A 72089-nucleotide genomic window follows, 5' to 3' on the forward strand; every position below is an offset into this window, starting at 1 on the left:
GGAACCAGAGACCTGATCCCACCCCAGAGTAGTGACCAACCATCTTAGTCGGCAACCAAGGCATGATCCCTGCAGAATAGGCGAGCCCTAGATCTCCTCACAGCAGAAAAAGGGTGGACTTGCCTATTCCTAGGCTGGAATCTTAACCCAGAAGGTTAAGGAGCTGAAAGATGGTGCGAAGCGCTACCGAGAGTCAGGGCAAGGGACATGGAGCTTAGATACCCAAATTTGGCTCCACTGGCTGGCTCCATTCCTAGGCCCCCTGATATTACTCCTCTTAGGAATAAGTCTAGGGCCCTGGCTGCTGCGCACCCTCATTAATAACCTAGAGACCGCGGTCACCAGACGAGCCGCTGCTCGAGTGCTGCTCCTCCAGCATCACCGATACCAAAGACTCCCGACCCAACCCCAACAGAGTGACCACCGTGGCTTGTGTGATGATGCTAAGACTCAGGCCAATCTCGTCTAGCATCAAAGGGGGGAATGATAAGGGCAAGATGACTTGGGAGGAGCAGCCTAGCCAGAGACCCCTCCCAGGTTAACTGTTAATCATTGCTTATCTGTTCCTGTAGCCCGTTTTCACATCCCTTCCCCCGCCTGGGTAGCACATCAATCTCATCAATCTCCCACCTGAATGCTAATCCCTTCCCCCACCTGGGAAGCCCATCCGTTTCCCGCCCGGAATGCTAGGGCTTATAAACCCCCATCTAACCCCGATTCGGGGCTCAGAATTTGGAGACTGCCTCCTCTGAGCCCGCGCGTGTGAATAAAGGCTTACTCCGTTCCCTGAATCGTGTCTTGAGTCTGGCTTTCCGTAACAGTATAATTAAAAGTCAACCACACAATTGACCCTTGAACAATGTAGGTTTGGACTTCATAGGTCAACTTATATGTGGATTTTTTCAATTGACTCTCGTAGTTCAGACCCACATTGTTCAAGTTTCAACTGGTGGTTGAGAATCCACCTATGCAGAGGGCTGACTTGTTATACTCAAATTTTCAACTGTGTGGGTGGTTGGCACCCCTAACCCCCTATGTTGTTCAAGGGTCAACTGCATATGATACATCATGGTGCATTTATTTATTACAAACGATTGCCGTCTTCAGTTGAAAGTTGACAGTACTGTTATTTTCTTTTCTCCCATTCATGAAAGCATTTTTTAAACAAAATAGAACAAGTTTGAACACATTTATCTAACAGTTTCCTCAAGAGGTTAAACGCAAAGACCAGATATTTCTGGCAAGCATAGAAACCTGCTCCATGTACTTTTTGGTTGGGTGACGGGGTGGGGTCAATTTTGCAAGAGGGTACAAGGGGACACAAAAATGTCACACTTTTACTTGGGGATACCAAAAGTGAATACTTCAGAATCATTGTTGAAATGTTGCTGTCTTTGAACTATAATAATAGAGGTACTGGTATGACATAATTAACTCACATTCAGTACATTGACATATCTGGTCTTGGCAACCTGCATTGAGAAGGAACCCTCTGGAAGCAGTCATTCACTTCCTTTGGCACATTCAACCCAGCAGTGGCTGATGGACTCATGAGAACCTATCTAGTGTTCAATGTTTAAGGCACCTTCACCATTTGTAAGTTTTTAAATACGAAAGAACCACATCCACACTCTCCTACTTAAAAGACTACACATTTGTTAGTGCTGATCAGACTGAAAATTTTTAACAGGGAGAAGTTATTCTATCCAGCCTTTCATTTTATTTTGAGGTTTCCAGAGATGCCTCATCTAAATAAATACTGTGCCTATATCAGTTAGCTGTTGCTACATCAATCCCAGTGATGGGAAACAAAAAAAATTATTTCTCATAGTTTGTGGGTCACTAGGGCAGGTAAGCTGGGGGTAGCTGTATTAAGTTTGTTTTGGCTGTTATAAAAAATATATAAACTGGACAGTTTACAAACAACATATATTTCTCACAGTTCTGGAGGCTGGGGATGACAAAATCATGGTGCCAGCAGATTCCATGACTGGTGGGAACTTCCTGGTTCATAAACAGTTTTCTGTTCTCTGTGCCCCCGTATGGTAGAGGGGACAAGGGAGCTCTGTGTGGGTTTCTTTTATAAAGGCATTAACCCCATTCATGACCTAGCTCCCTCCTAATACCATCACCTCAGGGATTGGTATGCCAACATAGGAGTTTTGGGGGGACACAAACATTCAGACTCTAGCAGTAGCTGTCCTCTACAAGTTTCTCATCCTCTTCCTGGGTGAGTGGGTGACCCAGGCTGATGTCTGCTAACATCTCATTGGCTAAAGCAAGTCAACAAAGGCAGGGGAAATATATTCCATCTTTAGTATGAAGGACTATAAAGTTACAGAGCCAAGTGGACATAGGGAGAGATTAAGAACTGGGGACAATAATTAAATTTACCAGTGCCTAGAAAGAATGTCTATCAAATAGTGCATCCCAACACTGTAAGTAGGACCACGTTTCTGTGTCCAGCCAGACGGAAGGTGACACTCATCAATAGGCTGTCTGCTACAAGGCAGTGGAGGTGATGTTGGCTTTTTTTTTTTTTTTTTTTTTTTTTTACTGTCCTGGCCTTTAGAACACCAAAACTGTCTCCAAAGACATAATGAGTGGGGTAGGGACAGGAGGGGAGGGTTGAATGGTTATGTACAAAAGATATTCTAGCATGTTAAAACTATTCTACATGACGCTGTGCTTTTGTCAAAATCCATAAGACTTTACAGTGCAAAGAGTGAACTTTAATGCATAAATATTTTATAAAACATCATTTAGGAGATGAGGGATTCCCTTTGGTACTCCCAACATGTGCAGCTTGTTCCTTTTGGAGGTAGGTAGGAAGATGGGGAAGCATCCATGACATGTCTGCAGTGGCCGAAAACCCTAGTCCTGGACTAAGCTTCACTAGCACAGTGTGAAGAAGGGGAAGAGCATGAAACCCAACCATGCTCAAGAGTGAAAGACAACTTGAATCAGCAGAAATGTATTCTGGAACACCGAGACTATAGAGTGAGAGTCCATGCTACAGAAATCAATGACAGAGAAAATGGAGAAGGTAAAGGATAAGTTTAATAGTAACTCAAGGAGATTCAGCTGTAGAGAAAAAGATGACTTCCTAAAATTAAAGCTAATCTAAAATTTGATGCCTGGATATTAAAATATGGTAAATAGAACAATCACTACTAAAGACCAAACTGATGTTGTGAGCAAAAGGAAAAATAATCACATAACAGTAGTCAAAAACATTAAAAACTAGAAACTATAAACAAAAAAGACTTGAGGGTTAGATTCAAGAGGCCTCATATGCAAATATTACTACACTCAGAAAGAAGAAATGTACCACAGAGAGTAACATAGATAAGAAAAGTAAAAAAGGCAAAAATAAAACAAATTTCTATGAGTTAAAGGGTCCAAATGAAACTTAACACAACCTCAAAAAATTACTGAAATAGTCCAAGGTTAAAAAGACAATCTTATGAACTTTCAGAAAAAAACAAAACAAAACCCAAAAACAGATCATTTATGGTGGTAATTGAATCCAACTGGTATCTGACTTATAAAATACCTGTAAATCAAAAGACAATGGAATGACAAAGCACTACTGAGAAAATAGGAGTAAGATCCAAGAATTCTATACCCAGCCATGATGTACTGGGGGGGCACCCCCCAAAAAAGAGAATTATCTTCTGGAGGATTGACCCCTTGTAGTTGAGGCTTCCCCCATGTTAGGTAAGTTTTGTAAGAACCCGTCTGTATCAGTGTATCAGCTGGTGGTGTTGTGAGAGGCTGCCTTTGGTTTCAGTAAATTTTTTTTGAAAACTCTTTCAGTGCACTTGCCCATTTTATGATGGGTCATTTACGAGCACACCTGCCCACACCATACTGTGTGTTCAGCAGTTTTGGACCAAAAATGTCATGACCCTCATACCTCACCCCCCCTATTTACCTGATCTTGCCCCAACTGACTTTATTTTGTTTCCCCTGATAAAGAAAGTCCTCAAATTGAAACGTTTTGCTGGTGTGGAAGAGGTGATACAAACAAATAAAAAACACCAGAAGCACTAAAAGGCATCAAATTGATGAGGTCAAAGACTGTTTTGAGCAGCAGAAAAAAGTCTTAATAGGTGTATTGCATCAAATGGAGAGTACTTTGAAGGTGACTGAAGTTTAAACATGTAAGAATACACAAATTTTATAAATAAATTCCATGGTTTTCTGAGTCCCCCTTGTAACTTAATGCAAAAGAACATTTTGGGCAAGTAAAAATTCAATGTGTTGCTGCCTTGGGAGCCCATCTGAGGAAATATATAGAAACTATTCTAACCAAATAAAAGTAAATCAGGACACGAATCTCAGGATTTGAGAAAATAATAGACTGCAGGAAATAGTGATAATTAAATATAAACAGATGATATCAATGATGTGACTGGGAATTTATAATATGCTTAAGGGTTTACTTAAACAGAAAAGGAAAATGTAAGTAAATCCCTAATAAAAGCCTGAAGCAGAAATTTGCAACTATCTTAGCAACACAGGATATATTCATGTGTGTCCATGTGCATATGCACAGGTAGGGGGTGCAATGGGATGTACAACACAGAACAGGAAAATTAAAATCTCTCAGTAAGTGGTCATGGGAAGAATTGTAGGGGGAAAGGTGCTCGGAGCATAGGGATTATGTAATTTTTATCTATTAGTTGAGAAATCCAAACTTAGTAATGACCAAGTGTGATTTAAAAAAAAAACTACTAGTATAATGAAAAACAGTATCATTTAAAAATTAACAGTGTAATTGAGAAATGGAAGAAATTAGGAAAAGTAAAACTAAAAAGAACAACAAGGAATAGCAAACAAAAACAACATAAGGATTATACAGCTAAGTACGTCAGACATCAAAATTACTGTGTGCTGACTAAATTCTCCTATCAAAAGACAGACTTTGATGTCAGTTACAATATGAAACCCAGATATAAGGTATTTCTAGAAATACACAGAAACAAAGTTACAAAGAGACATTGGAATTTAAGGGAAAGCAAACATATACTATGCAAAGGGAAAAAAATGAACTCAGCATTAGTATCAACTAAAATGCAGCTCAAGGACAAAAGCATTAATAAGGTCAAAAAGGAAAAATATAATGAGGAAAAGTTAATCAATGAATAACTTGTGTGTAAGTCATAAACATTAATAGCTAAATGTCAATATATATATAACAAATCCAAGAAATACAAGGAGATATTTATGAAAACATTTTTTTATTGTGGAATGTTTTAAATATTCTTTCAGAATTTGACAATTCCAGTATATAATTTAAGATGCAATAAAATATACATTTTTCTTATATTCCTGTAACATACAAATCAATCATATAGTTGGCATAAGGGAAAACTTAGCTAAATTTCCCAATGCAGAGATTGTTTTTTAAATTTTCAAACAGGAAATCAATAATAAAAAACAAATTTTTTAATTCTCTACTTATTGAAAAATTAAGTAACCTCTTTCACATAATTCCTGGTTCAAAAGGAAGTTAAAATTGAAATCATAAATTAAGTGTCCAAAAGAGAATAGGAAAAACTTTATATCAAAACCCACTGGATACAGTTAGAGAAATATTGGACGTGGGGTCAGGATTTATAGCCTTGAAAGAAAACAATTACACAAAGTCATAAATACCATTTTGGAATAATTTGAATATTGTTTTTCCTTGAGTTTTAATACAATAGTCCAGTAGTCCCTTTTATTGATTTTCAGGTTTTCTTCATTTGGACTATTTTCCTTTTTCATTCTGTTCCCTTGTCAATGTCACAGTAGGAGTGAATAAAGCGTTCAAGAATTTTTCTGTCTGGAAATTATGAAGAAAAACAGGATGAAATTTTCCATTTAATTATTTAAGTGCTAAATAGAGAAATTCTAGGAGGGAGGCAGATATCTGATAATAGAACTCTATGTACAAATTTGATGAGCCCGAAATAATCAAAGGATATTATGCTTAATAGCTAAAAAGGCACAGTTGTGTGATTATTGATTAAAAAGAGCAAACTTAACATTCACGGGATCAGCAAGGTTTCATGGAAAAAGCATGGATTTTGGGATAAAACTGGGATACACGTTTCAATTCTGCACTGGCAAGTTCTAGCAAGTCATTTGAGCTCCCCTTTTTAAAAATAGTTTTCTCTTTGAATACAGGCAATAGTTTTTACCTTGCACAGGGGTGGGAATGGATTAGAGATGTTCTGTATGAGGCATGTAGACAGTGCCCGGTCCATAAGGACACTCAATAAACACTATAGTTATAACCTTCTATTACTGGCTTCACAGTAGTAAATAGTGACGATAAATAACAGAGACCATTAATCCAAAAGGTCCACAAAAGCCAGGGTTGTTTGTGTTTCCACCAATGTTGGTAGGCTTGGCTGTTTTTGAGCGATAAATGACCATGGGAAGGCCCTTCAACTCTCTTGCCTCCATCCCCTCATCTGGAAAACAAAGAATCTTGCCTGGTCTCAACATCTGTGGTTCCCTAATCCTATATACATATTTTTAAATACTACAGAGTGGAGCTGTAAAACTGCTCATGCCTAGCAGCTGTTACCTGTGCAGTCCAAACCAGAAGCACCAAAAGAGAGGAAGAATACAAGTGATAACATGCTATCCTGGTTTATGTTACAAACGGCAGCTGAGGTCAATAGCTCATTGCAGGGGGGGTGGGGGATGTGTGTGTGTGTGTGTGTGTGTGTGTGTGTTTCTGTTTTCACCCCAGTTATGTTTGCATTTATTTGTTTTTGTGATTTCCATTTAATTTTCAACAATCTCTATGCTATCCAGACCTTTTTTAACCCCAGCATTTTTAAAATTAAAAATGTACACTTTATGAAAAATTACACTTTATGAAAAGTGTAATTCACTGATCTTCCAGTGCAACTCAATGGCTTGACACATGCATACATGTAATCTACACCCATATAACAGTGCAGATCATGTCCACCACCCAGAAAGACCCATCACACTCCTTGCCAGTCAATGCCTCCTAGCCCAAGACAGAAAATGTTCCAATTTCCTCCTCATAAATAAGTTTTGCCAGTTGTAGACCTTTGAATAAATGAAATTATACAAAATGTATTATTTGGTGTCTGGCTTCATTTGCTCAGCATATTGTCTTTGAGGTTTATATCTTGTGTTGAATATATCTACAATTCATTTTTTTACCTCTTTTGATTATGTAAAATAGGATATATATTGTTAATTATACTTACAGTATTATATAATCCATTTTTTTATTGTTCAAATGCATTTGTCTCCATTTTCCCACCACCACTTTCTCCTGCCCTACCCGCCCCACCACCCACCCTTAATCCTTCCCCACTTTCACTTTGTTCATGGGTTCTTTATACATGTCCTTTAATATGACCCTTCCCTTTCTTTTCCCCATTACTCCCCTCCCCTCTCCCCTCTCATTACTGTCACTGTTTTTTTCTTTCAGGGTTGCCAGTTATATTTTCTTGCTTGTTTATTTTGTTGATTAGGTTCTACTTATAGGTGAGATCGTATGGTATTTGTCTTTCATCCCCGGCTTATTTCACTTAGCATAATGCTCTTCAGTTCCATCCATGCTGTTGTAAAGGGTAATAGCTCTTTCTTTCTTTCTGCTACGTAGTATTCCATTGTGTAAATGTATCACAGTTTTTTTATACACTCATTTATTAATGGGCACTTAGGTTACTTCCAGCACTTGGCTATTGTAAATTGTGATGCTATAAACATTGGGGTGCACAGGTCCCTTTGATTTGGTGTTTTGGGATTCTTAAGGCATAGTACCAGCAGTGGAATTGCTGGGTCAAAAGGCAGTTCCATTTTTAGCTTTCTGAGGATATTCCAAACTATTTTCCACAGTGGCTGTACCAGTCTGTATTCCCACGAACAGTGTACTAGGGTTCCCTTTTCTCCACTACCTTGCCAAACTTGTTCGTTGATTTGTTTATGATGGCCATTCTGACCAGTGTGAAGTGGTATCTCATTGTGGTTTTAATTTGCATCTCTTTCATATGTCTCTGGGCCCTGTGTATGTCTCCTTGGAGAAGTGTCTCTTCAGGTCCTTTGCCTACTTTTTAATTGGATTGTTTATCTTCCTGGAGTGGAGTCATGTGAGTCCTTTACCTATTTTGGAGATCAAGCCCTTGTCTGAGGTATGGCAAATATATTTTCCCATATGGTTGGTTCCCTTTTTATTTTGATGATGCATTCTTTAGCCGTGCAGAAGCTTCTTATTTTGATGAAGCCCCATTTGCTAATTCTCTCCTTTATGTCCCTTGCACTAGGGGACATATCAGTGAAAATATTGCTGCATGGAATATCTGAGAGTTTCCTGCCTATGTTCTCCTCTACGACTTTTATGGTGTCATGACTTATATTTAAGTCTTCTATCCGTGTTGAGTTTATTTTTGTGTATGGTGTAAGTTAGTGGTCAAGTTTCAATTTTTTTGCATGTAGCTGTCCAGCTCTCCCAATACCACCTGTTGAAGAGGCTAATTTTACTCCATTTTATGCTTCTGCCCGATTTGTTGAATATTAACTGACAATAGAGACATGGGTTTATTTCTGGGCTCTCTATTCTGTTCCATTGATCTATGTGTCTGTTCTTATGCCAGTACCAGGCTGTTTTGATTACAGTGGCATTATAATATGGTTAGATGTCAGGTATTGTGGTCCCTCCTACTTTGTTTTTCTTACTCAAAACTGCTGCAGCTATTTGATTCCATATAAACTTTTGAAATGTTTGTTCCATATCTGTGAAATGCGTTACTGGTATTTTAATAGAGATTGCGTTGAATCTATAAATTGCTTTGGGTAGTAAGGACATTTTGATGATGTTAATTCTTCCAATCCATGAACATGGTATACGCTTCCATTTATTTGTGTCTCTTTAATTTCTTTCTTCAGTGTTGTATAGTTTTCTGAATACAAGTCTTTTACCTCCTTGGTTAAGTTTATTCCTAGGTACTTTATTTTTCTTGTTGCTATAGCAAATGGGATTCTTTTTCCTGATTTTTGATTCTGATATTTCATTGTTGGTGCACAAAAGTGCCTTCAATTTCTGAATGTTGACTTTGTATCCTGTTGTTTTGCCAAATTCACTTACTAGGTCGAGGAGTTTTTTGGTGGAATCTATAGGATTACTATGTGCACTATCATGTCATCTGCAAACAATGACAGTTTCAATTCCTCCTTTCCAATTTGGATGCCTTTTATTTACTTTTCTTGTCTGACCTCTGTGGCTAGGAGTTCCAATACTGTGTTGAATAGAAGTGGTGAAAGTGGACAACCTTGTCTTGTTCCTAATCTTAGTGGGAAAGCTTTTAGTTTTTGCCCATTGAGTATGATGTTGGCTGTAAGTTTTTCATATATGGCCTTTATTATGTTAAGGTATTCCCACTTTGCTGAGTGATTTTATCATAAATGGACTCTGTAATTTGTCAAAAGTTTTATCCTTATCTATTTATATGATCATGTGATTTTTGTCTTTCCTTTTGTTTATGTGATGTATTACGTTTATTGATTCACAAATATTGAACCATCCTTGCATCCCTGAGATTAATCCCACTTGATCATGGTGGATGATTTTTTAATGTATTGCTAGATGCGGTTTGCCAATATTTTTTAGGATTTTAGCATCTATGTTTATCAGCAATATTGGTCAGTAGTTTTCTTTCTTTTTTGTGTCTTTATCTGGTTTTGGGAATAGGATGATGCTGGCCTCATAAAAAGAGTTTGGGAGTCTTCCCTTTTCTTGGATTTCTGGAATAGTCTGAGAAGGACAAGGATTAGCGCTTCTTTAAATGTTTTGTAAAATTCTCCTGTGAAACCATCCAGTCCAGGGCTTTTGTGTGCTGGGAGTTTCTTGATTACTGCTTTAATTCCACCAGCTCTTACTGGTCTGTTCAGGCCTTCTCCTTCATTCAGTGTTAGAAGGTTATATTTTTGGAGAAATTTGTCCATTTCATCAAGGTTTTCAAATTTCTTGGCATATAACTGTTCATAGTACTTTCTTACAATCCTTTGTATTTCTGTGGTATCAGTTGTAATTTCTCCTCTTTCATTTCAGATATTATTTATTTGGGTCCTCTCCCTTTTTTCCTTGATGAGTCTTCTTAAAGGCTTGTTGATTTTATTTATCTTATCAAAGAACCAGCTCCTGGATTTGCTGATTTTTTGAATTGGTCTTTTAGTCTCTATATCATTCAGTTCTGTTCTGATCTTGATTATTTCCTTCCTTCTACTCACTATGGGCCTTGTTTGTTGTTGTTTCTCCAGTATTGAACCTGTATAGTTAGGTAGTTTATTTGAAATGTTTCTATCTTTTTTAGGTAGGCCTGTATTGCTATGAGCTTCCCTCCCAGGACTGCCTTTGCTGTGTTCCAGAAGTTTTGGACTGTTGTGTGTTCATTTTCATTTGTTACTAGAACCTTTTTTATTTCTTCTTTGATCTCATTATTGAAACATTCATTGTTAAATAGCATGCTATTCATTCTCCATGCGTTTGAATGTTTTTAGTTTTTTCCTTGAGGTTGGTTTCTAGTTTCAAACTGTTGTGGCCTGAGAAAATACTTGTTATGATTTCAATTTTCTTGAATTTGTTGAGGTTTATTTTGTGTCCTATCATGTGGTCTATCTTTGAAATTATTCCATGTGCATTTGAAAAGAATGTGTATTTTGCTTCTTTGGGATGAAAGTTATATATGTCAGTTAAGTCCATTTGGTCTACTGTGTCATTCAGTTTCACAATATCCTTGTTGATGTTTTGTTTGGAAGATCTATCCATTGTTGACAGTGGGGTGTTAAAATCCCCTACTATCATTGTGTTTCTCTCTGTATCTTTCTTGAGTCCTCCAAGATTTTCCTTATATATTTGGGTGCTCCTATGTTGGGTGTATATAGGTTTACAATGTTTATGTCTTTTTAATGGATTCTTTCTTTGAGTGTTATGAAGTGTCCTTTTGCATTTCTTTATATGGTTGGTCTTTGTTTTGAAATCTATTTTGTCTGATATAAGTATTGCCACCCTGGTTTTTTTTCTTGGCCATTTGCTTAATATATTTTTTCCATCCCTTTACTTTCAATCTGTGTAGGTCTCTTGTTCTGAGACAGGTCTCTTGTAGGCAGCATATATGCAGGTCATGTTTTCTTATCTATTCAGCTATCCTATATTTTTTGATTGGAGCATTTAATCCATTTACATTTAAAGTTGTTATTGATAGGTACTTATTCATTTTTTCCCTTTGTACCTGTGTTCCTCTCTTTCTCATTCTTTCTTTATCTTCTTAAAGCAGTCCCTTTAGCATATCTTGTAATGCTGGTTTGGTGGAGGTGTATTCTTTTAGCCTTCTTTTTTTCTGGGAAACTCCTTATTTTACCTCCCATTTGAACTGAGAGCCTTGCTAGGTAGAGCAGTCTTGGTTGCAGGCCTTTGCTTTTCATGGTTTGGAATATTTCTTGCCATCCCCTTCTGGCTTGTAGTGTTTTTGTTGAGAAGTCAGCTGCTAGCCTTATCAGGACCCCCTTGTATGGTACTACCTGTTTCTCCCTTGCTGCCTTTAGGATTCTCTGTTTGTCTTTGATATTTGCTGTTTTAATTATGATGTGTCTTGGAGTGGGCCTCATTGGGTTCCTCTTGAATGAGACCCTCTGTGCTTTCTGGACTTGTGTGACTTTTTCTGTCCTCAAGTTAGGAAAGTTTTCTATCATTACTTTTTCAAACATGTTCTCCATCCCTTCCTTCTCTTCTTCTCCTTCTGGTATCCCTATTATATGGACATTATTATATTTTAGGTTGTCCTGCATTTCCCTAAATGCCTCTTCATTCTTTTTGAGTCTCTTTTCATTTTCTTGCTCTTTCTGGAAGCTTTTTTCTACCTTGTCCTCCAGCTCACTGATTCAATCCTCAGCTTCATCTAGCCTGCTTTTGATTCTTTCTGCTGTGTTCTTCAACTCAGAAATTGTCATCTTTATTTTCTCTTGCCTCTTATTGATAGTTTCCATGTCCTTTTTCATGCTGATATAATGTGCAATAAGTTCCTTGTAGTTTCCCTGTATTTTTTGGTAATTCTTTCTGAGTTCACTGAGTTCATTGAGCTTCTTTATGACCTTTGTTTTGGACTCAGTATCTGATAGTTTACTTGCCTCTATTCCATTTAGTTCTCTTTCTGGTGATGCCTCCTTTCCCTTTGATTGGGCAGTGTTTCTTTGTCTTTCCATTATTTGTGAGACTCTTCCTTTTTGGCTTCTGCTTCTTTAAGTGATCTGCCTTGAACTCCTGACTTTGTGGTATTAACTTCTATGGTAGGAGTCCACTATTTTTTCTTTGTGGATCTGCCTCTGATGATCTCAGATATTGACCGAGTCTGACCTTAGGCAGACTGTTCGAGACTTCCAGGAATCTACTGTCTGTGGCTGTCTCCTTCAGTTGTTAATCTAGTCATTCTACACTCAGAAGTCAGGCGTTAGCACCACCAGGCCAGGACACAACCTCCTAGGGGCGGGGCTATCGTGTCCTCTCAAGGTACTGCCACTCAGAGGCATGGTCTGCCTGAGCCAGATGGCTGCTGCCATATGTGGGAGGAGTCAGCACCGGATCCCACAAGCTACTCTCTCTGTTCTCTCCCCAAAGACCCTGTCCCCAGTCTCTCCTCAAGTGTCTCTAGGTCACTCTGCACCGCCTTTAGCCAGAGTTCTACTATCTGTGGCTGCCACTCTGTACTCAGCAGCCAGACTTAAGCACCAGTGAGACAGGTCAGAGCCTTCCAGGGGCAGGGCTATGGTGTCCTCTCACAGTGCTGCCTCTCATGGGAGTGGTCTGTCTGAGCAAGATGGCTGCTGCCATATGGGGGATGAGTCAGCGCCAGGGTCTCACTGGCTACTCTTTCTCAGTTCTCTCCTGGAAGCCTCCTTCCCCAGTCTCCCCTCAGGTGTGTCTGGCCCACTTTGTCCCTGCCTTTGCTGGAGCCCCGGGTAAGTGGGTACAAATAAAAATTTATGCATTGGCTTTTTATAAGGCTTTTGTGTCTCCAGCCACCCATCTCTGGCAGAGAGCAACCCTGCCACTTTTCGCAGCTGGCTGTTTTCTGTGTACTTTTTGGGTTCTGGTGCTCTAAGCTGGAGATCCCTGCTTACATTCCATTTAGTTGTCTTTCTGGGGATTCGTCCTTTCCCTTCAATTGGGCGCTGTTTCTTTGACCCCACTTTTCTCAGCGGGATCCATCCGGCCATTTAAATATCCCTCTGGCGCTACTGCCTGTGGGCACCCAGCCCACCTTTTGGAGTCTCTACCACCCTCCTTACCAGTTAGGTTGTACCAGAGGTGATTCCTCTGTCTGTCTTCTCTTGCTTTTTTTAGTTGTTTGTTCCAGGTGATTTCTCCACAGTTTAGTTATAATTCCAGATTGGTCCTGGGAGGAGATCAGTGTGACTTCCATTCACTCCTGCATCATCTTGCCCCTCTTAGAATTCATTCTTTTTATTAGCTAGTAGTATTTTATCATATGAGTATATCACAGTTTGTTTATGATGGAGATTTGGGTTGTATCCAGTTTGTGACTATTAAGAATACAATGATTCTGAACATTTTTGTACAAGTCCTTTTGTGGACCCATGTATTTTATTTCCCCATAAGTAAATACCTAAAAGTGGAATTTCTGGGTTACAGAGTAGATATATGTTTAACTTCATGAAAAACCATCGGATATGTTTCCAGAGTGATTATACTATTGTACAACTACCAGCAATGTATTGCTTCATAGCGTCAATATTTGCTATTCTCAGTCCTTTTTGTTTTAAGTCTAAAATGTCTCTAGTTTTCAATCTTATACCAAAGAGGTGATTTTAAGAGAAGCAAAAAAATAAAAAATTGACACCAAAGATAAACATATAAGATGAATCATGTTTGGCACAAATTAATAAAAAAATAAGATGTGTCAAATTTAATGTCAATTTAAATAATGTTCCAAAAGGTTGCCAGTCATAATCCAAGTATCCATATTTATTATGTATAGATGCAGATTTAAGCTCCCGTGATTTTGTTTATGCTATTCCCTCTGCTTAGGGATGGCCTGACTTTTCCTTGTCACATGATTCATTCTTGACATTTAAAGAAGGCCTCCTCTGAGCAGCCTTCCCTAACCCAATGTCAACTCACAAGGTTGGGAGTACCCCTTGCAGGCTTCCAGTGGACCTAAAGAGTACTTTGATTACAGAGCTAGGATAACTATGCACTGTCTCCCACCCCGACACTAAGTTCCCTGAGAAGGAGGACTTGTTTTTTATGTATCTTTGTGTCAAGTGAACATATAGGAATTTGACCAATGAAGCTGATTGAATAAGTAAATAAATACATTTTTAACAATACTGAATACACCCTTGGAAGAACTAGCCTTTGAATAGCCATGTTCATGTGAATTTTAATTAGAGAAAGGGATAGGGAGGGAGTCATAGCTGAAAAATTCCAAAAAGCAGATTTCAGATAATTTTGTCTTTCAAGGAAGGAGATTCAAAGGGAGCCTCTTATTTGCTTTTCAGCCTCTGGTACAGCTGGCATTGATGAGTAGGCCATTCTAAAGCAAAGCTATGAAAGAAAACTAGAACCAATTGGAAGCAGATCCTACATGAACCAAGTCAGTGTAAAACGGCAAGGCTGTAGGGCCTGAGTATTGGGGTGCCTGCCCCCAGTGCTGTCCCAAGGAAACCAGGGAAGCAAGCCAGCTAAGAAGAAACCAAATCCTAGACCAGCCCTAAAGCTGCCTTGTCAGGTAACAGGTCGTGTCTCAGCTGTCTGGGGAGAAAAGCCCAATGGGGGAAAGGTGTTTCTGTGAAGGATCAGCTTAGCCTAGGGATCTTGGAGAAAACTGATCTGATTGGAGTAGAGGCTACGAGAGCACACTACGAAATTTTTATTCACCCTTAAGGAATATGGCTGAGACTCTGATTGCAAAAGACATACAGACAACAGAAAGAGGGGCCCAGTAGCCACCATGGTTTTCACGCAGGCAGAGAAGGGACAGCTCCATCTCTATCATGAGTTCTGGGCAGATAGGCACATCTGTTTCCAAATGACAAAAATACTCAATACACAGGGTCAAAAAGATATGGCTCCTATAGGTGAAAAGAGCCCTGACAAAATTCAGATGATGGTTTTATATACCTGAACCAAAGTTGGCAAAAGACTTGAAGAACAGTCTCAAGACACTGCATACTTCTGCTCTGTGTCCTGGGAAGGTCTGAGCAGTGACCCTTTCAAGGAGCCCCTCTATGTCCTTCTGAGCTGTCAGATTGGCCCAGGAACATCTGTTAGCAGGAATGAGCTCCCTATGGAACATACAGACTTCTGTTTCTGCCTTAGAGAGAGGCAGGGCGTCTGTCTCTGGTACCTCCTTGAGACCCAACACTCAAGCTCTGTTAGGTGCCTTTGGGGCATCAGCCCTCAGGCTGTAAAGGTGGAAAATACCCCTTTCCCTCACACACACAGACATATATACACATGCACACACACAAAGCACACAGAAACACATTCATGCACATCCCCTTTCAGTCTTGCCTCCAGCAGCATTTCAGTCTGGCGTGGGGCAGCAGAGCTGTGAATGAAAAGGTTTCAGCAAGGATTTCAGAGGAGCTAGCTCTTCTTATCGTGGCTGTAAACAGAAATTAGGGACCCAACAAGAGCAGGGGGAGGGTTGCTGAGTAGCTTGTGGAAGTTCTAAGTTCAAGCCTGACCACAGGGCACAAAAGGAGGCCATGACCACCACATAGCCTAGAGCACAGGTAGGGTGAACCAGATGGTCCACTGGGTACAGGGAGAAATAGTAGAACCTCTGTTATGTTTCTCTTTATTTTCTTCTTCACATTTTGCCTGCTTTATAATGTCCATTAAAATACATTAATAATAATACATTAGTTTGGTGGTATATGCATATATTTTATATAAATGTCTGCATTGGGCCATCTGTTCAAAAATGAGGAGTGATATAGGGCACAAACACTAGGATTGGGTGCGTAGAGGCCGCTGTCAGATAGGTGTAGTTTCCTTTCCTCCAGCTGTTATTCCTGAGGTAACACTTTATACACTCACAGTGACCAGTTGCCCCTGAGATGTTCCCAAGTAGATTCTTGTCACTAGGCCCCCAACTGGGAGAAGTCCTTGTTACATGGACTGAGCCAACATGACACTTACTCTCTTTGAGTACGTGATACGTGAAGGTACTCATCTACCCTAAAAGCCTGTCACAGAAAAGTACCACCAAACAGGAAATAAAGATTACACTGAGTAAAACAAAACTATGAGACAGTACAAAAAGCCACTGGAGAAAACCATTAACTATGAGAAAAAGTCACTCAGGAACAATTCAAGCACAGGTAAGTAAGATCAGAAAGGAACGGAAAGCTGTTTACTTTTTAATAAGTGGAGATATAGTTACTGGGTCCTCTTTCAAGAAAAGTTTATTTTCAATGGGTTTAGGTTTGAGCAAAAACTATGGATATTTTTGAGGCAATATTTTTCTTTTTGTGAACATTTAACTCCTGTGGCTGGAAGTTAGAATAATTTCTATTTGATGTAAAGAGATGTATTATAACCTGTAAATTCATGAACGAGTAGCTCAAGACCTCATCCTACCTGTGTAGGAAACATTTTGCAGGTACTCTGTTACTTGAGAAGGAGTAAATGAGTTCAAGATCGTTAAGAAATCCAGGTAGGCTTTGCCGTAATCACTTTGCTGTGTGGTCTGCTTCTTTGTGCGGTCCTGATTCTTCATGTGGCTGTGCAGCACGGAAGGGACTTAGGGGACACACAGGAAAGAAAGACATGGAGGCTATTACCAAGTGAGGAACTCCTACCCTTATTTGTTGAGCACATCACTGACAGCCCTGAGCCCCACCTTGCACCTACTCAGCATCCTTTAATGGCTCTGGAACAGAAAGCACTGTGTGAGTGATTCAGGCCAGGCAGAGTGGCTGTGACTCAGCACAGTTGCTGTTGGGGTGGGAGGGGTTGGAGATGATAGTCAGAAGGTTGAGTTTGACCACCATTTTCAGAGATGTTTTTGCTGGAACTGACTCCTCTGCAGGTCAGCATGTTAGGATGGTAGCATTTCCCACCCGCTTTGTTTACCTTTAATGTCACCTCCTGGGCAGACTGGGACTGACACATAAAGGGGCTTCCCCCAGGTGCCATAGGATGAGCAGTTTGGAAGAAGGATGACATCTGCTGACAGCACTCATTGCACTTTCAGACTAACAGAGGTGTGAGGTACAGATCACTGACCTTCAATTCTGAACATTGCTTATTGAATGTGGGTTCTGACAGTTGTGAGATTTTTTTTTAAAAAAAGCAATGAATACCATATGATCTCACCTATAAGCAGAACCTAACCAACAATACAAAGATGCAAGGAAAATAAGACCAGCAACACTGAAAGGAAAAGAAATCAACAGAGACAAGAGGGAAGGAGGGGGGGTTGGGGGAAGAAGTAAGGGAAGGGGCAAGTCAAGGAACATATAGCAAGGACTCATGGACAAAACCAAAGGAGAAGAGCTGAGGGAGGGAAGGAGGGAGGGGGCAAGGGAAAGTGGTGGAGGGGGGGAGGCAGAGACAAATGTATTTGAAAAAATAAATTAAAATAAAATTTAAAAAAAAGCAATGAAGATTATGTGAGAATCTGTCCACAACTTGTCCAGTCTTTGTAAACCTTAAGCATACCTTAAATACTGCCTTGGTTCCAGGTGTCTCCTTGAAATGGACCATTGGCCAGATGGAGGGACCAGCTGGTGAGGGGGCTTGATGCTACATCCTAAGAAGAGTGTTTATAGGGTTTGGGAATGCTTTCAGTGCAGGAGACTTAGAAGGCATACATAAGATTTTCATAGAATGATAGATTTATACTCTGAGGGAAGAAGTGAACCAATGACTAGAAGTTGAACATGGAAGGTTTTAGCTGTTCAGAACTTTCAAGCAGTTGAAATGTCTCAGAATGAAGGATCTCCTTGGGGATGAGCACTCCCCTGAAGAGTCTGAGCAGAGATAATATCATCTCTTGGCAAGGATAGTATAGTTGTGACTCACATAGGATGTGACGATTGAGGGGTATCCAACCTTTTGACATCTCTGCGCCACACTGGAAGAATAGTTGTCTTGGGCCAGACATTACATACATTGCGACACATAATCACAAAAAAAAAATCTCATGTTTTAAGTAAATTTATGATTTTGTGTTGGACCATATTCACAGCTATCCTGGGTACATGTGGCCCATAGGCCACAGGTTGGACATCCCTGATAGACCAAGTAACTTCTTGGCTACTTTCTAACCCCAGATGATAAGCGTATGTTCAGTGATTTCTGTGTAAAGTACTATTGGTCCCAACTCCATGCCAGGAATCAACCACTGTCTCAGAATGACACCCAAGAATCCTCTCAACCAGTACCTTGGAGGTAGCTGGATCACAGAACTTTTAAAAACTTCTCTTTTGACAAAATAGAAATCTGGGTCACACATGCACACAAACACACACTCCTCTAATCTGAAGATGCTTGAAAGGTATGCCTTGTGGATAAACTTTCAGTGAATAAATAACGAGGCTAATTTCATTCCCACCTAATCTCTTTCTCTATCAATTTATAGCAACTGAATCCTTCCTTTCATATTATAATGGGGGAGAATGTCCCCCAATCCCAACACCTGCTCCTCCCAAGCTGACGATATACTCATTTCTTGGAATAAGCAGGCAGTTCTCTTTGAGATTTACTCATTTCCTGAGTTGGAGGCTAGGTACCACAGAGGCATAGCTTTAATTCCATGTAGGGATCACTGGCATTCTTTGCCAGTCTTATTAAGATCAAGAGGAATCTAAGAAAGAAGGCACTCCTACCCTTCATGACAGCATGAATGGAACTGTAGAGTATTATGCTAAGTGAACTAAGCCAGGTGGTGAAAGATAAAGATATAAGTGGAAACTAATCAACAAAACAAACAAGCAAGCAAAACAGAACCAGAGACATGGAAATAAAGAACAAACTGACAGTGACCAGAGGGAAGAGGGGAGGGGGATGATGGGGGAAAGAAGGGGAAGGGTCAAGTCAAGGAACACGTATAAAGGACCTATGGACAAACACAATGGGGGGGGTGGGGATGAGTGGGGGGATTGAATGTGGGAGGGGGTGGGTAGGGCAGGGGAGAATAATGGGGGAAAATGGGAACTATAATTAAACAATAATAATTTTTTTTTTAAAGATCAAGAAGAGTCTTGAGGGAACGGGAGAATATTTACTAAGTTGTTTTAAAAGCTACAAGTGCACTTACCTAGACCCTGAGAAGCGATTGGTAGGCTTGAGTAGCATCCATATTTGAAACTAAAATCCTGAAACTCAGGAATTTTAGCTGGAACTTGGTAATTACGTCGAAATTCAGTGTCTGCAGGGTGGGGTAGTAACTTTTTTGATTCCAGAAACATTTGAGAACTTTTCTTGATCTTCTGAGCTGGGGTAGGGTAGAAGTAAAAGGCAATGATTACTGCTTCTCAGCTATTTCTAAATAGTGTCATATTTTCCTTCCATTTTGCTCTGGCAGTAGCTTCCAATTTATCACACTAAACCTCACTCTTCTTGTATTTAAAGGTATGGTCAATTTCAACCAAGAAATAATTTTCTGCTTTATCAGGCACAGGAAGAATATGCTCAAGTGATTAGAAGTAGTTCCTAATGAATGCATTTTATATGGGTTAGAAGTGCTCTATGTTCTGCTCCGAGGACACAGAAGGCATGGGTAGGGTGAAGGGAGAGAGATTTCAGATAGGCCTAGGGTCACCATGTAAAACACAGGATGCCAGTTAAATTTGAATTTCAGATAAACAGTGAATAATTTTTTAGTATAAGATCATGTAAGTACTTGGTATTTATCTACCATATATCATTCCAATTTAATTGGGCATCCTGTTTATTTATGTACTGCATCTGGCAGCCCTAGCTGGAGCATTGCATCTCATCACCCTTACCTGGAAAGAACTACTCAAAGCTGGTTCTTTCTACTGATGGAGGTATATGTAACATCATTGTCCTTAGTGGACAATAGCACTGTTATTTCTTTGAATATATGATCATTAGATATTTATTAAGCACTGATTGAATACCAGGTCCCATAAGCACACTACCAGATTACAGAGGAGACAGTCATAAGCCATCTCACCTAGATGAGTTCACCCTTAATTCTTGCTACAAAATGTTGGTGCACAAGCGCATTGCACAACCCCAGCTTCATTCAGGACAAAGATGTTCAAACCATGGATGTCACAAACAGTGTCCAAACAGTGCTAATTACTACTGAAACTAAACTCAATTCTTGTTCCAAATTAGTTTTTCAAGAGGTCTTTTCAAAGTACATTCAAATGTATGTTGTATATCAAACAATATGTGATGTCATCTACTGGCACGCAGAAGCATTTTGTTATTGATTTTTTAAAAAAATGATCTCAGTCTAGATAAGCACACTTTCAATTTAGGTGACTCAGGAAGAGAGGGTGTGGGTACTCAGTGAAGCCATAAGCTGCCCATGGAGAAGACAAGGTTATAGAAAGGAGGAAACTCTACGGCTCAAAATCAGAGATCCCTTGACATATTTTTGGAAAATCACTTGGCATTGTTCTTAGTAAGTACCATCTATAACTTGATTTTTGTAGATTACTAATAGCTTTATAGGAGAAAAATTCCTGTTGAAATACTTGATGTTACTACTCAAAAGCAAATATGTTCAGTTCCTACTTGTGTTCTATACCAAAGGTTAAAGACAGTTAAGTCATTGTTTTACCTTAAGACAACCTCAAACAAGTATGATTAGAAAGATAGATACCAGATAAACACATATGGAATATGATGTCTTGCAAGCATAACACTTAGAAATAATAATTAGCACACGGAGGTGATCCATCATAATTACTTGGGATGGTTTTTCCAAATCACACCTGCTGAAACCTCATCCCAGACACTGAGAGTCTCTAAAAGTGGGACCCAGGCACTTACTTTGTGAACAAGCTTCTCATATGCTTAAGCGTCATTGACTCAGAGCCTTGAATAAGGTGCTGCAGAAGCCCAGAGAAAGTGTAATGAGCTCTATTAGGGGAAGGGGAGGAAGATGACAATTAAAAGGCAGATATAGCAAATGGCATGCTTTGACAATGGACTAACACTGAAGCAAAAAGTACACAGTGTATTCATGAAGTAATTTGGCTGGTGGGAGTGTAAGGCATGCACTGTGGGGAGAAGTAGCTGAGGGTAAAGCAGGAGACACAAGTTAGGGTCTGGAGGGGTTAGCCCATGTGAACCAGAATGGACCAGCATAGAAGTAGAGAGATAGGAGATGAAGACCCAGAAAAGACAATAATCAGAGCTTATACTTACTGCAAGTTCCCTTGAAGATAAAGGTTAAGTTGTATTTTCATTGATCCTTAGTACTTATCTCAATAATAGACCTCATTAAATATTTACTAAATTAATGAGTGAACAAAAGAAAAATCAGACAATAATTGCTATAGATAAGCAATTAATCTAAAGCACACACTAATGACTGCTATGTGATGTATGCTTCAAATAATTCTTCATTATTAGTTCTTCTCAACTAATGCTTTCATTGTCTTTATAATATTTCATGTTAATGAGTTTCTTTGGCATTATTAAGGAGAGAAGTTCCTGATATATATGGGCCCAACCAATACCTAAAGGCCCTTTAGTGGTATTGAAGTATCGACAAAAAAGACAACCTGGTCCAAAGCTAACCACCCCTCCAAGGCCTGGACTGTCCCTGCTCCTCAGAAGCTCAGGTCCCACCTGTTTCTTTTCCACTTGGTAATGATGACATATACTACTGCCCTTATAGCCCAAAGAGAGAAACTGGCCCCTTTAAGATTAAGTATGACATCTGTTGAAAGGCCCAGTCCAAAAGTAAATCTACAGAAAGGACTATTCAAAACCACTAGGACCCTTGGCACATAACCTATAGCCAAGTGAGAACCAGTCCTGTTGCTTTTATCTGCAGCTGAATCATCCAAGCAGAGTTTTGCAAGCCTGAAATTCTCAAGAAAAAAACCACCTTTTAGTGCTTCTCATTCATTCACCATAATTCAATACTGAGGATACTCAGGTAAGACATGGTCCCTGAGTTTCCAAAGCTTAAAGTATTTAGAGAAACAGATACAAAAAAAGATAATTACAACATTATATGATAAATGCTGCAGAAGAGGAGCTATAAAAACATATTGGATGTCCATCGATCCAAACTTGGAAGATGAGAGAAGACTCGTTGGAGAGAAATAGGGTTTACACTCAGACTTAAATGGACAGACATGGGCTAAAAGAAGGAAGGGAGAGAGCAGTCCACAGGGAACAGCAGTGTGTGTGAGGTGTGAGGCTGCAGGGGGCTTGGTGGGTCTAGAGGACAGAAGGCAATCAATCTAATAGTGTGGGGACTGACAGGAGGAATTGCTGGAGCAGTGGGTAAGGACCAGAGTGCACAGAACCTTGAGGACAATGGGGAGTCATTGAAGGGTTTTAAGCTAGAAGGTGATGTCAACCGCACACCTAGAAACTCATTATGCCTATAGTATGGACAATGGACTAGAGGAGACAAAAGCACAAAAGGGAGTTGGATTAGAGGCCATCCCAGGAAGAGACATAGATACCCTGAACTAAGGTAGTAGCCATGGGGAGGGAGTGAAACAGATGGAATTAAGAGATTTAGAAGGGTGTCTTTGACAGGTGTTCAGTATTTATTTAGGCAAGGGGACATGGTAACTTGCACATGCTAAAAGAACAATTTTGATTGGAAGCTCAATGACATCTTTTAAGAATGTTGGCACTTCTGGCCCTGGCCAAGTAGTTCTTTGGTTATAGCATCGTCCTGATGAGCCAAGGTTGTGGGTTCAGTCCCAGTCAGGGCACACCTGAGAATGAATAAATGAATGCATGGATGGGTAGAACAACAAACTGATCTTTTTCTCTCTCTCTTTCCCTTCCTCACTCACTAAAAATCAACAAATAAATCTTTAAAAGCAAACAAAAGTACTAAAAATTGCTGGCATTTCAAATATTTTTCCATGACCCTTAATGTTTATCTGCAATATGATGGTTTTTGATTCCATCCCCTTCCTAACCAAAGATTTATTCAGTGCAAAATTGAACCAAAGAAGCACTGGATTCCAGTATGCCAGGAACTGGAGAAGGGTGTAGTAAGATTCTGGACCAGAAAAAAAAAGAGGGGTTCAGGTCGAGTATGAACAGCAGTCAGGGAACTCTCAGTTCCTACCCGAGTCCTGCTCTCAATGCCAACAACCAAGCATTTACGTTTCTGGAAAAACTGATCTACAAATACTGGCACTTGGGGGTTTCCCAATAGAAAGAGATCTCATCACCTAAGTCAAGCACCAGCTAACAAAACCCATCCTTGTATGTGGTTTCCAATCATATTTGAATACCTCCCTTGTAGAATTTGTGAAACCTGGAGCTTAATACTTTAGGTAAACCATTTAAAGAAAAAAAAAACCGAGCCTACAGAAGTGAGACTTAAGTTTTATTAGCTGCATTAAATCTGCCTTCATTCCCTTGTATATATAAACAAAAACATTTTTTTATTAGACCATTAAGACACAGAGAAAATAGCGATGAAGCAAAGAACAGATGAAAATACTAAAAATTAAGTAAATCATATGTATCCTAAAATTTATAAGAGAAATACTGCATCTATAAAACAAGAACAGAATGCTATTTGTACAAAATAATCAGAGAGAAGAAGAAAGAGGTCTTGGAAATTAAAAAGCATGAGAACTGAAATTAAGAATTCTGTATGAGTTGGGTGAAAAAGTTAAAAATATTTCAAATAAACAAAATACAAAGAGAAAGCCACTAAGCGAGAAAATATAAGAAAATTAGAGGATCATACCAACTCACAGTAGTCCCAGAAGAAAATAGAGTAAAGAAATAGAAGAAACCTAGGAAAAGGGTATATGGGAACAATTTCCAAAACCAAAGGACATATGTTTCTAGATTAAATGGTCCTAATTGTCCAACATAATAAATGAGAGTCTCACTAGTGCATGCAAATGTGAAATTTTACAGTGTTAGGAATAAGGAGAAGATCTTGAGAACATCCAGGGAAAAAATTATGAAAAAAATCAGAAATCAAAATGGCATCAGTCTTTTACATAGAAGTCCTGGTGCTAGAAGTCATTTGAGGGACCTGTGGGAAAATGGTTGCCATCCTAGAATTCAATACCTAGACAAACTATCAAACAAGGATAAGGAAGGAAAAAAAAGACATTTGAGACTGGAAAGAACATACCCAAACAATTTCTTCCCACATTCCCTTTCAGAGGAAGCTACTGGAAGACATGTTTCAACAAAATGAGGGAGGGGGAACAACACAGAGAAAATGTGGACTCAGGAAATGAGATTCAGGGCAGGAAGAAACCAGAGAAATGCCCAAAATGATGAAAAAGGAAGTCCCAGGGCACCGTTGGGCAGCACATTTACAGAGCAACTCTTCTAGATTAAAGGAGACTTAGGGAGAGTGTCAGCTCCCCGGGAAAATCTCAGACTGATAGAAAGTCTGAAACTGTATTTGGGAAAAAAATCTTGGTAAGTGTGTGACAAAACAGTTGGAAAAAATTAGCAACAGGCACATAGAAAATTAAGCAAATGAAAAAATTATTAACTCTAGTAAAAAACAAAACAAAAAGTAAAAAGAAACATAATTATAAAATACTACCTGGCTCAACAGTAGATGTTTACATATTATAATATATCATATTATCATAATCATAATATAAACCCTATCAACTGAGTAAACCAAAATTTTGTAATACTGAGAGAATGAATGGAAGAAGAGTGAGGAAGAGTTATAGGGGAGCCAAATCCTCAACAGCCATAACAGAAAGTCAGTAATAATGTCTAAAACTGATGGACTAAAACATAGCAGTATGAGAACATTCTATTAAAATACAAAGGATGACATAAGAAGAAACAGTTGAAATGACTGAAAATAATTGTCAATATGAAGAAGGACTGGGTAAGGGAGACATGGGTAAAGAAATTGCTGCTATTCATTATGAGCCTGCAGGGAACTATTTTAAGTATATGCATGAACTGGTTTAATAAAAGTTTTAATTTTAAAAATAGTAATTAAAAAAACAGTTAAGAATTAGAAACAGGATGTTTAACTTGATCCCTTCATCTTTACCTGGCTCATTTGTCTTTGTCCTTCAGCGCAAGAAGCCTCTCTAGAAAGGATGTGTGCAATAGGACTTTCAGCTAGATTTCCTATTTTGTACACCCATAGCACCTGCATTTCTCACAACAGGCACCTTTTTATACTTCACTATTTCTGTTAGCAAATTGCCTTTTTCTATGTCTGTCCTGTGAGTTCCTTGAAGAAAGGGGCAACTGGTACTCCAATGCCCAGCACATTAGCAGGAAAGAAGAGAAACGGACATGTTTACCTTCAGCTCTGTCCACAAAGTCTCTCCTAGTATGGGAAATAAACTGATTTGATATCGCCTTTCTGACTTCATCCATTGAAGCAGAGATTTTCAAAGGGAAGTAGCTGTTCACTGACGTGGAGTGACCTGGAGGTAGCGTCCGGTGAAAAGAGCCCTATCAATACAAACAGAGTTTTTAAGAAAATCCACACGGTTCACCTAATGGTGTGTGTGTGTGCTGACCCCAGGCACCTCGTTGCAGATGCGCTGTGCACAGGAGCCTGTCCACAGAGCCATTGGTTTACCCAGCTATCATTTTACACAGGCACTTTGTCACTTCTTTGATGAAAGAAAATTTCATCAAAGTCCAAAGAATTCTGCCTCCACTAGAAATCTTCATACAAGACCAGAGGAAGAGAAGACCCTATGAATTTTAGGGCTGGCTACACAACTTCTGCTTTGCCTTGGGAGCTCCAAGTTCTCTCTCCTCTTTGCCTCCAAAGAGATTTATGAATATAAAACTTGGAATCTCTACCACCTCTTTCCATGTTCCCTCTCTTCCTTCTTGCTTCCTATTTCCCTGAGAAAACTGAAGCCAACAAAGAGAACCTCCACAGCCATCACGCCCCCTCCCAGCCACCGCATCTGTGATGGCAGAGGAGCTGCCAGGCCACCCACCAGGGTCTGACCCCACCTGGCACCCTAGAGCCTGTGTTAAATCTGACACAGGCTCTCACCTCTCTCTTGCAACTTCCATTCTTCCCTCTGTCTTCCATGGTTGTCATTGGTATCCATGCCTGCCTTTATTTCTCCCATCTTAAAAAGAGAGAACTCTCCCTTCACCCTACTTCCCCCTCGAGTTACTAAAATGTTTCTCAGTTTGCCTTTACACTGAAATTCCTCAAAATAGATAATACTCCACTGTCCCACATTTGTCTTTCAAATGTCTTTTAATCTTCAGGTTCCCACTCCATTCCCTTCCTCCCCTTATAATTTCTCTATGTGAATTTCACTTCAATTTTTAATTTTTTTTAAATGAGGCAGTTAGGGAAGAAATAGTAAGAAATAAATGTGAAAAGGTGGACAAAAAGAGTCTAAGAAGAACCATAACTGTAGATGATGAAGGATCTTTGGGATATATTCAAACTCTCAGGTATGGATTATTGATACAGTATTACACTCAACAGATATGCAGGTATTATCTTACCTGACTGGTGTGAGAATTGTGGCTCCCAGTCTCCTTAGGAGTCCCAGCTTTGATCAAATCTTCTTTAGAACATAACTTCCAGATGTACTCATCATTGTAGTGTGTCTGATTGAGAAGAGGATCACTAAGGGAATATGTATATCCTAATCTTCGGATGCTTTTTTGACTACAAGGAAAGATGGTGAAAATTAGAGTAAAGAATTAAATACTAAGTCTAAAAACAGCACACATGTCAAAGAATTCTACTCATTACATTTTTTTAAAGATAGGTTTAAGACTTGATGCCAGAAATTGTTTAATTTCTAGAATTCCCTAAAAAGAAGCAATCCTGTATCTTAGGATGGATCCTAAAGTGAAATTTAAAAGAATAACAATAGGAAATTCACTAATTTTTAAAATTCATTTTTAAAGAGCTGAGTACTTTCCTGTAAAATAGTACTTCAGTGTCACCAAACAGAGAAGAAAAGTTTCTCTCTATAGAAGTATTCTAGTTAATAAAAGGAAGAAATATAAGCATTAGGATATCAGTGCTTTGCAAGTCCCTAGGGAAATAATGCATCCAGGCAGTGATCAGCAGTTTTCATTTGCAGCTCAAAAAGAGGGACCACCAGGTTCTATGTGTTCTTGATAGGCATGTACAACACCATCCATTTAATATTTTTGCTAAAATATTCAACCTGAATCTGAAGAAGTTTCTGGAATGTCAGATTACAGGAAATACATGAAACTAGGGATATTTTAATAATGTAGTGGGAGTGAAATCAGAAAAATCCAGAATCCATTTCTTCGTAGAAGAAATTCTCATAGAAAAAAGGGGGAAACATGTAGATTAAATGATGTAAGAGATATAATAACCAAATGGGATGTATAGACCTTATTTGGATGTAATTCCGAACCAACTATTTTTTAAATTATAACACAACTGGGGAAACTATTGCTGACTGGCTATATTTGATATTAAGAAAAAGTTTAGGTGACATAGTAGTATTGTTATATATTTTGAAAGAGTCCTTATCTTTTAGAGATACATAAAAATTATTTAGAATTGAAATGATATATAACACCTCGAATCTGTTTCAACATTAGCCAGTGGGGTGGCTGGGTGGAGGGTGCACATAAAAGTGTCCATGTGTTCTTGATGATTGAAGCTGGGTGATAGCTGGAGATCTGTTGTGTATGAGTATATCTAAAATATTTCATATTGAGGTTTTTTACCCCCAAAAAAGGGCTGGTTTAGGCTCAGATTATGTCTGTAAGAAAACATACATCTGGAAAGTGGGACACAGCTGGATGATGACTATTTTACCTGTCATCCAGATGTGTGGTCCTAAATCAAATGGAAGTGATCACAGGTACAGGAAGATTCTCCAAAGGAAACAGAGCACAAGTAGCTTTGAAGGGGCTGATTTTCAGATCTCCATTTCTGAGTGCACTCTTTCCTAACAGGCACCTGCCTGGGAGCAAACCTGCATAGCTCTGGGTCCTTTCTTCCTCACAGCCCTTTCTCCCGTCTCCATTCCATCATAGGGTCTTTCTAAGGTGCATTACACCTCACCTGGGGTAAGCCCCCAACTGTGAGAGGTGCCTAGTGGAGGGAAATTTTGCCCTAGATTTTAGGGCAGCTCCCTTGTCACCCAATTCCGCACCCTTGCCTAGGTCTCATGCCTCTTTCTGAGAGAGGGGAAGAGTGAGGCTCTAACCAAGGTATTATAACCTCTGCAGAATGCTCTGAATTTAGGTACATTGTAGTGGCAAAACTCAGAGTAGTATCTAGTTTTCCATCTTCTAAAAATTAGAAACATTCATTCCTCATTAGGGAGAAGCCTTTGGGAAGAGAGCAGGGAATATAGAATGCTTAAAATACTTCTTTTCCCCACTGATTTAAAGCATTTTTTCAGTTTTTTAAAAATCTCTAGAATATGTAGTCAGCTGGAAAGAAAAGCTTCTCTGAGTAGAGGGAGCAGGAGAGGGTGGTGATGCTGATTCTTTTAAATGTAACTGGAATCTTTTCCAAAGCTACTAGAATTTTAAAGATTAACTGGATAAAAGTGGTGCATAAAAGTCTTAAGAATTTTTTTGTGTTCATCATTCAATAGATATTTAAATCTTATTTTTAAACCCAATCATATGATGAAATATGTACCTGATGCAGCCAGTCTTCACTTTATTTTATGTTGTAAACTATTACAACATGACCTTATTCTGGCTTGCCAACCCAATTAATTTATACCACACACAACTTTATCTTTTATTAAATCAATAATGACTGTTTGAGCTGGTGTCTAAAGAATTCAGTGAAATTATTTCTAATTTCTACATATAATTATTATTTGATTATTCCCCAATGTTAAGTGCACTAAAGTTCTAGACACTTGAGAATATTTTTAACTAAGGAACATTTTTTTAATTATACTCCTCTCTTCACAGATAGTTTATACATTTCATTGCATTATTTTTATTGCTATAATATTGGCTATATTAAAATCATATTAGACCTGAATCTTTTTACATGTCACCATCTACTTTTAATAATCTTCCCTAAAAAAAGGCATTCCATACTTTATCAGTAGCTTATAATATTCCTCAAAGCATATATTAACATATATTGGAACTGGAAGTGTAGTTATATTTTATTTTGACTGTAAGCAAATCTAATTTTTCTTATTGCCTTGACAACAAGGACTGACTTTACTGACAAGGTAAATATGGTGAAACATATGAATTAAATCTCCAGCTCCAAGATTTTGATAAAAATATATATTAAGTATGTGATAATATAAGCTTTTTGTAAAAAAAATATTGTATTGAAAAACATTTGTTTAAACTGATGTTCCCATTTTCTAAGTCCTTTTTAAGTATATAATATTAAATAGGTTTCCTCCGAGTAAAAAAGTAACATGTAATTTATAGTCATTTGTTAAGACATGCCTTTTCAATACACTTCTAAGAAAATGAGACAGGGAATGACTTAATAACTGTATGACATATCATCTAATTATTTGCTTTCAATAAAATTGAATGAGTACCCTTCCATGGTGTCAGCCAATCAATCATTAAAAATACAAAACAGACAGAGAGTTGAGTGACACTAAAGATGCCTTTCATTCATGTCTACTTACTTATGTGAACAAGGTTTCTCAACAGTAGCATCTACATATTTAAAAAAAGTAAAGAAGCAGAAAAAAATTAATGTTGAATGTGGTCTTATTCCAAAAGTAATAACACTCAAAGCTAGATACATAAACTAATTGAAAACAAAACAGCCCCATCTATCTCATTAAGGTGTAGTTCCAAAAAATTTACTTTTTGTATTTAATAATTATTAACATTTTTTATTGTATTTATTGCTTTGAGCCATTGTGTACTAAAAATAATTGTGATAACTCAACACTTAGGGTCACATGACATGTTTAAAAATTAATTTCAATTAATATACTAAAATAGTTACCAAGAAGCATAATGGAGTGATCAATAAATTGCTCTCAAATACAAAAATATATTACAGCATGGTAAAATTCTATGGAGGAAATAGAGTGGGACTAAGAGTTCAAGAAGGAAAAGAAATGAAGTAATTTATCTACTAAAGAAGAGCTTGTTTGTGCATTGTTTAAAAGGGTCATATAGCATGAATCAATTTGCTAAGGTGTTTAGATTACCCATTGGTTATATTCAAAGGGATGACTTAACAGTTTTATTTTTAATGTCAATATTTAGGATGGGCTTGAAGTTTTATCTTTTTCAACTATCTAAATTTATGATGGAAACTTTTCTGTGAAGTTTGAGACGCACTGACCTAGACTTCATTAGTAACCTTTTTTTGGGGGGGGGCTTTCATCCCAAATGTTTCTTCTTCAGACAACTGTTGCTGTGTGGGATGCTGGTGGAATCATTACTGTCCAAGGGTAAATCTCCCAGTGAAAGGGCATGATGTGACTCAGTACAGTAGCCAATAACTCGGAAGTCAGGGGTCTTGCAGCCCTGTACTTTTTGGAAGTCTGTCATATACTATGTTGGGGTGAATGAATGAAACATTTTTGAGGAAATCTCTAGTTCTAGTCACTGTGATAATACTTTTATTCTGTCCTCAGAACCACCACCAACCATAACACTGAGCCACAGGTGGCTTATGACTTGCCTCAGGTGGTAGAGATAAATTAAGTTAGAACAGGGGGCCGATGCTACAATCCATTTCTGCCCGATACCACAGCCATGGTCTTGCTGATACTACACTTGAACTTCTTAATAATTTGAACTTTTAAGATGAAAGTATCCTCTTTTTTGGAAACAATTTACAGAGTAAAGACAGACAAGTGAAGATTCTCCATGCTAATTTCCCTCCTACCCCTGATGCCATGAAAGACACCAGGGCTTTCTAGTCCCACTCTTCACTCACTGACCAGGGAGTTCAGAGAGGCAGCCAATGGACCGAAATTCCCACCACCTGAGATTCAGTTGGAACTGGAGAAGTTGCCGACCAACATTGCTTTAGGAAGCAAAATGTACAAGAGTGAAGGTAAGGGCAAAGGGACTGTGGACTTCTTCCAGCTCCCAAGACTAGTGTTGTTAGAAGTGTTAACAATTGGCCATTCATCCATTCATTCAGCTATCATTGCCTGTCTACTACGGCTCAGGTGACGGATTCAATTCATCCTCAGTGTTTAGGCAGCATAATTCTATTAGCCTACTTATGGCTCTATTGTAAACCAAGACACACAGTAACTTGAGGAAGAATCCATGGGTCAGTTTTCTTCATTTTCCTGCAGGAGGTTTGGACATTGTTTGAAGAGGGCACTCTCTCTGGTCCCTGGGGTAGAACTGTGCATGCAATAGGTCCTACCAGAGTGCATTCTTCATAAGCCCTCTCTGGTTACTCTTCTTACTTGTTTTGCATTCTGAATAATTGAATACAAGTGAACAAATTAAAGTGTGCATGCCAATCTGACTCAAATAGGGATGTACCGAATTAAAGCAGGCACCGCTCCCCTTTTTGGTGTGAATGCAGTCTTCATCGTGGTGGCGTAGGAATCCCAGTGGGTATTACCTGCTAAAAGTACAATAAAACACTTTTAAAAGGGTGAGACCAGCACATATTAATCAAATGTTGTCTTAATAATTAAAATAATTTTGCAAGAGAAAAACATTTTGGACAGTAATATTGAGTCTAAAGAAATAAAGACCAACTTGTGGCTTCCACTAAGAGAGGAAGCTTAATTCAATTGTCTGAGTTTTTCCCCCTACATAAAAATAAGTCTGTTGTTTTACTTGAGAATCCATACATGCTACTTTTAATGAGTTTAAGCAATATGTAAAAATATAAAGCAAAAATTTTATTTGAAATTTATCATCTTAAAATGCTCATGTTTCTGATTTAGTGACCAATTTTTTATACATCACATTACATGAACCTGTAAACACATGAAATGATTGTACACAAATCAGAGTTTATATGTCTGTTCATCCTGGACACTTTCTCCTGCTTCTTCTTCTCCCTGCTCATTATCATCTGCCTCCCCATCCCTCCTCCCAGCATGCCCGTGTTAACAACTGTACTGGTTTCTTTCCAGACTTTTATACCTGCTGATGTAATCATATACTGATTTACATATACACACATAAATACATTGACATATGGGGTTTTAGCTCTCACCATTTTTAAAAAAGGGACTCCTGAACCCTATACAATTTAATTAATCAATGTCACCCCAATAAATTCAATAAAAAAGTAAAAAAAAATGGGCCCATATTACACAAAATATCCCTTTCTTCTCTGTCATATAACGGTGTCATATGGGAAATCCCTCAAACTCATCCAGTATAACTCTAATTCATTCTTTGTAATGATTGTGCGAGATTGTGCAGTATAGATGTTGTTTAAAACTCTGAGACTGGGTGAGATCAACAAGGTAGGAGGAAATTAATTAGAGGAGATGAAGTCTGGGGCATGCCAACATCAGGAGGTTGCGGGGAGAAGTAGTCAGGGAAGGACACTGAGAAGAGCAGTAAGCGAGGTTAGAAGAAAACTGGGGAGTCCTGACACCCAGAATAAGAAAGTATTTACAGGAGGAAGGGATCACCTATGGCAAATGCTGTTGGCTGAGTCCAGGAATACGAGGACTGAGAATCCACCATTAGGCAGACTCCAGTCAGGAACCTCTGAAAAATGCCAACAGCCACCAGAAGCTGGAAGAGCAAGGAAGGATTTTCCCCTAAAGCTACCAGAGGGAGTACACTTCTCCAACACCTTAATTTTGGGTGTTTGGGCCTCTGGAGTATGAGAGAATGTATTTCTGTTGTTTTAAGCCACCAGTTTATGGTAAGTTATGGCAGTCGCTGGAAGTAACACAGCACTTGAGAGCTTAATCTGTAGTAGTATTTTAATAGTAGATAGTCCAGAGCAGTCATCATCAACCTCATCCTGTCTGGGGACAAAGCTGGGCAGTGACACAACAGGCCCACCTTTGATGGTTACCATTTCTGGAAGGGAAGATGTAGAGACCCCAGACTGAATGTGAAGAGGAAGCTTGCCCAGGGGAAAGGAACTTTGGAGCAGGACCGATGAGGCCTGGCAATCAAACCAAGGTGTCAACAGATCTGCACTCCCTGCTACTCTGAGCAGCTGGGACCCTCTTAACTGAGCTGGCAAAAGTTAAGAATGCCAACATCCTTCTAAAAGTTAGAAGGACAGAAGATGATTTTGTGTTGAGTTTGAGGCCCTTCTGTAGCATCCAAATGGATCTGGTAGACACTTGAATATTTTAGTCTGAAAAGTAGGAAGAACATCCCAGGTAGAGTCTAGACTAGAGAACCATTGATGTTTTCATGGACTTGAACTTCTGTGGCAGGGGTGGCCACTCACAGAGGGTGTAAACCAAGATGCACATATCCGGGGGATGCCCACATTTCCCCAACAGGAAGGGAAGAGGAGACAGTGAAAGAAACCAAGACTGGTGGCTGGAAAGGGAGGAGAAGACCCAGGAACGCTGTGCCTCCTCTTTGCCCTGCCACCATATAGAAACTGGGTGTTTCACATAGCTTTCGTTCTTAATTATTTTCATTTCCTACCCTCAATTTACAGAGATTAAATGGAATGGGAAACACATTTCATTCATTCTTACGGGACTGTGATTCTAGGGAATTTGCAGTTAAACAATCCCCACTGCTCTGGAGCCACCGTGGAACCACAGTCACCCAGCTAGAAGACTGCAAGAGTTGTTGTTACCATGGGAAGGGCGAGGCTGGTGCTGGCTACACAGCAATCATGCCACCAGCATCACAGCACAGTGGCCCTCCGCTGACACAAAAAGCTGAGTGAGTAAATGTGCTGCATTTGCATGAAAAATTAATTTTAAAAGCACTACATCTGTTAAACACAAAATCAATTTGAAAGAAAAATCAGCAAATGATACAAGCAACAGCTGAAGGCAATAGTTTTCAGCCTCTGCTACAACCACGTGATGGGGGCAGGGCTGATGAACGACCGATGCCTCTGTGGATCCCATTGGGGGCTGCGTCCCTGCGTTCTGCACCCCTGCCTCGACTTTCTGTGCTCCTTCCCGGGGGATCAGGGCCCCTGTTGGGTCAGCTGTCTTCAGAGCTTCCGACCTTGCTTCCTGCTTTGGATTTTTTCTCCTGGAAAAGCACTAGTCTCTCTTTTTTCCTGCCCCACTCCAAGAATTCCATGGTATGTTTAAAAGCACCTGAGCATTTTAGGAGAGGATTGGCAGGGTTGTTGAAGGTTGGACAGAAGCAAGGTCATAAATGCCCTCTCAGCTTCCCTGACTCTCAGCCTGTCCTTAAATTGAGTCCCGCCTTTGAGGGGAGAGGCAGATACCCTTAAGGACCAAAGCAGCCTGTGCTCTAGTGTACCCCACCTCCAGAAAAGACACCACCCTCCCACCCCACCTCCAGGCTGTCAGGGTCCACAGTCTTACCTGGCCGGATTTTGGGGCCGCCTTGAGAGGGGTACGGGGCCTCCAGCCCAGTCTGTGCCATTCGTGCTTCAACAGGCAATCCTCAAGGTCCTCGTTCCAGCTGGATCAGGGCTGCTGGCGCTCGGATACTTTGTGACGCGTCGCCATGGAGACGCGGGCCAGCTCTGCCGCTCAGCCCCAGCAAACCTGTACTTGGCGGCAAAGGGACGTAACGTAGCAGGCTAGGGGACCAAGTGTCAAAGGCAAGATGAGCTTCTAGTAATATGCATACCTTGCTTTCATGTATTTGTATAGGAGCTTTCTTGAACATTGTCTTGTGTATTTGGGGAGATGAACAAAAGGGAAGTAGATGGAAAAGAAAGATACTGCCAGATTTTCAACTGCAAAGTTTCATTTACTCATAACTTTCAGCTCAAGCAAAAGAAGGCCAAGGTATTACAGGTCTTTGCAGTAAGTAGGAGCCAACCAAGAGGACCAAGTCACAAGGATCCTCAAGTAGGTAGAACCAGAACCACAAAATCCCTGAGAAAATGTCATGCTCCCAGGCGGGTCATCTCCACACAGGAATTAGAATAGGGCAGGAGGGAGAAAAGTGTCCTTGTGAACAAGAGCCGGCAGGCATGATTGTGACACCTTGCTCTGCATAGGCCGTGTTCTATCATGTTTTGTAATTTTTCTGCCCCTGAAGCTGAAACTGTGAGTCTCACCCCAGGTACTAGAGTTCTCCTAAAATGTGGCAGGTTTTTATCTTCCTAGTCTTAGCAACTACCTGGTAATTTGACACACAGTAGGTGTTTAGTAATATTGAATGCTTCCAGGGTAGGACGCACTATTCCATACTGCAGAGAGAAGACATGAGGTGGAGACTGCCGGCAGCATGTTTAGAAAGTAATTTACACCATTTCTTATCCTCAAAGGATTTGTTCTAACACAGGATTTTAGGGGAACAGTGAAGTGGAACAAAGGGAGGTTTACAAAGGACATAGAATAGGCAATTCTAAATTTTCTGAGATTTGGGTCTTATCCATATAACGGAAAAGAACACATTTTGAACTCTCAAATTTTACAGCAGTGAATGGTGGAACACATCATAAGGTATAGGCTTCTGTTCATGCTGTTGAAAGGAATGAGTCTAAGTTAAGATTTAGTGGTGGCATCTAAATTAAGAAAGTAATATACAATAACAGATTACTGTCTGGAAATGAGAGAGCTAGTTACCATAGCATAGTTTAAGAGAAATATACTTTTTTAAAAAAAATAGAGCAGTGAGCATAAGGAATTTTTAAAATAAGTTCTTATTAATATCTTCCATTTATTTCCTCTTGAGTAAGCTGTGAAATGGGGTTCATACTGAATGGAGAGCTCCTTGTACTTTCTGCCTGGGGCCCTTGCAGTAAAGCAGAAACATCTCTGAGTCCCAATTTCTTTGTAAAATGAGTCTACAAGTACCTACCTCACCAGGTTGTAAAAATGAATACTTCTCAATGACAATGTATAGGCTGTAAAGCCACACAAATCTAAGTCTTACTCCTTTGTCTTACTGCTATTGTGACCTTCATTCTTTTTATTGTCTTTCAGTTCTGCCTTAAAATGGATTTTGGGGACAGGTTCATTTTATTATGAGCACTATAGTACAGGGCAGAAGGCTTCCTGCCTTAGAAGTTGGATTGCTTTTCAATGATAAAGTAGAATTTTTTTCCTTTCTCCTTTCCCTCTGCAGACACTGACTGTGCACTGGAACTGAGCTGCTCAATGACATTAAGGGCAGTGCCCTGGGTATCATGGGAGCTTGGGGAGGTTGTTCTAGAAAAGGAAATGTCTGCACTGAGTTCTCCCATATGTCTGGGAGGCAGCCGGGGCAAGAGGAAAGGTGCCGGATGCCAAGCAGGGACCCAGGAGGCATGGAACAGCCAAATATTCCAGAGACCCTAAGTGGCATGGCACTGCCAGATTGTAAAGAGTGAGGAGAAGCTGAGAGGCAGCTGGGGTGGAGGCCCTGCAGGCCAGGCTGGGGAGTTCAAATATGAGAATTGACTGGAGTGGGTTAAGCAACCAGAGTGAAGGGGTCAAGTCATAAATTTAAGTACACCCTGGCCCCTTTTTCTAGGAGCAAGAGAAGTAAGTGTCCATATGACCTGCCAAAATAAGTTAATCATTCAGAAATAAAGACATCTGGGTCACTAACATGCCTTTTACAGACTTGCGATTAAAAACAATGGAGAAGCTGTATCGAATGGGTTATTTCTTGATTGGTTGTTTCCAGTTTAAATGACCACAGTAAATTTTCTTTCTGCACACACATACACATGCAAAAATATGCATGGACACAGAAAAACATAATGTAAAATAGTAAAGATGGGTGGATTATGGAGGGGAGGATAGACTGCAAGTATAGAACAACCCAGTTTTGTCTGTGAAGAAGAAGTCTCCAGATGCAGAAAGGGAGTGGGTCAGGTAAAGAGTTATTACATTATTACTTAATGGAAGAGAAGAGTCAGCAAGTTCTAGGCCAAGGGAAAGGAGTGGGGAGAGAGAACTGGACACCGCAGGGAATAGACGGGGCCCCGCGGATCCCCATTCAGTAAGTCAGCTGGGGCCTGAGATTCTGCTTGTCTAACAAGATCACAGGTGACTCACAGAGTTTGAGATGAACAAATCTAGAGCCTTTTCCCACGACCAGCAGCCTGGGCATCAACAGGGGGCTCGTTAGACAGGCAGAGGCTCGGGCCCCACCCAGACCTAGGGAATCAGATCTGCAGCTTCACGAGACTTCCAAGAGTTTCTTTTGCTCATTCAAGTTTAAGAAGCTCTGCTCCAGGTCATATGAGGCCAGGTTGTCTCCTGATGAGAGGGAGAACAGAAAGAGTTGCTGAGAAAATTTAAAGAGAGAGCTGATGTAGGATATTTAAAGGGCTTGGCAGGTGGCTGCTTCCGAAAGCCCAGAAGAGGTCACAGACAATCTTACAGTGATGCCCACATATTCTGGATATGAATGTCCTGAGTGAAGTTTTTCTGGCTTGGTTGTTATATTTGCACATACTTCTATTACTATGTAGTATGCAGTGCTTTGAATATCTTCATATAAAAAATAATATATTACTTTTTCTTCTTTATTTTAGCTGATTAACTCTGAAAACATTTTGTGAATTTTTGTGATGGCTTCTATTATTCAGGGTTCTCTGGAGAAACAGAACCAAGAGAGAGATTTAAGAAATTGGCTCATACAGCTGCATAGCCTGGCAAGTCCAAAAGCCGCAGAGGTCCAGCGCAGTGCTGATGTTGAAGCTCAAGTATGAAATCTGTCTGCAGAATTTACTTTTGGTCAGGGGAGGGTCAGTCTCTTGTTCTATTCAGGACTTCAGCTGGTGGGAGAGGTCTACTTACATTGTGGAGGGCAATCTGCTTCACCCAAAGTGGGCTGATTGAAAGGTTAATCTCATTCCAAAAGAACCCTCATAGAAACATCCAGAATAATGTTTGACTACTATGGCCCAGTCAAGTGGACCGATAAAATTAACCGTCACAGACTCAGGTGTTCCTGAGGTCATCTAGTTCTTACCTGCCACTAAGAAGGGCTATGGTGAAGTAGTCCAAGAATTACTGCTATCCTTTTATTTAAAAATCTGAAAAAAAATTCTATAATATTCTCTGTTTTATTGGAACACTCCAATTTAATGCAGAAAATTCTAAATTCTGATTCTCACTCACTAAACTTGCATTTTATCCAAATAAATCCATAACAGCAAGTATAGGCTGTTGATTCTATCACAACCATGTTAGTCGTGTATAAACGTCACCTCTCCTGGGCCATCCTGTTCTGTTGGATTCTTGTATTTTTCTCATCTCTGAACTCTTAAAAAGTAAGCTGGCCAGGCCAGCCATTGGGTAATTACCAATGCCTTATACTGTTAATTTCTTACAAGTTTATTCAAGTGGTGAACATCATGTGTGAACACTCATTTTAAATCTGCTACACCAGCATTTATCCATCTAAATGAATGTACTCATCTGTAAAAGTAGTAATTTATTCTATGATACTGCCATTGCTTAAAGCATTTTAAAAATTCTTTAGAAACTCCCTTTAGAAATGGATGCACATTCTTTTTAATTTCTTAAGTAGGGACATAACTTTGCTCTTTGATAATATATTGAGTATTTGAAACAATAAAAAGACATTTGAGTTGACAATTAAGGTAGGCAATCACATTGGACAATGTTATCCTTTAGCCAAAAATCAAACTTTCACCATGAGATAATGAGGAGAAAACTCTCTCATTCTGTAGATAATGTCCAGGTTTGCATTCTCGTTGGAATAAATTAATAGTCTCCAAGGTGACCCCTTCACTGAGACCTTAGCCAAATCAGCCAGTTTGATAAATCAATCCTTACAGATTTGTTTTAAAACTAAGTTTTATAGTTATACATAATTAATTTCATCTCCAAAACTGGATCATAAGCACCATAGATATCTTTCTTTTGGAACTTCTCTCATAGCACTTATTTTGTTGTTCTTGATATCTTGTATACCTGACCTGTGTTCTGTCACTAGACTGGAAGCTTCTGGAAAACTAAGGCCATGCTTTGGGTACTTTCATATGCCAGCATCCACCTCAGTGAACCTCACGTAGTAGGTACTCAATCATATGCATTGCATGAATGAATGAGTGAATTAATTAATTGAATGGATGAATTGCTTAGGTCACTGTTGTCCTATAGATTTCTATAGATTTTTTTTTGCATATTCTTTTTTTTTTTAAAGATTTTAGTTATGTTTAGAGAGGGGAAGAGAAGAAGAAAAGGAGGGAGAGAAACATTAATGTGTGGTTGCATTTCGTGTGCCCCCTGCTGGGGGAACCTGGCCTGCAGCCCAGGCATGTGCCCTGTACTGGGAATCGAACCGGGGACCCTTTGGTTTGCAGGCCAGCGCTCAGTCCACTGGGCCACATCAGCGAGGGCTCTATTGACCTTAAAATATCTGAATTTGTCCATTCACACCCAAGTCCAGGAAGATCCAATTTTAAAGATTGTCCAATATCACTTCTCTGTAACATTTGCTAATAAAATGCATTAGGACAGTGTCTATTTCCTTATAAACAATTGATAAAATTTTGCTAAGTGAATATTGAATGGCTGAATGAATTTGGCTCATAGTTGACAAGTTACCTGATAAAAGGTAACTTCCAGACCTTTAGTTCATTTCTGGAGTGCTTACTGATGGGTTTTCTTAACTCAGATACTCTCAAAAAACCTTCTTTGTCAATTTTTGTAAATAGTTTCTATTTCCTTTGGAAAGTATTCAATATTTGATAGCCACCCAAAGTTGGTTTATGCTTGTATAAAACTTATTTTATTGTTACTACTCCTCATTTGGCACCAAGTTGAATAACAACTGTTTATCCTCTTCTATTACTAACAAGCATTCTCTTTTCTGAAAGATCATATCAAATTTTGTTTCTTTTCTCCAAGTCCAGCTCTTCAAAAGGCTCTGGAAAGTATCTGTGAAAACCACAATTGTCCTTGTAATTCAGCAAAATAGCAGGGAAATATACAAAACACAATGGAAAGATGACACTCATACTTGGTTACAAATTTTAATCAATTCTATGTTGAATGATAAGAAAAATTGAATTGCACAAAGGTAATACATAATATTTCAAATATAAAAGACAATCAGTAGTGCTATTGAAATACAGGAAATTTTTTTAAAGCATATAAAAATTATACTCAAGACCCAGAAATCTTCCTCATTATAAGCATATACAGTTATTTATTCATGCAAATTTTATATATAGATGAGTTTTTTTTTTCTTTTCAAAGAGTTCCACTGTAGCTATGAGGAGAAAAATGCATTGATGTATCAATGTATTGTGGTAATGTTGTATAGCTTTTTTCTATTTTGCTTTTAGTGTTAGGGTTGCTAAAAGCTTATTTGAAATACCCAGATGGTACAGGGGGAATAAATTGTGATGGAAGGAGACTTGACTTGGGGTAGTGAACACACAATACAACATACAGATGATGTACTGTAGAATTGTAACCCGGAAACCTATATAATTTTATTAACCAATGTCACCCCAATAAATTCAATAAAAAAGTAAAAAAAATACACAACTGACACAATGTGCTTTCAATAAAGAGGACACTGCCATGATCATGATCCTCCTCCTGTGAATGTCTGCACATCCCCTGGCCTCTTTCTACACAGGACACTTTGTTAAGAGGGAGGTCAACGGAGTTCAGATTTTAGGCCAGGGGACCTAAACTCAACCCAGGGTGGCTTGAGTTCAGGTTCAGACAAGGGTGTCCCAAGCAGAGGGCCTAACCCCAATTTATGAAGCATCATGGTCAACGCCCAAGTCAGACTGGTCCTGAAGAAGCTGCCAGGGAAACTCCCAGGGTGCCAACATCCCACATGAAGCACTCAGGGCCCTGCCAGTCGCTCTACCTCTTTGGAGAAGTGTGCAAAGGAGAGGCTACCCTAGCCATGTGGCCAGGCCTCTCCCACCCTGAAATCAGTTGCGTGGGGCCTACTGAGGCAGTACCCATAGAACAGGGAGAGGAGCACTCCAAGGAGCAGAAGGTGGACCAGCAGGTGGAAGGCCCGCCTCCCACCTCCTCCCACCTCCCAGCTCCCCTCAACCTTTGGTCAGTCTGGAGTGTAGGAGGAATAAGAACAGGTCCAGTCCAATCAGACAAACTGGTTAGGTGTCTCTTCAGATTCCAGAACCCTTGGAAACGGTAGTTCTGCCAAAAGAGGCTCCATCAAAGATGATCTTGGTGACAGACTGCAGTTAAAAACTTCATCTATTGAACCTGAAAGACATAACCCAGGCATTTACCATCTGTTTACCATCACTGGAAAAGAGAAGCAAACCCACAGTGCCTTTAGAACTCACAAAAGACAACAAACCATTTCAATACTGAAGAGAGAACTCTGGCCTCCGCAAAAATGCTCAAAACCTCAATAGGAATGGGAGGCATTTGGTTTGCCAGAAGGATGTGAGGCGTCATTTGCTTTTCCAGGCTGGAATAGATTTGCAGTGAGTTTCACAAACACTTTCTCACTGATGATAATAGGCCCACAACTGGGACAGCCCAGGACAAAGGTCGGGTTTTGAGAAGGAGGTACAGCTGGACTAACTGATCAACCCAAGCTGGGCCAGTGGAGGCCAGGCTGCATACGCCTGCCAGGGACACTGGTGCATCTTGGCTGTGACCTCTGCCAAGCATAATGACTCTGGTCAGCCTGGAGGAATGCTGCCTCACTGCTCTGGAGTGGAAGTGGCCCCAGGGCTGGCTCAGAGTTAATTTTAAGGAAGCACCGCCCAACTTCACATGTCCCCATTGTCCCCAGGATAGCAGTGGACACCCTGAGCAGTCACAGAACAGAAGGTGAGCAATAGTGAAATAGCAAAACTCTGCCCAGGCTGCTATGCTCAGTGGGTGAGGCTGGAGGGATGACACAGGAAGGACCAGGCATCCAGGACTACCACAACCAGCGCATCTTCCCCCAAAAGATCAGTGTATAACATGCCCCGCCCCGCCTCAGCATGGCTGCAGTGGAGCAGAGTGCAGAGGTATCTTTGTAAGGAACATCCAGACAGAGAGAGCTAAAGCATCATGGAGTGAGGGAGTGAGAGGGGGAGAGGAAGGGAGAGAAGGGGAGAAGAAGAGAGGGTAGGAAAGGAGAAAAGAAGGAAGGAGAAAAGGGAGAAACAGATATAGGGAGGAGAGAGGGAAGAGGGGGAAAGAGGGAAGGCGCTGAGGAGGGAGAGAGAGGGAGAGACAGATGGGCTACATCCAAGGTAAGAAATAGCTAGAGTAAACATTTTTGCTATAAACATTAAAAGAAAGCAACTGTCATTAAATACTCTGTATTTTACATTTGAACTCTTTGAGAACTGTTGGTTCATAGAGACTGGTGTTTTTTGTTGTTTGTTTGTTTGTTTGTTTGCTTGTTGGAATTGGCAGCAGAAGTCCTGATTCAAGGAAGTTGCTTTCCAGCCCAGCTGGCACAGGGTGGAGAGAACAGGCTCAGAGAGGATGTGACAGGTGGGTGCTGTCGGCCCTGTGCACCAGTCTGACAAGCCTCCCAGAATGCACTAACGTAATATGCAGGTTGTTCAGTGAAATATTCTCGAGAGTTATTTCGTGGTCTTACAAACTCTGGAGAACCCTGCCAATTTTTTTATTGGCATAAAATTGATAGCGATTAACCATGTAGGCACCTCTTCCAGCTGACATTTCTGTTTCACATTCTGTTGCTGAGAACATGCACATCAGGGAAGCATAATTCTTTCAGAATATTTATATAAATGTTAATAAAATTCAAATGAACATTAATATGTATTTAAATTAATAATATATTTTGAAATTATTTTCTGGGTATGCTGCACAATGTAGCTTTTATGTCAGAAAACTTTAAGGAGCCTAAAAGGAAAAGCCACTATATTCCTTTTTGGCAGTCTCACTTTTTACTTTCTGAATAATGTGATATATTTCCCCCTTATCAAGAGACCTTATCTTTTCCATTCATTGGCTCTCCTCTCTTGTTGTACTATGCTACCCTTTTATTTAACTATGAGAATTTTTAATATTTTTAATAATTTAATAATTTTTAATACCTCTGGAAGTTACACTGAATTTTCGGTCAGAGAAACTGCTCCTTCGGATCAATGGTTCACTCATTTTTTCCAGAAATAGTTTAATTGTTTCCTTCTTTTCTGGACTTGAACTTGACAAATTCAGCACTTTTCCATGCACCTGTACAGTGGAATTGCTGAGCCCAAGCCAATAGAAGAAATCAAATAATGCGTCAGCTTTGAACTCATAGGCGAAGCTCAAATTTTCTCCATTAACCACCTCATTTCCCAAAGGGAAAAAATTCTTCACTGCCTCTTGAAAATCAAACTGAAAAAGACAGAAACATTTGATGAATTTCATGCATATGAGGATGTTATATCCTAGAATTCTATGTTATTTCAAGATTATATTACAGAAATAATTGCCTAAATGTCCAAAATGTCACACCCCTTGTTTCTCTTTCATTCTGACAGATACTTTTCAACAGTTGCCTTCACTTTTTCAAAACAGACCTATGCATTTGTATCATATTACCCTTACAGACCTTGAAGTGCTTAGTGAAGTTGACACTCATTATCCCATTTCTAATAAGTTGCTAGAAACTCCACCCATTTTATTGGTAGTGATGATAAAGCAACAGCAAACATCTGTGTCTGGATACAGCTAATTTAGAGTTGAGCTCTCAGGACTCAGCCCTATGTGAAGTGCTTGGAACCATCTGTGTTTGCTCGCCATCCTGGATTCAGACAGGCTAGCACTTACCTGGAGCCGGTAGCTTTCTCCAATCACTGAGGAAATGACCATGTCCATCCCTTGCTCTATCTGTCTTCTTATCTTGGGGTGCCTTGTGTTCACAAGGAAGGCATATGTTCTTTCTAAAAGTTTGGAAACAGAATTCAAAGAGAAGTATGCATGTGTGACAAAGCAGTAATTCCCACCTTACTTGAAGATTTTATTCATTTTTAGCCTTCCTCACCAGATTTCTAGAAGCATGTCTGAGATTTTTTACATATGTGAAGGAAGCAGGACCCCAAGGCTGCACTTTGTTACCCTTGTCTGGGAAATTGGAAGTTGGAAGTTCCGTCCCATCACTATCAGAGGTGAGAACTGAGCCTCTGCCCCTGTATGCAGCACAGAGAGCTAAGTGAGAAACGCAGGCCAGCCAGTTTTCATGCCACCGCCTTGCTGTCACCAACATGTCTTCATTTGCAAAGCAAAAAATCAGCCAAGTCCAGGGAAGAAGGCTGCCCCATGCCTCCTGTCCCCCAGCACCTCCCGCCCCAGGGTCTGGCTTTCACTCTGCCAAAGGGCTGGCCTAGAGCCCCAAAGGTCAAGGCAATTTGAGATGCACGCTCCTCCATACCCAGTAATCCCCAGTGGGAGGACACGGTCCCTCTGGTTACCAAAATCATACCATGCCTGTGTCCTGGCACAGTTGGGTTTTTGTTGTTTGCCTTGGTTTGTTCTTTTGGTAATCTCTTAAATCCAATTCTGTTCAATTCTATACAATCTAAATATCAGGAAATTTGAAATACTATTACATCTGTGAATCATATCCCTAGAGAACTCTCTGGATTCCTGACCATCATCAAGCCAAATAATATCAAGGGCTCAGATGTTCTAATGAGCGTTGCTAGTTCCTCTGTGTTCCATTCCTGGCCCCCACCCCACCCCCGACTTTGAATTATGAAGTGAGCAGAATATCTGAATGACTCTGATTGACATGAGCAGAGAATCGGCTCCAGAAACCTGGACGAGACTGAATGTTTAAGTAAGTTTCTTTGGAATTTGTAGATCCTTTCTTATTACCTTGGACTCACTTTAAGAATGTTATTTAGAAGTAAGTTTCAGAAATTCTTTTTCTATCATTATGTCCATACAGAATTTGAGTTAATGTAGTTGTTAACAGTCAGTCTGATTTCTTAAAAGAAACCATAAAGAGACATTTCTAAAATAGAAATTCTAATATAACTGCATGTGACATAAAAGCATCTACAGGTACTTATTTTATCTTAGTTTTCTCATCTATAAAATGGAAACAGTCTCAGTACCTCCTAGGTAGGGTGACCACACATCCTAGTTTGCCTGCGTTGGTCCCAGCAGAATTATTGACACTACCTACTTTCCTGCTACAAATGTTCCCATCCGAAAGACAAGCCCTGCAGGGCTATGTGTCAGCTGATGTCAGAACAGACCTGGAACGCCGAAGTGTCTCATGCATGGCAGACAGTGTCCCATACCATCATCTTCAGGCATTTTTGCAACCTTTGCAGGCTCAGAATGTCAAATCACTTTCTGCCTTGATAGGAAGCATGAAAGGAAACTCAAAGACAGATGGCTACTGCCCCAGGCTCATGTAGGGTTTAATCTTTAGGCTTGTGCTATGCTTCAGATGGCCTGACACAGCAGGCTTCTCTCTCCAGCCTTGTCATAAGCGTACACCCACCCTGCCACCTCCACACCCAATTTCTATGTCATCAGCATGCCTAAGTGGAAAGTCCCAGCAAGGCACAATCAAACCAAAATACTTCAATACTGACCTTTTGAGGTGTCTTTTCTGGCCTCTACATTAATAAAGAACAGCATCGGTTTACTCAATATCATTTCCCTGTAGTCTTTATAATCACAGTAGTTGGTCAGTTCCACATATCTACAAAAAAAGCAGAGATAATTGCAAATGTAATGTACCGGCCCATCTGAGGAAGGGGATGTCTCGACAGGTGCCTGCCACATCCATAGTCCCTTTTGAGAAGTCCCCTAAAAATGTCCTTGCAGAGACAACCATATTTTGTATCATATAAATAAAGCTCTCTCTCTCTCCAGGTCAGCCTGGGATGACCGTGTAACCCAAAGGTGGTTGTGGTCCTTGGGGTGGCCTGACACCAATGCTTGGCTCTCAGATGATAACCAGTACCATCTATTTCTGGGGCTATAAGAGTTCATTTGAAGCCACCAGAGTTCGGTATCTGTCTGGACTGAGAACAAATTACACTCAGTAAGTGGAATTAGCTGGGTCTTCCCCAGTTCAGTCACCCATATTACCAGTGGATCTACAATTTTCCTTTCCTTCTCCCTTCTTCCCTTCTCTAATTCCAAAATAAACCCAGCCCCCTCCACAGATTACACATAAACCAATACTCATATGAACTAATTTCACATTTTCCTGATCCTGAGCTTGTATAATTAAAGAAAAACTACTAATGGTGGACTTCTGCCCAGGGCCCTATATTAATTGAGCTCCCTTGGTTTTCATTCATTATTCGAACCTGGGAGGAGCTTTTACATTTTGACTCTGTCATCTAGTATGTCAGCTTTCTTTCCGTACTCTACAAACTTTCCAAGCTGTCTTTCTATGCCTCTACCCACATTGTTGATAAAAAAAAAAAAAAAAAAGGCTGATCCAAATGTAAATCAGTTTCCACCAAGAAGATGGCTAATTTGCTAACCAAACCCAAGCTCAATGCCACATAGACATAGGCAGTCTAAATGGCATCCAGTCCAGCCGGCTGGAGGACGCATTGCCACAGTCCCTCTTCCCTATGGAGCTGGGTCCACGGACAGCCCATCTGTGGGGATTTGTGCACCAAATGAATGGCCGGCCTAGCAACAGCATGGGCTGCTCTTGCTACACTGCACCATGTCTGCTTCTGACACCTAGTCAAAGGCAGAGACATCTCCAGTGTTTCTCTCTGGCTTGTTGTCCTTCAGTGTCTGACATGAAAATCACAGTCCTGGAGAGCTCCCAGCATCAGGGAGCTGTGGTGCCAAAGTCCTCACAGCCTCCCTCCCCTTGCCCACATCCCACAACCCACTTAGAGGGGCCAGAGCGCAAGACCCGGACCCTGACATGGGTCAAGAGCACATGGGAGAATACCTACCCCTCAAGAAAAACACAGCTTCTGCTTATGGTTTCTTAGAAACATGTGTCATTATCTTTTTTATGGGCTTGTCAGGCCTGATTTTGAGAGGTTTTAAAACCTGACCCCTGAGAGATGCTCTAAAATACTTTCTGCCTTCTAATTTACCAAGCTTTTAACACAGTCTCCACCTCCCAACCCATAGGCACAGGTGGTGGTCAGGTGGCTGGGAGGCATCAGGGAGGAAAGGGGGTGTTGATGTTCAGGGGTGTTGGTGAGGAGGGCAGGAGTAGGGGAGAAAAGGGTGGGAGTAGAGAAGGGTTGGGAGACCTAGGGAGCAATAAAGGGTCAGACTGGGTGTGACCGAGGGTTTTGTGTAACCCTTTCTCTGTCCCTCCCCTGCCCTCACCTTCACTGGGACAGAACAGTGTGGAAGGAGAATGGGATGAGATGAGGCAACTGAAGGAGAGAGACACTTGTGTACCATATCAGCAGAGACAGAATTTTCCTGCTTTTCTTTGTCTCAATTGACTGTCAAAAGGTAATAGAGAAAGGAGACAAAGGAGAAGGAAAGAGAAAGGGGCCATCATTGCTGGTTCTCTCGCTCTCACTCATTTGACCACATTCCTCGATTAGCTAAGGCTGTGGATATCAGGTAGGTATTCACAGGGGCCTTATCACATCTGAGGAGCTCAGGGCCTAGGCAGTAGGGGTGGAGAAGAGGGTGGCGGTACCGGGTTGCCCCAGGGCTCTCTCGCACCCTCTGCCATCCATCTATTCAGCTGCCAAGGACCTGGCCTGACAGGCAAGAGTGGCCTGGGAAGAGGAGAGGCCAGTGAGGCCTGTGGTTGAGGGTATGTGTGACGGGGAGGGCGGCGAGAGGAAAGATGCAGAGGAGAAAGCGGGGTAGGGAACTCTCATAGCAATAGGAGAAAAGGACAAGACTGAGTGGGCTAAAAGGCAAAAATATAGATGTGTGATGCCAGGGCAAAAGTCAGGTGCTACCTGTGAGCCATCCAAGGTGGATTTTCACAGCCTTTCCCCCTGCCTGTTTATCACAGAGTTGATTTATAGTCACTGAAGCATGTAATATGTTCCTCAAAGCGACTCCTCTGCTCTCTCAGCATCCATGGTCTGATTGTCATTCTCCAGCGTAGCCAGAAAATCCATAGTTTTGATGGTTATTCTGATGACACAAATGGCAATACTTGCCTCTGCCTATACAATTGATTGACATCCAATTTGAGGTGCCATCAGTAGGAAAAAGATAAAAAAATGCAACTGAGAAATGATCACTGGGTATGAAAATAACCAGTTTGCTCCGGAATTCTGTGGAAGGCTTTCTGGAATGCTCTGGGGCTCACAGGACTGCTATTTGGGGTGCTCAGAAAAGGGGACTGGCGGGGGGCTCTGGATAGCCACACACTGACTTGAATGGGGCGCCTACACCTGAGTCATCCTTTTCTTTTACAGTCTGAATTTGATAAGATCCCCTGAATAATAAAACTATGCTCAACATAATTTAATCTTCCTTTGATGATTTAGAGGCATTTTTAGGATGCTAATGGGCTTGTAAAAGTCACAGCAGAGCATGTCAGTTATCCTTATACCTCAGATGTGCAGAAACGCTGCATATATGAGAGCTCCGATAACAGAACTCACGGATAAGAGATGGTGGCAAGACCCCTACCTACCAGACCAGGTCACAAATAAGAACTACCTCCTCACATCTTCTGTGCCCAGTTTCCCAGTTATGGTCCAGTTGTTAAACACCTCTGAATTCCAGTGAAATAAAGAAATGTGAGTATTCTTTTGGATTCACTGTTATAAAATCTGGATATATAAGTCACCAAAATAAAAGATTGAGGACCGTGTAGTTAAGGAGGAGCCTTATTAGACTGTACTAGGGACTAGTTATTTCATCTTGAGCCATGCACATTTCTGAATTGCTAATGTAAATATCACTTTTGTGTACTGGATACTTATTATATTTGCTGATGTTATCATTGGGGAGGAAAAGCAAACAGCTGAAGATGGTTCCTTCAAACTCTCATCTCTTTGTGGCTTTTACCACATCACCCCCCAAATGCTGGCTGAAACTTACTACACTTGGCTCCAATCCAAAGACTGAAAGGCAGAACACTGGATGGATAGCACAGTGATTCAAAATGGAAAGATCTAATTCATGACCTAACTGACTGCCTGTATGAACTCAGTCCCACAGCCACAGCCCACTGTGACCTTGAGTGAGTTAGACTGGGTGTGACCGAGGGTTTTGTGTAACCCTTTCTGTGCCTGTGCCCTCATCTGAAGAGGGATACAACAGTGTTGCCTTCTGTTTGATGACTCAGTGTAATGCAAATAGTGTTGACATATGTACTTGGGCCCATAGTAGATGCTCAACAAACAAGATTAATATCTGTAATCCTGGCCAGCTCTGCTGTCCACAGGGTGAATGAAGTTCTGTGAGCTTCTGACATGCAACCAGGGCTGGCTTCATCTGTATTACCAGGAAAGGAGGACACTCTGAGTACCTGAAAAATAAACGAGCAAGACATTCTGCTTTCTTGCTCCAATTTCTGTTCTCATCTTTTCCTTTTGGAAAGCTAAAGAGAACAGCTTAATGAAAGCAGTATCTGAAACGTGAGGCCAGAAAAGAACATAGTATTTTTGCTTCTAGTGAATCAGGACCACCCACCTCCTAAGACACATCCCTTTTTCTGGAGTGCCTTCAGGGTTCACATCATCTGCAGCATGATCTAAAAGCTGCTCCCAATTTCCCTTGGCTCTCTAACAACTTACTGCTCAAAGGTGAATGGGAATTCAAACCTATGGTTTCCATCTGAGGGTGTGTGTGTTCATTTTAAAAATATGGAGAGAGGAGAAGAGAAAAAGAGAAACATGTGCTGAAATAGTCCTTGTGTAGAAGGCCCAACAATTGCCTAAAAGTTCATAATCCTTTATGGTAACACTAACAAAAGCTTTCAGGGACCTTCTGCCCTTGGGAGCACACAGGACAGCCTTCCTGTGTTTCTAGTGTTAAGGTGATAGCCTTATGTAGAGCCTCACCTAAGTTCTTATACAGTTTTCTTCTTCTGTTCCTGTTCTAGTGAAATTAAGCAAAAAAATTTACATTTATCACTATGTTTTCTGTGCTGAAAATCAGGAATACCCACAGTTGTTCATTCATTTAGTCATTTAGCCATCAATTATTGTGGCACAGTGCAGTGAAACACTGTGATAGTGCACATAAGCATTCATTCATTGATGCAATAAACATTTGCTAAGCACCACCAATGTGCTAGGCACTGGGGACATAGAGGAGAAAGGAAATAGTCTTGCTTTCAAGAAGCATAGAGTCCACGGAGGAGACGGATAAGAAGATGCACCATTTCAGTATAAAATGATAGCTGTATAAGACCCTGTTGCTTAAAGTGTGACCTTTGGACCAGCAACACTGGTATCACATGGGAGCTTGTGAAACTGCAGATTCTCAGGCCCATCTCCAGGTTTATTCCATTGGAACATCTGTTCACATCATCCCCCGGGAGGCTGAAATGCTTACTTAAAGTTTGGGAAACATTGGCGTAAGACACGATTGCTCCCACTCAGAGGCTTACAAACTAGTTAAATTGCTCAAACACACAAATGGTGGAGGAATGCACAGTTCTCTGCATTCAGTCCACTCTCCACAGGTTTATGTCCCAGTTATTTAAATACGAAGGAGCAAAGCAGGAGGGGCCTGGAGTTAGAACCTTTATGGGGCTGAGACAGCCACTGGAAGAGTGATCCTTCTGTCAGGCCCAACATCCCGCCAATGTGTGGGCAAAGCAGGAGAGAGGAAGAGTCACAGGCCTTGGGGGAAATGAGATGGTTGCATCCAGGCCTCCAGGTAGGCATGTGGCAAGGACCAGGCGAGCTGAAAGCAAGAAGTAGACTAGAGTGTGTCTGGAAGTTCAGAGCAAGGCTCCCAAGGAAGGAAGGCAGGAGGGAAGGCAGCAAAAAGGCTCATGGCTTTTCAATCATCAGATCTGGATTTGGTTTCTGTCTCTGACTTTTAACCTTGCCAAGATCTATTTCCTCACCTGTAAAATCTAGCTAACAAAAGGTGCCCCGTGTAGTGGCTAAAAGATTAAATATGGGTGAAGGACTTGGCTTTGGGGACTTCTTAATAATAATAATAATATAAAAGCTAACATTTGTCAAGTAATCAATATGCACCAATAATTAGTTTAAGGACTTTATGAATTTTCATTCTGAACAGCAACCCTATGAGGATGATGAATTATCATTCCCATTTTGCAGCTGAAGAAACTGAATCATGGAGATAAAGTAGCTTTCCCAAGTCACTGAGCCAGTAAGCACAGAACTCAGGTTCCAATCAAGGCCATCTGGTCCTGGCCCTCCTGCCCATCCACGCTTTCTCCAGATTGACTCTCATAAAAGTCACAGCTCAGCACAGAATGGCAATTACCTCTCAGTATCATTCTCTGTCCTGTGAAGAGGATGTTGAACTGGTCAGGTCACCAAACCCAAGACTCAGACACGGGGACCAAGGCCAAGGACTGGCCAAGAAGGCAGGACAGAAGCCCACTGAGTGCAGCAGCGGCGACAGTGATTGTGCTGCCTGCTGCATGTGGAGCTGTCACTGCTCCCATACCTCCTGGCCTCAGTCAAGGTCATTGCTGAGAGGTGGACCTGGGCTGCCAGACGGAGCCCAAGAACCTCCCACTGTGGGGTGGGCGTGAGGCTTCCCCAGTACAAATCTAACTGTGTACCAGCCCTGCCTCGGGGGCCTCCCTTTACCTCCGTGAATCTCCTCCTCCAACCCCCTGCGCTCTGTACCCTTGGCCGTTGCCCTCCAGGCAAGTCTGACTGTAACCCTTCTAACAGCAGGTGGGACACAGGCAGGGGCGGGTCACCTCTCTGCTTTCAGTGGCTTTACAAAAATCAGAAGGACTTACTTTTGCTTTTAGGCTGATTATACAAGATGAGTACTGGCTGATATAATTTCAGTTATCTTTTTATGGATTCAAGAAGCTCATGAGAAAGCTGCTGCTGTCTATAAGTAAGGCAGAATGATCACAGGTTCGAAGCAATTTGCTGAACATGCATATTCATAGTTAGATGAGGCTGCATAGGAGCCTTGGCTCCATGCTCCCCAGCATCCTACTTAGGTGCAGTACTTGACCTCTCTGAATCCTAATTTCATCTGCAAAAAGGGGATGCAGTAGTGCCAACTTCATCAGCTTTCATGAAATAACAGCTGTGAAACACTCTGCACCATTCCTGGTACTCAAACAAACATTAGTGGCCACTGTTATTATTGTTGGGCTTATTTTCATTACCCAAGTGGCCTCTTTCATGCTAGGAGGACACTGAAAAGGAAGGATTATAGCTCCTCTTTGCCCAGTGTTTGCCATTATACCTCACTCAGAGGCTACATTATAGGGAAAAGGCATCTGTGTGATAGCTAATGGCAAGTTACACCTGGTATCCTGAGCAGATTTTGTTTGTATCACAGAGAGAAATCCAGGGCTTGAAAGAAAAATAATAGTAAAGGTTTTGCAGTAAATCCCACAAAGCAGGACAAATATTTTTAAAGCAAGCTCTCAGGAGCATTAAAGCCCTGGGGCCCATCAGGAAACCTCCCACCACCCTAGGTTTCCTCAGGTTTACTGAGCAGCTATGTATGTAGAAAAATGTTCAAGTATCAGAAAACAAACCTGAGTACATTGAATGAACCATAGGAATGTCAGGGTCAGTAGCTCTTAACCTTTCAGGTTCCTTGGGAAAGGACCTCGTGAAAACCACAGTGCATGCTTCTGGGGCCCTGAAAAGAAATCCTACTTACCCTGTGGACTTATCCCACACCAAAAATATTTGTGCAATAGAAAAAAAGTAATTAGCAGAGCTAGGATTCTTAACCTGGATCCAGCTATCTCATAAACCACTTGAATGTCAGCAACATTGGGTGTTTCTCTAAGATTCTGGGGAGAAAGTCTACATACAATTTCCCAAAACTCTCCAGTCCAAGTGATTAAGAACCATCACTTTGCTTCCGTGACCACCCCACCACCCTAAGCCACCTTCTCGGTGGCTCTTGGATGGGGGCCATGATACCTCAGGCAGGGATGTGGTGGCTGCAAACATGAAAAAGTCACTGGAATCCATTAGTTCTAGACCCCAACTCATGAAGAGTGGAAAGTACGTGCAGGGGTAAAGCCAACTCCGAAGATGACAGATGAGGCAAACAGAAACTGGCATCCTTGCCAACAACTGTCCAACCCTGGGGAAATCCGAAATAGAGTATTATACCATGTTGGCCAAAACTGGTGTCCAGCACTACCCTGGAAATAATATTGACCTGGGCATAGCCTATTAGAAACACTTCAGTATGCACACTGGCTGGTATAGACCCAGGTGATCATGTGATCTTTAACAGTCTGTCAGAACAAGACAGGCAAAAAGGAAGTTATGCAAAATATTCTGCAGTAAAACTGGCCAAAGCTTACTGAGAGAAGGAAGGGAAGAAGGGAGGAAGAGATGGAATAAATAATGGCTTTGGAGCAAGTAATTTGAGAGAGGAAGTTGTATGCCAGCCCTAAGGCCAAAGAAACCTGGGTAAATTTGGCAGAGCTGAGAAGCAGCAACTTTGGAAGTCCGAATTCTGACTATACATCCACCTCCTGATCCATGAAAGCAAACCTCTCACTGCTACCTACAACTCGGTATTCCCTCTCTTTCTGGAAAGTTCTCTCCATTCACACCAGGTTCCCTCCCAGTCATCCTTCAGGACTGCATACCCAGTTACAAAAGCCCCTGCCATAGGATGTCCCTGAGAGGAAGATGGATGGTCCCTTCCATCACCCAAATTATTCTCAGGTGCTCCTCACTCTTTCCCACGCTACAGAAACCCTCACACAATTGCTTAGACAGGAATCTTGTACTTGTTGATTGTGTGCACCCTGGTCCGTGCGGCCTGATCATTTTTTATTCTGGACTCTAAACTGCCAGGGTTTCACTGTTGTTTAATTTTTCATTTATGTAGGAGGTGTTCAAGCAAGAGTTTAATAACCAGCCTTCAAAATCATTCAAAATTTTGCAACAATGTTTGCTAAGACTAGGGGAGCAGGCTCTATCAAAAGCCTAACCTGTATCTTCAATTAATTCTGGCCATTTTTATTTTTCATACTGTCCTCAAATACAAGGTTAACTTCTTTTTAAATCTTTGCAAATCTGATTTCTAATTCAGTTCCTCCCATATCCCTGTTTATGGGTTGGAATTTTCAGTTCACTAAGAAAGGGAGAAATTCTTGTCAGGGAATGGTTTTTCAGCCATTCAAAGCCTTCATTCTCTTCTGTGTGGAAATGCAGCCCAAAGAAGGCATTTTAAAAGTCATTTTGTTTGCTTGCCCCCCCTTGGCTCCATCTCACCCACAGGGTGGCACAGCCCCACTGTCTTTCCCAGGAGGAGCAGCTTTGTAATAGCTGGCGGGCTTACTCATCTCTGAATCAAGCTCTAGACTGCACTCGCCTGTTTCCTGGCAGCCAGTTCTCAGCACAAATGTAAGACACAGGCACACGCGCACACAGCACTTACTTTTGCCCCCACGAAGACTCACAGGACCCTGCTTTGGACTACATAGGGCTTTTGTTCCCTTCTCAGCTGTGGTTTATTTACTCATTTATTTGAAACACTAAGGGAGGCCAAAGTGGGACACTTTGAATTTTTACACGCTTCTCCGCTGGGTCTCCTCTATGGATAAAGCTCCTGGTGCACAAGATTGAGCCTTCTCCCCCCAATCCACCCCCGCCCCCAATCTAAAGGCAGGATGTGCGTTCTCAGTAAACAGCCCCGAGGGGTGTGTCCCCAGCCTGAGCTCATCTGACCCAGTTAAGGACCCAGAAAGGGAAAATCACCCGCCAGTGACGCGCTCCCCACCCTACGCTCCTCTCCAACTGCCCCCCCCCCCCGACCACCACCACAACATGCCCCCATGGGCGACCTCTAGCGCAGCTGCAAAGATCAAGGGGAAGGGCAAAAAAAAGCCCAAGAGGGAGAGCTTGCGGCCCCGGTGACGTCAGCAATGAGAATGCTCTAGACGTGCGGCAACAAGGAGGGGAGGGCAGCGGGGACTCCCGGGACCCCGCGGCGCGGGGCGGCGGGGGGCGGAGGCGCACTCACCTCTTGATGTAGCGACTGAGGCGGCAGAGCTGGCCGTCCAGGCGCACGAGGCCGTCGCCGAAGACGTTGAAGCCCCCGAGCGCGGCCGCTGGCTCTTCGGGCCCGAGCACCGTGAGCTGGTCGCCGCGCAGCTGGAGGGCGGCGGGCAGCAGGCGCAGCAGCTGGGCCACCGGTAGTAAGGCCATCTCGCAGTCGCACGTCCACAGGCTGCGCAGTTCCCCGGACGAGATGGAGGTCAGGCTGGGCCTGGTTGGGGATGCGCACGCCGCCGCTGCCATCCCGCCGCCCGGAGGTCCTGGGTCCCCCCTCCCCAGTGCCGCCCGCTCACCCGCGAGGAGCGCTGCAGCCCGGAGTGGAGACGGCGGCCAGGCTCCCTGCGGCCCTTTTATCGCCCTCGGTGCGGCCCCGCCCGGCCGGGGCACGACCCCGGGCCTCTAGGCCGAATGAGCACCACTAGGGCTTGGCGCGCTCCCGCCCCGCCGCGCGGCCCGCAGCCAACGATTTACTCATCCCACCCCGAGTCCCCAACTCTTCACCCAGGGCTGGGCGGACACGAGCGGCGGGGTGGGGACTGGGGCCCTGGTGTGGGTCCAGCCCTCGGTGGGCGGGGGAGGGCGCCAGCATCCACCCAGGCCAAAGACACCGAACCGGTCCGTGTGGGGTGGGAGGAGGGGCGCCCTTCGCCCTCTCTCCGCACCCGGGCCGCCGGGCCGCCGGGCCGCCGGGCCCTCGGAAAAGAGCAGGACCCCTGTCTTCGCTTTTTGGCCCGCTCCAAGTGGGAGCCGCTTTCAGCCGCTGTCTCCCAGCATGTTTTCTGCTTTTTTCGCTCCAGATCGTACCCTACGCTTTCCCTCCTCTCAGCCTTTCATCGCACTGGCTCCTTCCCCGCATCCCTTCCTCTTACAGATTCCACGATCCTCACGTCACTTCTCCACGAAGCCTTTGTGAATCCCCTGTGAGTTTCATCCCATTGCTTCTCCTCGCTTCTCTTGCACTGGGGCCACAGGCCGCAGGGAATCTGCCCAATAATGGGGATGGAAGGACTAGCAGAGCTCCCTTCCACGTGCCTCTGCAAGTCCTCAACAAGTCCATTCTTGCAGTCTATAGCAGCGATTTTCCACCGTTATGATGCAAGAATTTTTAAAACATGCAATAGCTGACTATTTAGTCTAAGGCACTGACCTCTTTTCCTTTAGATTGTCAAATTAAAAAAGAAAAAATGACAACAGCCAACATAATAGCCGCCCGGTAAGGATGAATAAAAATTATACCTATTTTTTGTCAGATCGGCAAATATATATATTTTTTTTTGATGTACCTCAGAATTTTAGTAATTTGTCAGCGTGTGCCATGTGATGAAAATGGTTTAAAATTACTTGTCTCTAAATAATTAAGTGCTCATTCTGCAGACACACTGAATGGCTTGGTCTCCTGGGGTAGAAAATGAGGACAATTTCATTTAATTTAATTAAACAACTATTTCTGAAACATCTACTAGAAGCCAGATAATCGACTGAGTTTTGAGAAGACTGGAACAAATAAACACAAGCCCGGCCCTTGCCCAGCTTACGGTCTAATCGGGCGCGGGGTGGGGCGGGGGGCGGGGGGGCGGGGGGCAGCAGGGTGGGGGGTGGTGACGACAAACTTTCCCATCCACCACAACCCGTTCAGTGGAAAGCGTTGTTGGGGATGTCCCTGGATTTACGGGAGGAGAATCTGGCCTAGTTATGAGGAGCTGAGCAGCAGGCTTTCAGATGTCCCATAATTTAGAAATCTAAACTAGATCCTAAAAGCTGAGTACAACTTAGAAAATACCTTTCATTTGTCTTTGTGCTCAGCATGGACCCATCCACAGACTTAAGTCCAGTGAAGAGTCCTGTCTTTTCTCACTTAAATCCCAGAATATAAATGAGCTCCATTCCCAAGCCCTTCCTACAGACAAGGTTCCCTCAGCTTCAGTTTCAATCCTCACCCTTGAGCTTCTGTGAACAAATCTAAATCACCCAGCATGCATTGATCACAACTAAATCAACCTTTTAGAGAGAGGTGGGGTAAATATGCCTGTGAAACCAGCACCCAAGGGGATTCTTTCACAAAGTGAAGCCTGCCCTGCCCACTGCACAGAAGATGGGTGTGAGGTAGGCTGAGGCCATCGGCAGGACCCAGGGACGGGGGCTGCATGCACAGAGTACAAGTGAGGGCATGTGGCACCTTAGACCCTGCACATTCTACATAGGTGTCCATTCTTAGACCAAACATTGATATAGCCGCTGCTATGCATCAGGTACCATATTAAGCTCTGAAAGTATCAACAACAACAAAACAAATAACCTAGTCAAGGTGAGTACTATAATAGATGTATGGACTAAGTACTTTGAAAGCAAGGTCCAAAGGGTGGTTGCTGCTACCTAGGAAGCTCCAGGAAGGCTTCTTAGAGGATGTGACAAATAGGTTGAACTCTGAATACAGGGAAAGAACTCTCAGGTGAAGGAGCACCATCAATAGGAAACTGGGGAGAATATTCTAGAGCAATCTATGTAAAAGGAGAAGGTATGGTCTTAATTGAGGTGTGGGGAATTTTATATGGGCCTGTTTGGGGCAAGAGGTTAGTTTTATAAGAGACAAGACCAGAAAGGGAAGCTAGAGCCAGACTGTGAGAGGCCTTCTGAGCTGTCTAAGAACATGGATTCTTGAGCAATAGGGAATTTTTGACTGTTTTAAAGGAGGGAAGTGGTATAACTATACCTGGGTTTAGATACTGTGTGGTTATGGCCACACAGATGATCTTTTGAAGTAGGAAGACTGGAGACAGAGAGACCAGTTAGGAGATGGATTTCATTTCCAGGTAAGATAAAATGAGGGTCTGAACTGGTTCACACAGCAGTTGTGGGAATGGAGAGATGGCAGGATGGATTTGGGATACATTTGAACTAAAGTCAGCAGGATTTGCTGAGCAAATGAATAAAATAGGGAGGAGTGAGACAAAGTAGTGGGAAGAGACCTCTAGTATTTTGCTAGACAGACAGTGTAGCTATGGAACATCCAAGTGGAAAAGTCCATGAGGCAGCCAGTTAGCTGGCTCTGCAGTTCGGGAGGGAAGACAGGGTTTGTGATTGAAATGGGAAAATCATTAGTTTGAAAACAGGAGTTGAAGCCAAGTAGTAATAGGGTAGAAATTTGACCCTGGCCTTTAGTGTATTTCCACAAATGTTTATTGAGCATCTGCTAAATTCCAGGCTGGTGGTTTGCTAGAGATTCAGAGGTGATGTATAGAAGATGGCCCTGTGCCTCTGCAATGAAGAGGAATGCAGGGAGCAGCACATCTCATCTTCTGGCACCATGTCTAGGCTTTGCGCTGAAGTCTACTCATATTTGGGGAATAGCATTTCTCTGATCTACTGATAAGATACACTCTCAACAATAGCTACAAAGTTGCCTTCTCAATTTGAAGGTCAGTGAGGGCAGGTCTACTGTGTAGGCCCACCTCACCCCACCCCACATAGATGGCACTCAATACTGTTGATCACCCTTAAACCTGCACTGTCTATGGACAACTTGGTTTTGTTGAGGGGTGAAATGTAACATCAGTTTTATGTCAGAGTTAAATATACTTGATTAATATAAACATAGCTGTTCTTCCCATCAAAATCTGTTCCCTATTACCATAAAATTTCAACATCTATTATCTGAAAAGAAGAATTAAGTGAGATTTTTCTTTGCTTCTCTGTAGTTCTCTGACTTTACAATTTTTCTGTATTTTCCAAATGAGTATATTGTTTGTACAGTAAAAATGATGTTGAGCAGAATAAAAACATTCTGAAGATGCTTGCCTCATGGGTTATATAGAGTTTCATTTGATGCATTTTCAGGAAAACACCTGCATTTCTTTATGGATAATTTGTGTTCTACCAAAACCCCAGAGAACAATATGAAAAGTAAACAGAAAAAAAAATAGCATTGGTTGTCATTGACCATTCCTAACCAGTGAAGAGCTATAGCCATCTTTCTGTGTTTAGTGTCTTTTCATTATCAAAGTAATGGCCAAGCAAACAAAATCACTGGCTATTGAAGATATTTTAGTCTTTTCTATATTGTTGGCTTATTTACACAGTTGTGTTGATATTGTAGAATTTTTTAAATTAATTTATTTTTCCAAATACATTTGTCTCTGCCTCCCCCCCACCACTTCCCCTGCCCCCTGCCCCCTCTCCCTCCCTCAATCCTTCCCCACTATGGCTTTGTCCATGAGTCCTTACTATATGTTCCTTGACTTGCCCCTTCCCTTACTTCTCCCCCCCAACCCCCCCTCCTTCCCTCTTGTCTCTGTTGGTTTCTTTTTCTTTCAGTGTTGCTGGTCTTATTTTCCTTGCACCTTTGTTTTGTCGGTTAGGTTCTGCTTTTAGGTGAGATCATGTGGTATTTGTCTTTTGCCCCATAGCTTATTTCGCTTATCATAATGCTCTCTAGTTCCATCCATGCTGTTGCAAAGTGTAGTAGTTCTTTTTTTTCTTTCTGTGTTTTTTCTATCTGTGTTGATATTGTAGAATTTTGATCCTACACTTAACACTGCATGGATATCATGTTACAAAAATTATCCCTCTAAGTTACATTTTAAGCCACCATATTATCTTCCATCAAGTGCGTATACTAGACATTTCTATACATGTGAACACTTTAATTCGTTTTTCCTTATTATAAACAGTGCTGCAGTGAACATCTTTGTGCTTTTGTTTCTACATCCAAACTCTCAGAAATGACATTATTGACAAGTAATGTGACAATGCGTGAGGATCTTAAAACATGCTCTATTATCTTCCAAAAGAATTGTACCAAAAGCTTTTCTCACCAGCAGTGAGTTCTCTTGGTTTTAGGGACATCACACCTCATCGTTACTTACTGACAGGTTAGCTATGATGTTACCATTCAGACTTAGAGACCGTTTATCACAGAGCAGTAGCCCAGGGTGAGTCTGCAGCTATGTTTGCAGTTACAGAAGATAAGGTAATGATCTTGCCATCCCCATGTGCCCCCACTGGGGTGACAGTGCTTTAGTGCTATCACTAGTTACGGAGTCAGTTTTGGAGGTCCACAGAGACCCTGATTCAAAAGAACCAAACCCACAGCAGACTGAAAACTAACTCCCCACTGCCACTATCCTCGTTCTTAGATTGCCTGTCACTGTACAAATATCCACAGGTTTCTCTCTCTTAAAAGGTATTTTTTAAACATGTTTATAGCCCACTTCCCTTTTAAGCCACTTTCCTATCTTTCTTCTTCTCTCTATAGTCGAACTCCCTAAAAGAATCACCTAGGTTCTCCCCCGCCACCATTTACTCTTCAAGACTTTATAACCTGACTTCGACTTCATCTCACCACTGAAACTGACCTTCCTCTGATGACCTCCATGTGGCCAAATCTAATGGAAGCTTTACAGTGAAGAGCTCAGAATTTGGTGCCTTATTACCTGGGTTTGAGTTCAAGTCTAGCCTGAGATCTTGAGCACATCACACCTGTGGGCTTCAGTGTCCTCATGCATAAATATGGAATTTAATGAGCTGCTGCAAAGGACTCCTAGCACTGCCTACACACAGTAGGTGCTATTGAAGTCACTGCTTTATGCCTGCACCAGGGACCTCTGTAAGTGTGAAATGCTAACACAGTGTCTTCTCCAGGTCTTCTTCCTTTCTGAGTCCCAGAGTTCTGTTGTTGGCCACCTTCCTTCTCCCCAAGTGACTTTGCCCAAATCCTTGGCTCCAATGACACTGTATAAGCTGATGATTCCTGAATCTCTTCCTTCAGGCCAAACCTCTTTTCAGGTTCCTAAACCCACCTCCCTGCTGAGCTATCCTTACCATTGTCCACTGGCACATTTCTCCACCTCCTGATGTGCTCTGTGTCCTGGGTTTCTCATTCCAGGGAGACATCACCCTCACCCAGAACATCAAAGTCATCCTAGACTGTGCTCTCACTTCCTCCCTCCACCCCAGCCAGCTGGTATCACCCATGCAGATCCTCCTCCTACAAACCTCAGGAATCCCTTGCTTTCTTCCCACCTCCCCTGCTTATGTTCCCTCAGCCTTCCATCACTTTTCCCCTGGACTATTCCAGTAGCCATCATACCAGCCTCACCCTCCTCAATCCCTCTTCCTCATAGCTTATGGCTGACCTGAGTCCCCCTCAAGTTCATATGTGGAAACCTTAACCCCTCAGTACTGCATAGTGTGACTGAATTTGGAGAGAGAGCCTTTAAGGAAATGATTAAGTTAAAATGAGGCCAGTTGTTTGAGGCCCTAATCCAGTCTGACTGGTGTCCCTAAAAGTAGAGAAAGAGGGACCAGACATGCTTTCACAGAAGGGTGACCATGTGGAGACACAGTCAGAAGGCAGCCATTGATAAGCCAGAGAAAGACCTCAGAGGAAACCTAAACTGCCATCATCTTGATCTTGGACTTCCAGCCTCCCGGCTGTGAGAAATAAATGTCTGCCATTAAGCCCCCGAGTCTGTGATACTTTTCATGATGGGCAGAATAGACTGAGGGCTTTGCTCTGGGCCATTGGTGGACTAAGCTTGCAGTTTCCGAAAAGTGCAGGCTGACACTCCCTCAGTGCTACGCAGATGCTGTTCCTGCTATACTACCCTCCTCACTGTTCAAGATCCTCACTCACAAGTCTTTTCAAGACACAATGTAAACATCACCTCCTTGGGGCTGAGTGACGTGCCTTCCTGCTAGTCCCCAGGATAAATGACATACATTGTCTATGCCCTCATTACAGGTGTTGTTATTGATTTATGTGTTTATCCCTCCCACTAAATACATGAGAAAAAAAAACTACCTTATGACTTTGTATTCCTATCACAGTGTGGTCTTACAGGCTATATCCAATTTATTTTTATTGAATTAATGAATAAATGGCAGCCTCAGACTGGTATCTGACATAATATGTACTATTGAGTGTTTGTTAAGTAAACAAGCAAAAATATACTGAACATGCTTCAGATCATTTGCTACACTCTTGTCTGTTGAAATCCTATGAAAGCTAAAGTAAGAACATGTGGGAAAATAAAAACCCAGCTCTGTGAAGAGATTCACCCATGCAAATCAGCTTAAATTCAAAGTTATTGCACTGATTCCTGACAGCTGTAGTCATGGCTGAAATAGAATGGAAAATTTGACTTTCTTCCCTGTGTGCTTAGCTCACTGGGCTCTGGCTGTGTTATTCTCTGAATTCACTGCTTCCTGTCTGCCCAAGTAAACACTCCCTCTTGAGGCAGAGTTTGCATGGAAGCCCACCCTAACCAGTCTTCCTCTGTTCTTCGGCACTTTGGTTAGTCTCTTTGATTGCTGGTGGGGCACTGAGGGCTGTGGGCACCAAGACAAATGTGGGCAAGGGTGTTACAGCAGCTGGGAACATCTGGCACATGGAGAGAAGCACAAATGGTAGGGGAAGAGTGAGTCTGTGGATGAGAACCAGTTGTGGGAACAGAGGTGCGACTCAGTGCTGCAAACGCTGACTGGATGTTTGTGTGGGCTAGGTGCTTGGGGCACAAAGATGCTGAAGCCCTCAAATCAAGCCAGCTGCCAGTGTTGGAGGAACAGATGGAGGAAGACATAGAGAAGAAATGAGGGGAATATGAGGGCAGCCAGGGTGGGGGAGGGTGTCAGGATGGAGTTTTGATTAGGGCGCAGGATGTCATTAGAACTTTTATGGGATTGGTTTAATGGTGGCTGCAGATAAATTTTCTGTGTTGGACGGGAGGTTGCTCTAGAAGGCTTCTGAAAGCCCTTCTACCTCTAAATCTTACTACTCTAAAAGAGTAGATTGGGAGGCTAAGCGATGGCCCAGAGAACCCCATAACACCCTTCAAGTCACTGCTGCCCCTGGAAGAAATAAATGTGCCAGGCAGCATTGGGATTTCACATCCTCTGATTACAGCCTCAGCCATGACAGTATCCGTAGTGATGACGGCTGATACTTAGCCAGACCGTGTGCCAGACCCTGTTCCACCTTCAATGGATCATGTCACTTAATCCTCCCAGCTGGAAATGGCTCATATACCCATTCTATGGAAAGAGAAAGAGAGGCACACAATGCTCCAGTAATTTGCCCAAAGTTACACAGGTGGTACAATGGAAAAGCAATTGTCATTTTCATTTCAGAGCTGAACTAACCCTCTAGATGGAAAGACCCACTCCTCCCATTGGCCTTGGCTCCACATCAGGGGGGGCAAACTACAGCACACAGGCTAAGTCCAGCCTGCTGCCCATTTCTGTACACTGATGATTAAGAATGCTTTTACATACTTGGAAAAATAAGAATAGTATTTTATGACATGTACAAATTATATGAAATTCTCAAAGCTCAGCATTTGTAAATAAAGTTTTATTGAAACACAGCCACACTCATTTGTTGACCTATGAGTACAACAGCAGAGTGAGCAGTTGCAACAGAGACTGTTGAACCCTCGAAGCCTGAAATATTTATTGTCTGGTCCTTTACAGAGAAAATGTGCCAGTCCCTGCCCCTGAGTCCAGACTGGAGTCTAGAATCAGCTGTTCGTCTCCTGTGTGTCATTTCTCCTCTAGGCAACACAGCCCCTCAGCCTCTCCAGAGCCTAAAACATCCCCCTTTAAGAGACTACAGACCGCAAGAGAATAAGAGCCACCCCCAAAACCCACACCCTTATTCCCCAAAGTCCCTTTCTCAAATAAAGGGTAACTTCATTTAATGGCCATTTTCACATTCTTTGGCAAGTTGGTGGTAGCTCCGTTTGTACATTGTTTCTCCCAGTCATTTAGTCTCTCCATAAACATTGGCTGATCCCGGAGCCCTGGTGCTTTCAAGTAGGGGTGGGGAGGGGAGGGGAACTCTAAAGGGAACTCTCAGTCTCCACATAGTCAACAGGTATCTCTGCTGTTAGACCTTGACCCAAGTGGTCAGGCACAGATTTTGAAGCAGACAAATCATGGTTAAGATCCTGGTTCTTCCTCTCCTGAGCTCTGACCATACACAAGACCCTAACCTTTGGCACCCTGAAAGAGGCAGGCTGCCCATTCCTGTTAGGAGTGGTCAATAGAATCTCATCGCAAAGCCCTTTGCACAGGACAGGCATAGAATGCACCCCAGAGAACTGCCCCAGCCATCAGCACCCTTAGCATCACTGTTGTTACTGAAAAATCTACCGTACCACGTCCAAATAAAGTTGACGCAGATTTAGAAAAGTTTTCTTTTTCAAAAATGCAATACCAGAAAATAATATGCTATCTCTAAGCCCCTTGGTATTTGTTACAATCTCAAGAGCCAAAATAATTTGAGTCAGGAAAAAAATGAGAATTTTCCCCTCACCACCATCCTCTGGGATTGTGAGAAAACACAGAGCAGAACAAGGCTCCCGGCAACACAGGGCTGACAGCAGTGGGAAGAGCCCAGAGCCGCCATCCAACGTCAGGCCTCAGGAATGCTGGGCCCAGCACAGTCATCCTTTTAGAAGGGGAAAAAGAAGAAGGCAGGCACAGAATGTTCAGAAAGAAAAGAAATTTTAAAGAGAAAAACACATTGTGTGTCAGTGTGAGGTATCACAGTCTAGAGCTTAGCAGAGACGGGGGTTTGGGAAGCTGAGGTGGTTCCTTAATCTTATTTTGGCCTGTGATTTACCAAAGCAGCAGCACAAGGGGAAAATGAATATTTCCTCACCATTTGTGAGTGCTCAGCAGCTTTGAAAACCTTGCAATTCTTTACCGCTGAGTGATACGTATTAAGTGCAGAAAAAAAACAGAATATATTGATTTAATTTTTTAAATTAATAAATAGAGTTCTCCATGCCTTCCATCATTCCCCCACCAAGGGGTGAGCACTGAAGGCTGGTCTCTCTGCATCCCCTGGCCTTTCTCTCTTGGTGTAAAAGTGAGCTTGGAAAGCAAATGTTTTCACCCAGTGTGGACGGTTAATAGTGAAGACTGGGCCCTGTGGAGTTGCAGGATCTGGATTTGAATCCTGGCTCTGCCCTTGCCAGCTATGTGACTTTACTTTTCTGCCTCAGTTTTCTCATTTGTGAAATGGAGTTTTTTATAATACCCATTTCACAGGGCTGTAGTGAGGATTAAGTGAATTATCATGTAAAGCACCAGAACAATGACTGGCACTGTTGTGTATGTTTGCATGCATTTGTGTACTCCTTAATATATATACATTTGCTTAAATAAAATTGCATCAAACTATTTATGGTATTTGGTAGCCTTTCAATTAGTAAATTATAATTTATATGATACCATATTATTAGCATTTTAAGTTGTTTCTCATTTTTTACTATTATTAAATATTACCATTTACATTTATGCACTTGGATCTCTGACCACTTGTCCAGTTATTTGCTTAAACTTCATCCCTAGAAGCTGGATCAGGTGTTATGCTCTTTTTTCAAGGGTTTCAACACATAATGCCAAATTGGTCTCCTTAAAGATGTACTACTTTAAATTCCAAACAGCGCAGCATGGAAGTGCCTATTTCCACAAATCCTTGCTAATTTTGAGTATGTTCATTTTATTCCATTTTTTCCCCTACCAGGTTAGGGAGTTTTGTTGTTTTAATCTTTATTTATTTTGTTACCAAGAAGGTTAAAGTTTTTGTTTGTTTTGAGCCATTTTTCTTTTTTCCACTCTGAATTTGCTGTTTGTGCCCATGATTAGCATATGGATTCATCTTTTCTTTTTTTGATTTGTCAGAGCTCTTTGTATATTAAAGACATTAACATGTATTTAAAGTTTATCATTTGCTTCTTAGCTTAGTTAAATAAAAAAGCAAATCAGGGTTTGTTAGTTTTTTTTACTATTTAGAAGTTTTGCATGTGTTTGTGCACAAGTGTGTATTAAGTACTCAAACCTAGCAATATTTTCCATTATGACTTTTGTCCTGGGATTCATAGTTAAAAAGTCCTTTTCTACTGCTACCCATTAAATTATAACAATGTTCTTTTTTATTTTCTTTTGAAATATTTAAAACTTCGTGTTTAAATTTTAAAATTGAATTTATTTCAAACTTATTTAGCAACATGAATTTAAAAACATATGGTTTCTCCTTTAGGCTCAGTGATTTTATAAACTGATCATTATTAAAGGTAGTCATTTGTTTTGAACATCAGTGTTCCCTTCCAAAAAAGTTTCCTGATTCTTAGCAGCCAAATAACTCACTAAAGTTTCCTAAGCTGGGCACAGGGAGGCATTTGGCATTGTTTGGGATAAAAGTATAGTTTAAATGTCAATGACACTTTATACCTTTAGAATATCACAGAATTGACTTTACATAATGTAAAAAAGAAAAAGCAAAAGCAAGTGCTAGTACTTAAAAAATAAAAAGTTGTTAAATATCAGGTATTTCTTTAGAAAAACTTGTGTTTTCTAAGTTGTTTTGATTCTCCATTAACCTCGCGCCGTTCATCAGTATTACGCAGACTCCCGCTTCCATTGCACAATATTGGCAACCTTTCACTTTGTCATTTTCTCCAATCAGAATAGTGCATATAAAGGATAGGTCAGAAGTGGTCGAGCAGGCCACCCCATTTCCTTCAGCGTTCTGGGTGCTGCCAACACCCACATCTACAGCAAGCCATGCACCAAGACTCTGCTCTGTTATTTGGCCGCCTTCCCTGGAGTGGCCAGAGAGGGCGACGGTGAAAGCTACAGCCACCTGTCATTATGCTTCTGCCTTTGGTCCTTAACAAAAGAAATAAATCGTGCCATGAACAGCTGACACTGGTGTGGACTCAACTTCAAAGATGGGAGACATTAACCTAGGGGAAACAGCACCAAGTTTATGAGTGAACAGTTAAGAAACTCTTTCAAAGTTTCTGAAAGAATACCCAGAACCTGCTGAATAATCCACAGTCATCCATCTCTTTTATCGTTAGTTTGCTCAAGGTTCTGCAAGACATTATCAGAAACATGAGACATCTTGAATGCTATTCAAGTATGTGGACTGAGGCGTCCCTCCTTCTCTCAGATGAATGCTAATAAAATTAGCAATAAGAGATACAAGTCAGCAGTGTTCCACCCTTATTGCGCAGCCACGATTGAACTTTGAGTAAGAAACTTTGATTCTCTGCAAAATACCATGTGTTCTTCATTTGCTTTTTCCTTTCTGTGCTATGAAACTTTCTGAAGACTCTTTTTTCCTGTTAAGAAAAGCAAGAAATAAGTATGACAACACTTTTTTAATGAGTCCAATTTGGTCCGGCTTATATAAAAAGTACAAAATAATAGCGGCCATTTCCTACATGCCTGGTATAAGCCACATACTTTATATACAGTTATATCTAACTGCCACAACACCTTATTAAGGTAATATTGTCTCTGGTTTCCAGGTGAGGAAGGAATCTCAGGAGGATTAAGTAACTTGCCTAAATTGATAGAAGCAGGATTTGAACCCTGCTCCATCTCACTCCAGGGCTTTGTCTATTTCCACTATTCAATGCATCCAACATGCATTTCTCTCTTTCCTCTGCTTTCAGGAAGGACAGAAAAAGAGGAAAGAGAACCTTACTGAGTTTTTAAATTTTGAAACAGTGTTCATCCATTGATTCTGTGAATTTAATTTTTTAAGGTTCTATTAGATATAAGGAGTAAAATGTCTTGGTTGTGCTTCCTCTCAGTTGCACATCTCACTTCCAAGGGAGTTACAGCTGGGGCTGTTTCCTAACCTCTTGATCAGTGCCTCATCTCACAGGGTGATCATCCTTCCACTTTCTCATCATTCTGAAATCTAAGCCTCAAATCTATATAATGCCTTCTGCTGGATTTTTGATCTTCTCTGATACATACTAAAATAGTAAAAATCAATGTTATTAGTTTTCCAGAGATTTGAATGAGCAAACATCCTAACATACACCCAAGAGAGACTTGGACATTAAGAAGACTGTGATTCAGTATTTGTGAGGTGTTCAGACTGCACCAAGCACTTGCGATACACATGTCTTTCTACCCGAGAAGTGTCCATTCTCAAGGTATACAAGGTAGAAACCATGGACACATGCAGTAGGAAAGAAGTTTTATAACACAGGATCCTCTCTAGTAAATCATTGCAGGACTTTAAATATAAATAATCTCTTAACAGTTTGAAACTTTTAAAAGAGCACAAGAATATTAGAGATGTCAACAACTTTTTCTTTTCTTTCTTGCACTGGAGGTGCTGGCACCAAGAGCACTTAATTTAAACACTCTGTCTCATGCCTGGTGCATAGTAGGCATTCGGTAAATATCTGTCAGAAAAGGAATGAATAATTAAAACAAAGTTTATTCTTCTTACCATCCCACCACTGTTTGATGATTTATTTATCCACTTAACAAATATTTATTACATCTTGTCAACAAATACTGTAAAAGACTCTGAGGATACAACTTTAAAATTTATCCATACTTTCCATCCTCACATAAATTTTCTACTTAACCATGTTTAACCTAGGCCAATGCCTTCATGGTCCTTGTCTTTTTTTTTTTTTTTTTGTATTTCTTTTGTTTCAAATTAAATTTATTGGGGTGACATTGGTTAATAAGATCATACAGGTTTCAAGTATACAATTCTATGATACATGATTTGTACAGTGTGTTGTGTGCCCACCCACCAAAGTCAACTCATCTTCTGTCACCATATATTTGAGTCTCTTTACATGTTACTGGCCCCCTACCCACTTTTTCTCTGGTAGCCACCATATTCTTGCCTATGAGTTTTTTCTTTGTTTGTATTGTTTGTTCACTTCCTGCTTTCAGTCTTATATCCCACATGTGAGTAAAATCATAAGGTTCTTAACTTTTTCTTTCTGACTTATTGTGTTTAACACATTATTTTCAAGATCCATCCAGCTGCAGAAATAAAAGAAATAACAACATTTCTGAACATCCTTCTTGTAAAAGTGAAGTAAGACACTGTGATTTGTAAACTGTTAAGTTGTATACTAATGTATCACCAAGAAACTCTATCAGTTAGAATACAAGTAACAGAAGATTTTATTAAAAATGATTTAAACCATTAAGGGAATTTGTTGGGCTAAGTAACCGACACTGCTACAGGTAATACTGACTTCAGACAAGTCTTGATTCAGTAGTCCAACAACATCATCAAGAATCCAATTTCTTTCCTGCTCTTCATTTTGCCCCTTTTGGTGTCAGGTTCTAAGGCAATTCTCCTCTGGTTTCCAGCAGCCCTTGGGGTTGGTATTTCCTCATTCCAGCCCAGAAGAGAAGAGGCAGCATCCCTGCCCAGCCTTTCCAAGGAAATATGAGGATTCATTCTGATTGGGCTTCCTTGTGTCACATACCCACTCTGCAACCAATGTCTGTGTCCAGAAAAATAGAAAACACTAATTGGCTTAGCCTAGACCACACAGCCCATTGCTAAAGATAAGGGTAAAATCAGCTTCCCTGGAACCTCATGGAACACCCAGTAGAAAGTAGTCGGCTGATGCATAGAGAATAAGGATGGAGGGGGATGGATAATGAATATGCAACCAACAAACTGCCCAATTAGCTGAATCAGAAGCAAGAGTTAACCAATAATACTACCTGAAATCCATTTTATGGTCTTAGGTGAACTTAAAAAAAAATCTCAATATTTAGATAAAGTAGAGATATCAGTAGGTATTCTGTGATGTATATAAAGGTTATAGCTATATAAGTAGGGCTCTGAAAAGTAAGATAATTAACAAAATAATTAACATAATCTACTATGTCACCCCAAATAACGGTCATATAGTTTAAGTGAATTTTGACATTTATAAAATTATTAGAAAAAAATAAGGGCCTGCCCATCTGATGATAGATACTTTCAAGGATTTTTTTTTTCATTTCCCTTTTCAATCTGTTACTTAAATCAGATATGATGGTTTCTCATATCTTTAAAGACATAAAATGCCTTTCATCCTTCAATAATTTATCTGGAGAAGACTGGGCCACCCGTAGGCCAGCCTAATCCAGGGAGACACCCAAAGGAAAAGAGCCCAAATCCTGAAAAGTTCAGAAGGGATATAAATCCTCATTGAAGGATACCACAGGCCCTAAGGAAAGCCTTACACAGAACAACACACGGAGGTTCCAACAATCCTTTGTACTCAACTCTCCCTTACTGCACGAGCATGAAACAAATGGGGCCCCTCACCTTGTGTGCCTCTTGCACCTGAGTCATAGGCACTGCCAGGAAATGTCCCCAGTAGGAATTATAAAGAACGTCTTCCACAGGTGGGAACTTACAGCCATTATTATATCACTACATGTTTGAAATATTTTGGTTTGGAGTACAGGCACCCACTTTGCCAAGTCATCAGAGAGAACCTGAGAAAGTAGAGGAGCTTAATGAACAGAATAAGCAATGGCATCATAATTTATTTAGCTTGGGAAAATGTCAGTTTTCTGCAAATGGACTGAGATGCTCTCTCTGAGGACCAATAGTAAGAGTTTCAAGGAAGGTCCAAAAGAAGTCTCAAGTTTCTAAATAAAAAAAAAGCAACCTGTCACTGCTGGAGAGAACAGGCATTTGGGATTATGATGCCAGCTATGAAGGCTATTGTGCTCCTGACACCAAGGCACAGTACAGACATTGGTAAGCGGCTTTCAGGTCATGCTCCTTAGAGCCCTGGGTGTTCCTTGGAGCCCCCGACAGGCCACTGTGAGACAGAAGTCAAGCAGACCTCTGGAGTCTCTACCCTTGCTTCAACCAAAGTGCTTTACTCTGTACCTTTTACATCTTAAACTTCTGAATATGATTTTATTTGAAGCTTCCTTTTTCAAGATGGTGGCCACAAGGTGTGTCTTCACTTCCCCACTGAGGGACACTGTGAATCAGGGGAGTCACCCTGCCCAGCCCCTGTGGGTATCATGTGTCCTGTCCGCTGCCCTGTGCCACAGGGCAGGGAAAATGACTTCAGGTAGATGACCACAGGGAAGGGGCCTGATACCTCCCTCATCCTCCCGAGGCTAAGAACACAATGGGAAGAGGTGCTTACGGGGGCCTCACACACTGCAGAGGCTTTGCAGGGGCTTTGGCTCCTCCTCCAAGGGGCTTTCAATCTGCAGAGCGCCTCATGGCCTCCCTCTCCCTGCCGTACTCTCCCCCTTTCCTTTGAAGCTCCCTCTCTCTTCCTTTAACTTTTCTTAAACTGAAAATATGCATAACATAAAATTTCTGTTTTAACCATTTAAAATTTTTGAACTTTGTAATTGTGGCAAAATACACATGACATAAAATTTACGATCTTAACCATTTTAAAGTGTACAGTTCAGTGGCATCAAGTACACGCACACTGTTGTGCAGCCATCACCACAATCCACATCCAGAAATTTTTCATCTCCTCAGACTGAAACTCTGTTCCCAGTAAACACTAGCTCCCACTCCTCTCCCCACCCCAGTGCCTGGCAACCACCATTCAATGTCCTGTCTCTATAAATTTGACTGCTCTAGATATCATATACAAGTGGAATCATACAGTATTTGACTTTTTTGCGTCCGGCTTATTTCACTCAGCATGTGTTTTCAAGGCTCATCCATATTGTAATATGTGTCAGGATTTCCTCCTTTTTAAAGCTGAAGAGTATTGGTATTTCATTTCTTGCATATACCACATTTTGTTTATTCATTCATCTTCATTGAACATTTAGATTGTTTTTACTTTTTGACTATTGTGAATAATGCTTCTATAAATATTGGTGTACAAATACAGGAGTGGGGCCCTTGCCAGTGTGACTCAGTTGGCTGAAGCATCGTCCTGTACACCAAAAAATTGGGGGTTTAATACCCAGTCAGAGCATATGCCTTGGTTGTAGGTTCAATACCTGGTCAGAGCTTGTATGGGAGGCAGT

General features: G+C 41.3%; 2 protein-coding genes across 2 annotated transcripts; both read right to left on the reverse strand.

Moving 5' to 3' along the window:
- Positions 1-16628: 16628 nt before the first annotated feature.
- On the reverse strand, positions 16629-34684 carry TEX26 (testis expressed 26). Its single transcript, XM_054577090.1, has 6 exons — positions 34624-34684; positions 31652-31733; positions 26693-26858; positions 25507-25660; positions 19329-19505; positions 16629-16807 (listed from the first exon to the last, which is right to left on the reverse strand). Exons 1-6 carry the CDS (start codon positions 34682-34684, stop codon positions 16629-16631), a joined length of 819 nt encoding a protein of 272 aa, XP_054433065.1.
- A 5551-nt stretch (positions 34685-40235) lies between these two features.
- MEDAG (mesenteric estrogen dependent adipogenesis) lies at positions 40236-55610 on the reverse strand. The gene is made up of 5 exons (XM_054577108.1): positions 55252-55610; positions 45747-45856; positions 43969-44081; positions 43248-43533; positions 40236-41436 (listed from the first exon to the last, which is right to left on the reverse strand). The coding sequence occupies exons 1-5, from the start codon at positions 55527-55529 to the stop codon at positions 41312-41314; spliced, it is 912 nt and encodes a 303-aa protein (XP_054433083.1). The 5' UTR covers positions 55530-55610; the 3' UTR covers positions 40236-41311.
- Positions 55611-72089: the final 16479 nt, after the last annotated feature.

This window comes from Pteronotus mesoamericanus, unplaced genomic scaffold, assembly GCF_021234165.1.
Source record: "Pteronotus mesoamericanus isolate MK-2021 breed Mesoamerican mustached bat unplaced genomic scaffold, CSHL_Meso_final contig_41, whole genome shotgun sequence".
Classification (NCBI taxonomy): domain Eukaryota; kingdom Metazoa; phylum Chordata; class Mammalia; order Chiroptera; family Mormoopidae; genus Pteronotus; species Pteronotus mesoamericanus.

What these genes read in the sequence shown, in the direction of transcription:
- TEX26 (XM_054577090.1), bottom strand. Translation starts at nt 34,684, where the DNA reads ATGGCACAGACTGGGCTGGAGGCCCCGTACCCCTCTCAAGGCGGCCCC. An exon ending in ACAATTCTCACACCAGTCAG is followed by an intron (nt 25,661 to 26,692) that starts GTAAGATAATAC and finishes TTGTATTGATAG; the next exon opens with GGCTCTTTTCACCGGACGCT. An exon ending in CTTTGTGGACAGAGCTGAAG is followed by an intron (nt 19,506 to 25,506) that starts GTAAACATGTCC and finishes ACCCTACCCCAG; the next exon opens with CTCAGAAGATCAAGAAAAGT.
- MEDAG (XM_054577108.1), bottom strand. Translation starts at nt 55,529, where the DNA reads ATGGCAGCGGCGGCGTGCGCATCCCCAACCAGGCCCAGCCTGACCTCC. An exon ending in CTCAGTCGCTACATCAAGAG is followed by an intron (nt 45,857 to 55,251) that starts GTGAGTGCGCCT and finishes CTTTTTTTGTAG; the next exon opens with ATATGTGGAACTGACCAACT. An exon ending in GAGAAAGCTACCGGCTCCAG is followed by an intron (nt 43,534 to 43,968) that starts GTAAGTGCTAGC and finishes TGTCTTTTTCAG; the next exon opens with TTTGATTTTCAAGAGGCAGT.